The sequence below is a fragment of the Teleopsis dalmanni genome, chromosome 2 (assembly GCF_002237135.1).
Source record: "Teleopsis dalmanni isolate 2A chromosome 2, ASM223713v2, whole genome shotgun sequence".
Lineage (NCBI taxonomy): Eukaryota > Metazoa > Arthropoda > Insecta > Diptera > Diopsidae > Teleopsis > Teleopsis dalmanni.
This window is the reverse complement of record NC_051847.1, coordinates 235,062,467-235,125,157: the sequence shown is the minus strand read 5'-3', so window position 1 is coordinate 235,125,157 and position 62,691 is coordinate 235,062,467. Positions and strand designations below refer to the sequence as shown.

General features: G+C 29.0%; 1 protein-coding gene across 1 annotated transcript; it reads left to right on the top strand.

Moving 5' to 3' along the window:
• Window positions 1-2,263: 2,263 nt before the first annotated feature.
• Window positions 2,264-51,758, top strand: LOC119681913 (putative mediator of RNA polymerase II transcription subunit 26; the record flags this gene model as incomplete). Its single annotated transcript, XM_038095222.1, is given in 7 exon segments — window positions 2,264-2,395; window positions 7,558-7,811; window positions 13,304-13,376; window positions 17,297-18,198; window positions 34,972-35,767; window positions 47,695-47,903; window positions 51,642-51,758. Coding segments are annotated over 6 exon segments (2,280 nt in total). The 3' UTR covers window positions 47,862-47,903; window positions 51,642-51,758.
• Between the last annotated feature and the right edge of the window lie 10,933 nt (window positions 51,759-62,691).

Sequence of the window (62,691 nt, the reverse complement as noted above, 5' to 3'; positions counted from 1 at the left end):
AATGGTCTGGTTCACTATTTTAGGTATGAAAACCAAAAATGCAAGAAAATTTATGAAAAGTCAAACTATTGTTAAACAATCCTGTCTGTGAATTTTACACTTTAAAATAATTTATCTTTATTATAAAATGAAATAAAACTTAGTATGTAAAATTTTAGCTTTAATAGCTGACAAAAAGGATTTATCTTGTATTTGAAATTATATAAATTTTAATAAATTTGTACAGAAATAAAACAATATTTTAATTTTAAATACTAAATCCTAAAATTAAATTTATTACACATATTTCGAATAATTAAATTAAATTGGATCACATATCAATTTGAAAGAAGTACTCACATGAGGACAAAACTTTCTAAACCCAAATGTATAATTTGGAATAAATCACATTTACATAACTTAAACTAGTGAAAATATTATTCAAAACAAAATTTAACTAAAATGAAAATTTCTTCTAGTTTATGTGAGTTCACATATATGTGGAAAATGCCATACCGTGCACATCTAAGCAAATTTATATGCGGCATTCTCGTTTTAATTGCTTTCTCAAGCGAAACTGCAAAGAAAACTTTTCCAACCTCAGATATGCGTTTCAGTTAAGTTTCCATCAACATTAGAAAGTTTTCGCTTTCAAATGTAATTCAAAATATTTTCTCAACGAACATTTTACTCTTATTTGGTTGATGTTGCCATTTCAATTTGTTCGCATTAAATGGTTAACAAGGAAAACTCTAGAAGCGGAAAACTACGAACCGGAAGTCCATTGCTGCCACGATGCACACAGTCACATTTTATTTAATCAATACAAAATACAAGAAAATATTAAAGCATCATAGCACTTCGACTAAAAACTTTTCCATATAAACTAATGAAATTATTTGACTACTTTAAAAATATCTTAAATGTAATCAAGAAAAACAATACAAGTAGAATTTCTTGAAAGAAAACAGAAGTGTCGTTTTCACAAGCAAAATAAAATTATATTTACTTTTAATGTGCTATTGCAATATTTGTTAAAATAAGTACATACTTTTAATAATGGAAGCGATTTGATGTTAGGTTAGGTTAGGTTGAGGTGACAGCCTTGTATCCAAGGCCCACTTGAGCTTGTATCCAAGGCCCACTTGAGCTCCAATAATGGTCCAATGCAGTATCATAAGATTAGAGCTTGTTCATACAGAGATCATAGCTCAGCGTACGTGCAACACTGAAAGGCACGACTCTCCCATTAAGTAAGGATGAACCAACCTGACAATTTTATAAATTTGACTTAATCTCTAATCCCTAATACCAGAATGATAGTTCAGTCAGGTCGGTAAGAAAATGGGCGCCAAAAATGTTCGACATTCCTCTAGTTAAAGATAGACTCTGACATATGAGGTGGCGCACAGTTTCGTCGTCATCTACCGAGTCACAATCATGACAAAACACATTATAGGGTAGACCCAATATTATAGCATGACTGCATATTATGTAGTGACCCGTCAGCACCGATAATTTAGGGCTGAGCAGGTTACGCCTAAGTTGAAGTAGATGACTGATAGGCTTTTGTATATATTCTATAAACTAATAATTCCATAAATAATATCAATTGCGTTAGTAAGCTTACGTAAGGTGTGTTGTCTGCTTATTCCATATAGGTGAATAAAGAAATAATATGTCAGAAGATATGTATTTGATATTTAGATCATTTCGCAATTATATCATTAATAGCATTGGAACAAACCGGTGAAAAATCGGTAAACCAATAAATTCAAAGAAAAATCGCATTCAAGTTGAATCGCATATTAAAAATACTTTCAGATATCGTCGATAGAATCACATTAAAATCGATTCGACTTTAAATCCATCGGATCTGCACGCTTTAAAATAAATTACGTGATTTGATATAAATCGAAACGAAGCTGTTTAAAATCAAGGCTATGTGGAGTATTATATTGAAACCCTACACAAGATCATTCAATAAATCATATTTTAAGAATTTTTGCAGTTACAGTGCATCTTAACCATATAAACGTTAAGGTCATTCATGGTCGATGCTTACTTAAAATCAAGGTAGACTGGTCATTCCGAACAGACACTTGTAAAAGTATTTACAATTACTTTTCATATCTTATAGGGCAGTTTGGGAATTAGTATATAGAATCCATTGAATTTAATTTGCTTTTAATACAATTTTAAATTTAAAACTTATGTATTCTTGGTGCTTATAAAAAAAATTAAACTGAATTATTAACAAATACTTAAATATCTTAATTTACAGTTTATAAATGTATTGAAGTTAAAGAAAACATCCAGAAAACCAACATGTTGAAATTGCTGAAGATTAGCTGTATCTGGATTTGCCTTATCTCCAGTCTTTTTGGACAATTTCATTTCTCTACAGCAGGAACTGGTAAGATTAATTAATTTACTTACTTAAATCTGTGATATATTAAGTTTTTGAATCATTCTGATAATTTTTCTTATTACTTTAAATAATCTACTAAAATTTTAAGGACATATGTCTATCGATAATTTTTAAAATAAAGCTATTATTAAATCATCTCCAAAGTCGAAGACAAGCCTTTCTGATTTATTTTAGTATTTTCTTATGTATAGCATAACACTTCTATTAGAATTTGTAAATTTTATCTATAATTGTTTCTTTTTTTATGAAACTACAATATTATTAGCATATACCGCAGGCATAGAATTGTGATGAGCAATCACCATATTCTGTCAATTCGGATCCTATTTGATGGCATTGGAGTTGACTAGAAAGATCGGACACATGACAGAACTTTTGTGAAAGAAAAAATACTCCTCATTATATGGTATATCACTTTGTTGATTTAGATTTAATTAATTATATATGTTTTCAAAAAATTTTGATGGATACAGGCAAAGACCAGTTTTAATGATATATTAATTAAATCATCACACTCATAACTTTTATGCATCAAACGTGACTGAAGAAGTATAGTCATTATATATGTTTGACAACGCATCAAGTATTACTGAAGCACTATAGTCTATATATATACCTGACAACCCTTGAGTGACAGGCTTTTACCGCATAATAGCTTTGATAATCTTTTAAAGTGATTACCGAAGACCGTTAAGCAAAATTTGATTTTATTTAGTAATTCAGTTTCTGTCAAGAGGTGGTTTTCAGGTGCTTTATTAACATTCCGATGCCTTTTTTGTGCTATGAAACATATTCGGCAATGATTTCTTTCATCCTTTATTTTGTAGTTATTTTCTACGACCTGTGAACCAGACTCTGAGAATATGGGGAGCAATGGAAACACCGAATAAATATATTATTTGACGAAAGTTGAGTTTGTAATTAATTCGAAAACGGCTGAATAAATATTGATCTTCAACCAACAAAATGCTTTCCGTACACTTTCGAATATTCGGAACTATGTATTAGGTTTATATAAGCTAAATATTGTCGAAAATTGTGATATGATATATCGTTTTCTGATTTATCGATTTATGGCAATTCACAACACTCCTTGAATTCGAGGCCATAGAGTTTGAATAGTTTAAAGTTTTAGGAGAAAAATACATTTGTAGTTGTCACTTTATTATTATACAGTGGTTGAATAAGTCCGAGATGTGCAAGGAAAAACAGTACAGAAGTCAGAAAGTTATTGAGGTTATTCCTAATTTTTTGAATTAGTTCCACAATTATCTTAATTTTTAAATTTCAACCGTGTTTTATGCAACTTAATTATATGATTTAATAAAATATTTAAGTATTTTTTTATCTAGGTTTATACAAATGGAATAATTTTTTGGAATAAGTGCGATGTTCGTATTCTTAGAACACAATAGTCAGTTACTTAAGGAATAGGTTTCTTCCGTTTGTATTCTTGGAATACAGTAGTCAGTTATTAAAGGAATAAGTCGCTTCTCAGTAAATATTGTAGAGTACTGTTCTGTGGAATTAAAGGATTTAATATATATTTGAGTATTGCAGAGTGTCCTTTTAATCGACAGTTCCATAGCTGAACTGCTTTAGCCTAACTGTTGATAAGAAGGTGTGTCGTGTCTAAGTTGGATCAATTAGCATGATGTGCAGAATGATCCGTTATCATCTGTTGATTAATAATTAATTAGAATTCAGTGCTTCACTAATACGAGTATGTATATAATTCCGCTGATCTTTATAATTTTGTAAAATGTCTTTGATTGTTAATATGTTCAGAGATTGGCGTCATACCAGTAGTTCATATAAAGCGCGATAGGTCTAATTAAGGCAGCATATATCAAGTATATAACTTTTGATGACTTCATTTAACAGTTATAATTTAATTGAAAGTCAAATGTTTCCTGATTTATTTTCCTTGTTTGACTTCCAGTTAAGTTTACTCCACAGAATTAGATCAAAGTATTTTACAGTACTACTTGGGCTACTTAATAATATACGTATTTTATATATGTTAACATATAACATATGCACTACAAGTTATAGTAGTGCAAATACAGATTATTCTTTGCTAAAACGTAGCTTTAATTACAATATGTTTTCCATTTTACAATATGGTGCCCATATAATTGAAGCATTAGGTTTCTAAGTGAGTAAGAGTAAAAGAGCTACTCCCACTTATTTCCATTTATTAATATTTAAAAATTGATTTTTTTCGAATAATACACTAAGAACATTAAAAGATTAATTTTTTATTCAAGTAAATTTTTAAAAGATGGAAAACTCTTAACTTAATTAATGTAATTAATTTGTTTGAAAAAATAAGCAAATAATTTTCCATGTTCTGTGTTAAACACCTTGAGTTTGATGCTTTATATAAAAATTATGTGTTTTCACAACTTTGTTATTAATTTTAAGAAGATAATGAAAACTCTGCATGCGTTCAGTTTCTTAAGCATTTGTACAAACTTTACCTTTTTTAATTAGTAAAGTGCAGTTAATAACTGAGAATGGCTTAAACTGCAAAGGATATCATTACTAAAACTTAACAAAACAAAAAAGGGAAACTCCTGCCTAGCAAAACAGTAGATTTTCATGCTTCATTGAGTGCAAGTAATAAATCCTTGAAACATTTTCTATCTGAAGAAAAATAATTATCAAAAGAAATAAGTCTGCAGAGCAAAAGACTCAAAGCCGAAGGCGTAGCAAGATTTTAAAGGCAAAGGAAAATATTTACTTCTTCTTATTGCCTGCAGCTATAAACAATTTTCATAACAAGATAATCTGGCTTAATTTATTTTACGGTAAAATTAAATACAAAAATAATTATGAGAAGAAAGGAATCATTTATGGGCACTTATTAGAGTACTAAAAATATACAAAAGTACATCTATATGGGTCGTATATAAAATTGTAATTATATATGCATTTAATGACAATATAAAAAATATATTTTAAGTACTTGACGTATACTTTGTGCTGATTATAACCGGAATTATACGAAGTAACAGAGACACTAAAATATTTTAGCAATTATTTTATGATTTTCTCCTAAAAATGACTTACGACTTGTCCTGGTACCTGCAAATTGCTCCCTAACTGCTCCCTAACTGCTCCCGAACTGATTTCACGTCAATTTTATTTTATGAAATATTTGATTTTATCAGCATTTAGCAATCACTGCACATAAAATATTAAATTGCTCGACAAAATTTATGCAGAGTAAAATATTAAAAAATTTTACGATACTGTAAATTTTTTATATTTTTATTTTATTTTCTTTTCTTTTATTTAAGAATTAATTTTTTTTTCTTACTTAAGCACTTTCTTATTAAAAAATCTAACGCTGCTTACAAATCTGTGCTGCTTGTAGAGATACAAAAGATTTTTTTATTAAAAATAAGAAAACTTAAAAGGATGTACAATGGTGTTAAAAAAGGATTGCAGAAAACGGACATCCTTTTAAAGTACACATTCTCTTTTTTCTTAATCTTTTCTTTTTGCTTCTACAAAAACAATTTAAAATTCTGTAATATATAATTCATCTGAGCAGAAACTGACCTTTATTCGGAAAAGCAATACGGTTTAAGTTTATGGATTCATTCTTAAAACCTTTTTAATAAATCCTGTTATAAGGATATATAGAGAATGAAGATTGACATACATTGATTTATGCGTATTTTAGGCTAAGTATTCACTTAAATAAATCATCTTTTTTATATCGTTATATATCATAACGAATGTGGATATGAACATGTGAAATAAGTAATGTGATTTGTCAGAAATAAATTATATTTTTTAACTATTGTGAAAATTTTTAAAGATTTTTAGATTAAAATGAATGCATAATCAGAAAGCAGAAGAAATCAATAATATATAGTATATATTTATATTCATAAATGTGTATGACGATGTACTCAATTGTTCTCAAATTATGTACTTTTGAGTGCTTTCTCCAATATGATAATATTGTAAAAAATCAAAACAGAAAATTAGTATAATTTGTCATAAGCCTTAGAAATAACAATAGTCTGCATAGGATTATGCTTGGTTATGGTAGCGGCTAATACTTGATACTTTCTGCAGTAACAGCAAATGCAATGGAAGAAAATAATTCGAGAAGCGAGTTACCTAATATACCTATTAGTATATTGTAAATTCATAATTTATTTTAAGCGACGAGAAATTCTAAAATATCAAAGAACGAGAGTTAGAACGAGAGATATCAAAGTGAGAGTGTCACAGATTGTAATAATTTGCTACTAAAACACACAAATGTTGACATTTCTTACTGAACAATATTGCTTTGTCTAAGTGACTAGGCACATATAGCCTTGGCTCTCATGACCAAATTTGAACCGACATAATGTTATGACGAGCACTTGACACTCAACACAACATGACCCTTAGTTTATACATGGATATCTAAAACTGATAATTTAAATAACGGATATTACTTTGTTATCGAAAATTAGAAAATATTCAGATATAGTAAAAAATACACAATTCGTTTTTTAAAGTAATTATGGAAAAAAAGTAGAAAAAAGTAGTTTAAGTTAAGTTATACCGGCGATCCACAGGGGATCCACTTAGGCCTATTGCTCCATTGTGTTACCATATATATTGGAAAACTCTGGGTTTAAAACCAGCTAGCATCTTTAGCGAAGCTCTAAATGTAGATTAGTGTCAGGTTTTGTAATTGATCAAGACCCTTAATCATGAGGGCTCCTAAAGTATTAAGTCGCCGCCGTGCATAAGCTAGGCAAAGACAGAATAGATGAAAGGCACTCTCATCGTCTTCCCCACAGTTGCGACAAGTAGGATTGAAAGGGATATTCAATCTTTAAGCATGGTTCCTAGTTTGCAGTGACCTGTAAGTAAACCTACCATAAGACTGATATCTGCATCAATGAGAATATTGAATTTCCAGAAGTTTGATAGTCCCTTTATTTCTATACTATCAATATTTAATTAAAAAAGAACAAACAATTTATAAGTAACAATATAGAACAATCTAATACAGATATTCCTTTTTCTATTGCTAATTCTGTATATATTTCTTATATAAATCTTTAATATATTTCATAATTATTTTTCATATTAATAAATAAATTTTTTTTATATTATTGTGTTTTCAGTGTCACTAGATTATGTGGATGATCATGATCAATTGTCATATGATTTGGATACACAGCAATCCAAGGCAAAATATGATACGCGATTGTTATCAGAACAAATGCGTAAAGATCAAAAAGTGGTCAAAAGTTCTGAAGAGGATATGGATAAGCATATAGGAAGTAATGAAGAACTTAATCAAAGTGATGATATGGAACCGCATGAGAGAGCGGCATCATGTCATTCTGGTGGTCGAAAATATACACATGGACAAAAGGTATTTTTAATTAGTAATTAGTTTTAGAACTAGTCTCACTATATAAATATAAGCAATATAATAAAAAATAAGAAAATTTAATTTGAAAAGCATGGAAAAATATGAAAATATTGTAATTAATTTAGTTTATCAGAGAAAATGAAGCAACTAACATTGTTGTATTTCTACTGGGAATTTTTAATGGAAACACTTAATATAATCCCACAGTAATATATATATAATTGCTTGTTAAGCTTAGTAGAGTGATGGTACCTTTATGGAATATTTTTGACCGAAGGTTTTTAGGTGTGTGTAATAGATTTTTGCAATTCGTTACTTATTTTCTGCTTTGGTAGTTGTTTATTATTTAATAAGTTTTCCAAAGGATGGAACTGGAGTATCTATTTTAGATTTTATTGCGTTATCGGAGTAGTGGCTGTGGAGTAGAGGTGAATATAAATAAATTGGCAGATAGATCATATTATAACTAATTTAATGAAATATCGGAAAACGTGTTTAGAAATATTTTTTGCTATATAACACTTTTAGCTGGACATAATCCAGACTATGTCATTGAATTGTTCCATATCCAGCCAGCTGATTAATTCCAAATTTCTCGTAATATCTTATTACTTATTTTATCACTGTTTTTAAATATGAATGGCACAATGTCAGTGGTCTTTACCTCGGCTCTATATTTGATTTTAAGACAGCTTAGCTATTCGTAAAAATATTTATATCGCTCTACTCGCAAAATGACTTATGCCATTATACTATTTCAGCTGTCTCATAGTTGCCTTTTATGTTAACTTGGAAGAGATTACAATATTCCGGTAATTTGAAGTTAAAAGACCTACTAAAAGTATCTAAGCATAGAAACTCTTTTCATTTATTTTAGAACTTTGAACGGTGAGTGTAAATATGAATTGAATTATCATTATTTGACAGTACTGAGTTCAATCTTGTCTAGCAGAGATTAGAGTTCTGTATTGCCATAGGAAATATTACGGTTGGTATAATTTTTTATTATTAGCTTTCATTCAAATAAGACAATTTTTAAATGTGGTTGTTAAAAAAGTATTGTAAATCATTAAATGTTGCTATGTAAGATATGCATATCTTACCTATAGATGAGGCTCTATGCTCCTATAGGAGATAAAGGGACAAACAATATGAAAGATATACAGACTAAAGTTGATAAATACTTTTTTTGTTGTACTGGAAATCTATTTTGTGATTTTTACTGAGTGCCAAAATGCAATATACTTTATTCAAATAAAATTTCAATAAATTTGTTTATGATAAGAATAATATTAATTTACAATTGTCAATTTAAAAAGCATTATGCTTCTTCCTTAAAATGTTTGTCAAGTGCTTTATGAGGAAATGAAGAAATATTGCTATGACTTAGCAAACAATAGTAATAAATAATTTTAAATAATTTTTTTAAACTCGTTATGACATATTTTATAAGTGTGATGTATAACTGTGAGTAATACTATCCACAACTTTTTCAATTTTTAGCACAAAACAATATTAAAGAATAAATGCGTTTACACAAGTTTTAAAGTCTGAAATCAATCTTTTCTCTTCATGTATTTTTCCATTCAAGCACTTAGACGACTTCAAGAAGTGCAATCCGTGGAAGCGTTAAAAAGTTTCAGAATGAAATATGACACTGAAGCAAGAAGTCAACGACAACATTTATTTTACTGATGCGTCCACTTTACTAAAATAGGAAGACGAGTGATAAAGCACGTCACAGTTAATATCCATCGAATATATGTAGTTGAATACTTTTCGCCGAAGAAAAATGTACGAATGTTTGAAGTGAAAACAATGTCAATATCCTCATAAAAAAATAAATGTATTTTAAGCTCAGTGTGACCGAAGTAAATAATACAATTTTTATTTTTGGTAATAAGATTTCCCTGGGATTTTCTCTAAAACTCATTCGCATTTCTTAACTTAACATTTTTATCTTTCACATATTTGAATTACACCTTTAGGTACTGTAATCATTTTTATACGTACCTATATGTGCAGAAATGTTATAGTACTTTTTTTCATTTAAAGTATTATTGTGATATATATCACAATGTATCATGAAACAAGATTATTCAATTTTTAGATAACAGAAATGCTATTCCAATCCTTTCAAAAATTACTTTTTCACTTTCTAGTATTACATTTTAGTTCAAACCCTGTTGAGAAGAACCTCAATTCTGGGGATTAAATAAATTACGTTTCCTTCAGTTCATTTGTGTTTTATTAGTAGCTGTCTTACATTTGCCCAGTACTTGCGTATACTGCATTTGTATATAATAAAAAGTAGTATACGTATAAATGTAGTATAAAAACTAGTATACAAAAATCTTACATCTTAAAATGCTTTATCTTTCGTGTTAATTCTAATAATACTTATATAAATAGGGATCTTACTATACCTACTACAGAATTATTCTATGTTAATTATTTCTATCCAAGCAAAAGCATTTTTTAGCAAAAAACTTTTTCCACCTTCTACGAGTATTATCACAGTTACCTTTCATCTCATAAAAGGAACTTCATTTTCTTGACAAGTCTTGCAAATATTGCAGTAAATTTTCAAGTTAAGATTAAATTTCTTAAAAAGAAGAACACTCCAGCTTCAATTAATCCCCTCTGTTAAACAAACCGACATCTGTCTTTTCGTTTCAATATAAAATTTGCTTCAATCACATATACAAATGGGAATTTATAAAAAATTATTCTGAAACCATATAATGAGGCGTCATTGTTATGAACTGATAATTGATATAATTATAAATGAAACTAATTGTCATGTTTTATTTTAATAAACCTTATGATCAGCAATACTTATTAACAAGTTATACCACAGAAATATACTTTCAAAGAAACTTCTGGCGATTGCAGCGATTTTGTTAGAAATGTCTTATCAGGAACAGACCAAATGATATTTGTTGTCCTAGCAAAAACTTTGGAATGAAAAACTTCGAAGATGTGTCGTAATTTTCGATTTCATGGCTAGGGCCTTATAAGTTTATAAGTTTAAAGTGTATTTAACAAAGCAGAAGAGTAGCGAGAAGTTGGAATATGTGTCTATTAACCAAATCATTTCCTCAAGTTGGAGGCCAAGTTGTTTTCTTTTGATAAAGCTATATTTCTTCTGTTAGTTAGCTATATAATTGTAATATAGCGCTGCCATTCAGTAGTAATTTTTGATTAGTAGGAATAAAGAACTTTGGGTTTTGTTTATAGTAAAATTAAATGTAATGATTCTGTTCTTATACATGAATTATTCAAGTTTTTACTCAATTTGGAAACGTGTAAAAGTCATTTTGGAAGTAAAGTGTTATAAGATTTATGGAGGAATAAGTGTAGAGGATTTGTTTTCAATAAATGTTGTAATTAATGCATGGTTTTGTTTGGAAAGGAAAAAAAAAAGATAAAAACTGCTTATCTGGAACACAATAACCTAATACTTCTTAGTAATTAGAATAATTCTTGGTAATTTTTCCTTTTCAAACTTTTGTTTGACTGACCACGTCACTTTTTGTCTTTGATGTCGAATATTTTTGAGTTAATAGACACAAGGTATTAAATTTTATCTATTGCATCGTCAACAAAAATTTCAAGCAGGAAACTGTAACTACTGGTAATAGTTTACTTCATAAAATACTTGGATGAAAGAATTTTTAAAAATGTTGGTTATTCACCAACTTTTAAAGTTGTTCACCACTGACAAAAATTTGTCGAATCAAATAATTAAATGAAATATATGTCATATGTGGGATATATAGAGATCTACCTCAAAAAACACATTTATGCATCTATATATACTACAATAACTTGACCCACAATATCGGAAACATCTGTCGTTTGAAGTTATTGAATTCAACTAAAAATATGTCAAAGTTACAGTATTCAAGCTTAAACAATTGATTTCTGGGTTCTACAGAAAGTGTCCCTACCACTTCAGCAGAAGCTTTTGATGCTGCACCTAATTTTCACCCTTTACGCCTGTTTATGCTAGGCGAAGCTATTAGGACTCAGCAAACTTAAATTGGTAACATTTTTTTCAGAAATCTAGATATATTGAAAGTGACAGTTTGATTGTAAGTTCTAAATTTTAATTTAAGATTGAGATTACCACTAAGTAACGTTCAATTCAATTTCAGGCATTTTTATTCATGGCTCTAAAACTGAAAAGGGTTCAGGTAGTGCTTTCTTTTTCGATGATTTAAGCAGCAAATATTCATTTGTCGTGAGCTTGTGAGCATTTCTTTTCTAAGTGCTTGCAATTTTGATATCAATGAAATTAACATGCGGACTTAGACAGTAATAAGAAAGCTACACTGTAGGCCCTGATTAACTCGATTACGTTATTTAGATTACTCCGCGAATGTAATGTAGGCCAAACTATATCAGCAACCAAAACGATTTAACCCTTCAGAAGCTTCTTGTTTGGAGGTTGGCGACATCATTCAACATTTTTTTTTGGTTTTTCCTCAGAATCAGATTTTAAGTTCTGGAATTTAATGTTGTAAATAACTCGTATATGAGCTCCTTATTTCATCTAAATATTCCTTGAAAGAAGCTAATTAGAAGTTTATATAGAAATTTGTTTTTCAATTAAATGGATCTATACAATCTGAGTGCTGCATTTATTTTTACAAATCATTCATAAAAGGAAGTTTTCAAGGCTTAAGGCTATTGGTTTTTATGCTATCCACCTATTATTAAATTACTTTATATACATTTTATAACTTTTAAATGGTTTTTAATTTCAAATTTTGCTATTTGAATCTTTAACGAATGATTCACATCTTATGTAAATGACATTTTGTAGCATTTATATAAAAATTCTACAAAATAGCCTCCTCTGCGATACCATAGAGAAAGTAAATATTACTCATTCTTCGGAACTTGCAAGTTGATACAATCGACAATAGAATATTTCTCTGCTGAATCGTGGGGAAGCTATGAAAGTACTTAAATTATGTAAAGGTAGCAAATCTCCAATTTTGCTAACTGCAATATGTGAATCTATAAAATGTTTGATAGTTTTTAAGTCAAAACTACTTGTAGAAAAAAAAAATTTCTATATCAGATTAAGAAATAAAACTTGCTTAAATAAAAATAAATAAAAAACGAATAAGAGCAAGTAAATACATTGTAATAATATATTTTCTGTTTACTGAAAATAAATGCAACTATCCTTATAGCATCTGTTATTGACGGTACTACAATAATATCTTATCCTGAAGTCATAATAAATCATTTAATGTTCTTGCCGAGTTTTCAGGCACGTTCTCTAAGTTTTTGCTTATATTTTCTGAGGAGCAGGTGATTAAATGGAACTTTCATTTACCAAGCTTAAGGATAATTGCACACATATGCATAATTCCGCCATTTATAATTTGTTTTCTTCTTTGTTTGTTTCAGTGTATTTATCCTTCAGGAATTACTTTTGTTCGAGTATTTCACCATTTTATTTGTTTTATTCCCAGGTGCCACGATTGGACCCTTGCGAAGTGTGTCTGTGCATGGATGGTGAAATTTTTTGCTGGTGGGAAATTTGCGGTAAGTGTTGAAAGGTTCACACAGCACAACTACCAAATACGATATGTGTAAACTATAAATATGTTTTTTAAGAGTGCAATATAAATGAAATACAAAATGAATTTAATGCCAAAGGACGAAAACAATGGAAATCTACAAAACGTGCTTTTGACGAGCAGAAGAAAAATTATTTAAACGTGGACAGCACACATAATATGTTGGCAACTATTAAAGAAAAGCCAGCAGCTGTTGCTGCATGAAACGTTTCCTTTTTTTTCGATTGTACGAGTACTTATAGTAGCAATGAAAGATATTTTATATCACTTTTTTTTTTGTTCATATTTTTTTAAGTGTACTACAAAAACAACATAAATAAAATTACTTATTTTGTTTGCAGAGGAAATAAATTTATTCTTCCGCATGATTGCTTTTTGCTCAATTCTGTTTAACAGCGCCGAGTGAATTTAATTGAATGATTTCGAATTTTCCCCCCTTTTAAGCAATTTATGTATGTATTTCGTTCCAAATACAAAAATACAAAATTTTTACTTTGGCTGATTAAAACATTTTTACCAGATACAAAAAAAAATTGTAAAATTTAAAGGATTTTAATATTCAATTGCACTTTCATCGTCGATATTACGAGAGTACAGTGAATGGAAGTTCGAGAAGTGCAAGAAATGAGCAAGTGAAGTATTCAATAAAATCAGAAAAGTTATTTATTAAGTGTTTACGAAAAAATGAAAAAATTAGATTTTAAAAATTAAAAGCATATAACTTCATTTACAACAGAAATCTTTTAGCAAATGCAGTACGGACCCTTTTAGAAGAAATGCTTATTTATACTGCTTAAAGAGTCTTTTTCAATTGCTGATTTGGAGATGTTCTGTCTATTGAATTATTCACTCCTTTCAATAGCGTATAAACACAGATATTTATACGCTTTTCTCAAAGTTGAACTTTAATTTTGATAATTAAATTCTGCTGCTTCAAATATTTCTCGAACTGATTCGCTAAACTGACTAAAAATGAATATTTTTATAGTGACTTATAACATTGTTTTATTCCTTTGCATAGCTGAAATTTATTTATTATAAAATAGTTTTTAAATAATAATTAGGAAATGGAATTACTTTACCACACCAAATTTTATTCAGATTTAAGCCATTCTGTTTATACTTTTTGTATGAATCTTTTTGTATGAATTTGTGGGACGGTTTGAAAGGAGATGTCAGTCAACTTTACGACAATATGAAGCAGTGTTACTCATAAATGAGTCATAAAATTAGTTATGAACAAATGAAACAAAATAAAGTCATTAAATTTAATGTGATTTTTCGATAAATTCACAAATATGGCAATATTTATCCGTGAATCGTTATTTATTATTGATTAGCTAGACAGCAAAAGGTGATGTATGTCTGTCTGTCTGTTTGCATATTAACAATCAATTTTTTAATTTGCAAAAATAATTCAATGAAATTTGGTACATGGTATTTTTTAAAAATGAGTATGTTATTAACTAAATATATTGTGCGGTAAAAGTATTCAGAATATAAAACTGAAATATAATATCTATTAGTATCCGTTAATTCGAATATTAAATAACTTTGGTTTTTGAATTATCATATTAATATAAACAGCACTACTCTGTACCATTAAAGTGAAATAATCAAGAAATGGATTAATGATTCTTATTTTAATCATATGAGAATCAAAAAAGTTTAGCAGTCAGAAAGCTAGATTGAGATAACAACTTTGGATATATTGAATAAAGTCTAAAATCTAGAAACTCTCTCATTAAATAAAAGTACGGAATCTTGGTTATGTAGTAAATAGTATTTGCATATGAAATAGTTGCTTGCAAACATTGGGTCATATTTGTAAATCTTCAAGTGTGATTCACTGAAATATATGCGTAAGTCTATGACAATAGATGAGACATGTATTTATCACTATACTGAGAAAATCAAAACAGAGTCAAAACACTTAACTTCTCTGTGGCTACTTGAGATTTTGAAGTCCCAGATAAACTATCGTTAAAATCGTATTTAGCTTTATTTTACTATTATTTAATTCTAAATTAAAAAAAAGAAACATTCTAATAAAAGGTTTCTATAGAATTTTTTGATATAATCTTTGTATCTAATAAAGAAAAAAGAGTTAAAAAAATCTTATATTTGAGGCGTTATGCGAAATAGAAGTATCACCGCAAGCATATTAGGTCAGGCTACGTTGAAGTTGCGGCCTTGTGTTCACAGCCCCCTTAAGTTTAAATAATAATTCTGTAGTACCACAGAATTAGCATTTGTAAATGCGCAGACTAGAGGTCCTCGTACGATCAACGCAGAATGCGCAACTTCCCCTTAAGTTAAAGATGAACCACCCTGACAGTTCTACAAACTTGGTTAAATCCCTAACTTTACAAAACTTTGAAAAGGCGCTTCAAAGATTTTAGATTTTCTTCAAGCTAAAAATTGACACTAACACATGAGGTGTAGCACATGTTCCTCCTCGTCCGTGGAGCTATAACCTCGTTATAATTTTTCCTATCACACAGTGACTCGTCAGAACCGATGATGTAGTGCTGAGTATCTTAGTTGAAGCAGCTGACTGGTGCATTATTTGTCCAGTTTATACCATGTTGGTTTGTCTACTCAGCCAGTTTATTGACCTCAAATGATATTATATGGAAAAATAAATTTAAGTGTAAGCAAAAACTTGACTTCTTTCATTTATCCCAGACAAACTTCCTCGTAAATAATGTTTAAAAATATGTTTACTCTTTTTGGGTTATGAGGATGGTTTTTTGGTGTTGTTAGGAACATATAGTCTCTTGTTATTCTTGCTTAATACTTATTTCTGCTTGTGCACACGAATATATAATATGTTTATCAAACTTAGTTGAAGGATATTTTATGTTCTAGTTCAATTGGCGTAATTAAAAAATTATTATCTTTTTATTAAATTCAAATCAATCTATATGAATAAAAATCAATTTTCGTCCATGTGTTCTTTATAGATTTAAAATTTACTCAGTTCACTTGGCTTAAAATTTAACAATTCGTACATATACTTAATTAATATGGTATTTTAAGATTGATTTGCAACTCCAGACGTGGCAATAGAGTGCTCAGAAATGGTTTTATTCTTACTGAATTGAAAAAAAAGAGAAATGAATATACATAGTTCATCCAAATGTTTTTCTTTTACAATGCTGACTGCAAAAAAAATTTGAATAAATTTCTTTATTTTAGAGATAACATAGTGCATACGATAATGTAGAAATTGAATATAAAATAAAAATGAAAGTAAAAATAAAAACAAAAACTTTGACCATGATGTAGTTCGAAGATAAAAACTTCAGTTTTTAACGCTTAACCCTTCAATAACTGCAGCATCCTGTAGATTTTACTGTGAAATTCTTATACATACAGTTGGACATACATTGTTGCATTGAGCAATGTTATACGTTATTATAGATACATCAAAATGCAACTTAATTATATTGCGAGTATTTTTCGTTTTTCATTGAATGAAAATATCTGTGAGGAATGTAGTCCATTTTGTAATTAGTATAGCTTGAATGTTGGATGTAATTACTTTAGTCAATAATGTTGAGAATTTTCCTTTCCAAAATGTAATTTTGTATTCTCATTGTATATGAGATTTTATTTAATTTTATGTTACATATAATAAGAGAATATGCTTATCTACTTGAAATTACTATCATTAATAAATTTAATATAAACAGAAAACTTAATCGGGTTTCGTTATTATTGTTCGAGAAATTATATACTAATTATAATTAAAATAACTTATATATGTTTTCTGTTCTTTAAAAAATTATTTTGATTAATTTGTTTTGAGAGAACGAATATTCCAACCACTGCTAACTGAAATTAGTCTTTAATTAACTCAAAAATAATTTTGATTTACAGCCAAGCAAGCACAAAAAAGCACAACACCGTCATATGTCAGTACAGTGGAGTATACCACCTATTCGAAAAAGGAATACAAACCCACTAAATCAAATGCAAATACAACAAAAAAACAACATAAGAAATTAATTGCAAATGAAAATGATAAAATCCATCACAAAGCCAAACAGCAACATAAAAAGAGCAACAAAATGCTGCACATTGCAAAGAAACTAAAGAAAAAGTTACATCAACAGCAACAACAGCAAAAGTACAATGAACATGAATGTTTTATTGAGGAACAACAACAGAAACATCAGCAGCCACATGCGTTACAATATCAACAACATCAACAAAAGCAACAACTACAACAGCAGCAGCAACACAAACAGGAACAACATAGTCATGCGACAAGCAAAATTTTGAATTTTCCAGAAAATTTACCTTCGGTATTATATTATGATTACAAAACAGAGGAACACCAGCATCATCAACACCAGCATCACCAACAACATTTGAAACATCAACAGGAGCAACAACAAATTAGATATCAGCAAATGCACCAACAACAACAGCGACAACAACCACAACAGGAATATGAAGAACATATCAACAACTATGATGTAACTACATTATCGCCAGCATATCAGAGTACGAAAAATGACAATGCATTTGCTGAGATGGAAACTGACAGTGACATCCTACCGGAGCCTCCAACAAAGAAGCCTAAAATGACAGCAACCGCCACAACAACAACTACCAAAATGACAACTCAAACAACATCAATTAAAAGTAATTTTAATGTTTATCGTCCAAATGAAAGCATAAATCGAAATAATAATGACGATGTCGACTATCTGAAGGACGAACACAGAAGTTCTCGTAAATCTTTTTCAGAAGATGCCAACATGTCAGAGACAGTGGTGAGTCAAATAAGTAACCTTTCGTTTAAAATATACTTATAAAAATATTATTAAATATTATCAGGGATGATAAATCCAACGTATGTATGTATGAGTTTTGTTATTTTTAAACATTTTTAAATGTATTTCATTTTTTAAAGAAAAACAATAAATAATAGAAATAATGGTCCAAGACTACTAAATATGGGTGTTTGGCAATGCTCGAAACAGCTGTATGTTCAGAAAATTCAATTAATTAAAAATAATGTAAAAAAAATTTTTGTTGTTGTAGTTTACTACTTTTCGAAACCTCTCTACTAAATAAATTATGTTAAATGTTTTTAATTGGAAGTTGGAGAGAATTAAAATGAATTTCTACTTTAAATTTAAAAATTTTGGAATTTCAAGTCTATTCTAACATCAGAGTAATTTTTCAATAACCATAAAGTAGGATAAGACTTATAAAAAAGGATCCGTACCAAAGATATAAAAATACTAGATATGAATTGTGTGATGGAACAATTGTACCTATGGTAGAACTTGTGCATGACAATGAAAATTTATTTAACACTCGTTGGCATACACACGATATCTCATTACAGGTAGTAATCTATTTATTTGATAAGGTCCTCCTATATGGATCACTACATCAAATAAATCATTAATCGCATTTGTTGACGGAATAATAATCATTTGACAAATCCATAAGCTTGATCAGATACGACGTTAATTTAAGTATGCAGCAAATTAGTTCTTCTTTCAAATTTGACACAGTTCAAGTTTAATCCTTTCGAAATTAGTCCAGAAAAATAATACGTAGACAATGTAGTCATGGAAACATATAACAAGCCTACTGATAATATTATATATGATAATATCTAAAACAACTGTAAGGTCATCCAAAAATTAACTAAATCAACTTTTATAATATTTATTTAAATTTTTGAACTAATTCTCTTTTTTTTCTACTTTAATAGCAATAATCGAAAATAATTACCTTTACAGTTTATTATACACCAAATATTGAGTAGTGTTTTGTAATAGTGTTAGAAAAAATTTTTGTTTTGCCTTCGTTATGTTATAAGACAATATTTTTTTTTTAAAATAGTTTTATCTATTAACTCAGATATGATTTTTTTGATTGCTTAAAAAAATTAGCGTTTTAACTGAAATGCATTGTCACAATAAAAACTATATTACCTATTATTATTAGCTCCTTACTTCATTAGAAGTTTAAGGAGTCTACAAAAGTTTTCCACTGGTTTCGTCTCCTAGCTATTGTTCTCAACTCGTTAAACGATTTGCTCGTCTACTCATGCACTGTCCTTCTCATGATCATTGCTGGTCTGTCATTGGAGGGGGTTCCAAGAAAGTGCAGCATGCGCGATATCTTCATAAGACCTACGCTCTATTCACCTCTATTCACCGATAGAATACTCTCTAAGTAAGTAAAGCTCTCGGTGTCTGCGTGTGATGTCCATTGATTGTAAACGGAGTTGAGTTTTCGGTTTTTATACGTATTGCTTCAGTTTTACTGATGTTTATCTTCAAGCCATCCTTCGGCAATTCGTCTTGTAATTCATTAATTTTCGATTGCATTTGCTGATGTGAGTGCAAAAGCAGTACAATGTCGTATCGAACAATTCTAACACCCCATCGAGCACAACTATAAACAGTAGTGATGATAAAATGCAGAATGGTTTGACTCCAGTTACTGAAATGGTTGGTTCACTTGTTTTTCCATTATGCAGAACAGTGCAGTTCGTATCTTTATAGCTTTTCTTTATTATATTGATTATTTTTTGCGAGATACCAAGTCTCTGTAGCGCTGGCCACATCGTCTCTTTTTTGACTGAATCAAATGCCTTTTTATAATCGACAAAGACTGCATACACACACATATAACACACATGCTATTTATATTGTTATATTGTCTCATTTATTGGTTGAATAATGCGTTTAGATAGAAAACTATATAGTTCCATACAATAATCTAAATACCATATATACTTTACATGAAACATAACTACTTACAGAAACGGTTTACAATTTTCTTTCATTTCACATTTTTTATATTAAACTAAAAAAATTTAATATTGTGCATTTCATTATTATTGTATACAAATTGTACATTAAAATATTATCTCTTTATAATTTTTCCTCTTACGCAAACGAAAAAACAACAATGCACAATAAAAACATTCCCAAAATGTTTTGTTCCATAAACACAACAATACACTAAAATACACTGAAACATGTTAGAATATATTACTTTTGTTAAATGATCGCTAGTAAAATTCACTATCTTCGTGAATAGATCATTAAAAAGTTTACTACCTTTGTGAAAAAGACACTAATGTGGATATTTAATAATTTTACATGAGATGTCCGAAACAGTACACTATTTTAGTGTTTCGTACAGGTCGATTTAATTTGTAGTGTACTGCTCGCGGTTGCGTTCATCAACACAAACACTAAAAATTTCTTGTTGTGTTTTGGACATAAGCAGTACACTACGATAGTGTACTGTTTATTTTCGTTTACTGTTCAATAGAGTTTTTGTCAGAGAATGTATGAAAAATTTAATGATATTATTATTATTTCCTTTACAATTTCTCAAAATATTTAGCATCAATATATTTATATTTATATTTTTTTGTTTTTAAACAATTCATATGCAGTTTTACTAAAATATTGTAAATAATCGAAGTTTTTCCATATGATAGGACATACCTTTGAGGGATTTTTCCTTTTAAGGTTAAATTGCACGTAAAATTTTTTGTTTTCTTACAAATTCAATTAAAAATTTTTAAACAATAAAGTATGGAAGAAGCCACAAATTTCATTTGCCTAACGACTTTTGTATGAAGTTTTTTCTCTTAAGACACGAATAAGTCAAATAGTTTAAATGGTTTTGAGTTGAGTGTCAAGCAATTAAAACAAATTGCTAAACTTTTGCTGCACTTAACTTGTCTTCTTCTGCTAATGAAACCGAACTATAAAACTTCTAAGAATAATGTAACAGAATAAGAAATGTTGACCAGAGATACAATAGAAGAGATAATTAAATTGTCAACAATTGTGTGAACAAACTATAAAGATTAAAAGCTAAGATTCTGAAAAGGCAAAGGATACTTATGACATTGTTTTTTGCTTCCTTAATGCAAAAAATGTCCTCAGGCAGCCACAAATGCAAATGATGGTTAAAAAGTAAATGAGAGCTTAAATTCGTTAAGAAAGTGGAAGTAAGATAAATTGTGTAGATGTACATCCAATTGTGGAAGAAGTGTGTACATCCAAAGGCAGTATTAGCAAGGACATTGTGCAACAAATCAGACGATTTACGACACGAATAAATGAAAAAATGGTATGAGCAGGAAGATGACGTGAAATATCCTTTGTTTGTAGATAATTTTATTTGATAAGAGATAAAGCAGAAAGCCGCAATTTATGTAGGTTGTCTTATGTGCTTTGTATGAAATTATTTTTTTTCCTGTATATATGGTATGTTTGTATAGTTTTTATATGTCTGCATTAAAACTTTTATGTCTTACAATGAAGGCAAGGATATAAAATTATGTGTGAAATATAGAAGCAGCAAAATATTTTGTTAGTTTGCTGCTGTTTGTGTTAATATTTTCATTTCAAAATTAAAGAAAAAGGAATATTTGCTCGGAATAAAGCTGCTCCTTCAGGGAATATTATGTCTTGTAAATTCGCAACTTTCTTCACACTTTCTTCACAAAATGCAAATGAAAGTATATGCACTTGGGTTTCTAAGTTTTCCTTCTTTTATGTCCTTTGTTTTGTTTTACTTTAACTCATTTAATGAAAGGGTCTTCAGTTAAATCGTCTTGGGATGTTGTAAGTATGGCAAATTAACGGTTGACTTGTTTCATCACATGGGAATTAGTTGCGAGTGACTGACTGACTGTTACGATTTGGGTTATGCATTTATAAAGAAAGATGTTAAGGATGTGCTTTAGAAGAAGTTGTGAGTTCTAAGAATACATTTTTTTTCACTACTCTTAACAAGTTCACTTTCAAAAAGATTTTTAATTTTTTCATTAAACTAATTAACACGCTGGGGGTTACATTATGACAAACAGCTTAGTTAATATAAAATGTAAACCAGAGTTGTTATTAATAATTTAGACTAAATTCAAAACAATCTTGAATTGTAAAAAATAATTAACAGACAATTAAATTACGTTTTTAAATTGAAATGTGAATATCCTGCAAAGTTTTTTATAAGTATGTTATATTAAATCTGGAAGTCATTACTAAAGCAGTTACGGAACAATTTTTTTGGTTTAAAATAAGATAAGTCGCTCGTTCTGACTTAACTGCAGCTAAAGTTTTGAGGATGTGAAAAAAAAATGTGTATAAAACCTTATAGTCTTAGTAAATTGTGTTTGATTTGATTATGTATCATAATGTTAAAAAATTGGTGGTTATAGTTATGAACTCTAAACCGAATAAATCGCTAGACCACTAAGTGATATCGATCCATATCACATTTCTCTGTTGCACCTAAACTATGCGAAAAACTGCTTATAATGGAATTGCATTCAATTGGTGAACATAAAAAATTAATAGTACTTGTCAAAGGATAAAGGACTGTTTATAAAACAAAACTTGATATCACTAAAATAATTTGATAAGTTATCACATTCAATATTGAAGTAAGCATTTAACATAAAATAGAATAAGTATTTCTAGACTATCACGGACTTTCGATTAAGTGTGACACAAAGGGTTGTTTATAAAGCCCAACTGAAAATTACTAAAACGCTTTCGTTAGTTAATCACATCCAATCTTGAATTAAGATATTTCTCAGTTAAATACGAACATGCTTATTCGGACTTAAATGAAATTAATGCTGTTATACCGTAGTGAAGTATTATAAAACTTCAACTTTATCTAATTTATATATGTGATCTTTTTCAAAAACACGCAATATGGGCGTCTCCCTAAAACCTTAACAGATGATATGTTACTAATGAATGACTGATGAATCAATCTTAATAGTAGCAAATTAATTTATATGAACTTCATTTAGTTGAAAATTATACCAAGAGCTTAACTTATCTATAATATAGAGATATATTATATATACTTTAACCAAACGAAATATCGCCGTAAAGGAGCATATAAAACTCGACATGAAATTGTTTTCATTATATTTTTTCATAGATGGAAATTCTGCTTTATCAAAACAAAATACATGAAAACTGCATCAGAAAGTCTGACGCCTGTCTAGACACATGATATCCCACTTGAGGTTTTACCAGCTGCAAAGAAAAATTTTAAGCTATGTAAGAATTGTCTTCGCATAGTATGGTATGTAAGAACGGTAGATAAAGATTTAATCATCAATAGAATTATAAATAAAGTTTTAAAGAATTCTGTAGATTCCTTCCATAAGAAATCAAGACTTTGTAGTGTGGGGTTGGTATAATTTTTATTTAGAATATTGTTTCTTGTTATGATCCGCAATTATATTACTGTAACCGATATTGCATACACACATTTTATGGCTTTTTTTTTGGACTATTTTCTCTAATAATCGCAGGGAAAGCTTTTTGAATCGAAGATTTAATGCTGAAGAAATGCATTACATATGTTGCTAAATTTGTATTCGTAATATGATAGAATAGCTACAATGGTCATCGTTTCATTTGTCACCATATCCTATTCCATAATGTCTACACTACCATTGATTTCACCGTAAAATATCACAATTCCGGTCTAGCAATTCCTTTCAAATCAAGAAAGATTATATATATATGAATATTTTTATGATATATATTTAAATTTATATATATATATTTTTATTTATTTTCAAGTTATCGTGAAACAACTTTCTACGAAAGCTGATACACAGTCATAAAAATAATTTGAAAAAGTCAGTTATAGAGATATTGCTTTTACTTATGCTACTGTTACTTACCGATTTCTGTCTGGGTTCTCAATATATTCATACGTAGAGTTCCATATTATTAGTAGTATACAGGCGATGAGCTTGCATACTAAGAGTCAGACGTGCGGATGGACAAAAGTATTTCAAAGATAGTGTTATATTTCAATAGAAATGTTATTGATAAACTTTCGTATGATAGGCTTTCTAGTTTTATATGTTGATTACGGTTAGTTGGTAAGATAGACTGATTAAAAAAATTCTAATACTATCAATTGATTATAAAAAAATTTCGAAGCCAGAGATTGGAAAGATGCTTATAAAAGAAATGTAGATACATTTACAGTTTCACAGCATATTTGACTGCATCTCATACTAAATATTTTTTAATACATATATTTAATATATAAATATATGTATGCTGTATTATGTTTCCCCATAGTAAAATTTAGAAACTGTTTTTACTAAAGTAATTTCTTCTGTTGAAAAAAGTAATTCAAAATTATCTAAACTACTAAAATAAAGAATTAAGTTGTAATTCTTGTAAACTTGATTTTAATATACCAATTTTCCTACAAAACACCACATTTTAATTTCGAATTAATTACGGAATGAATTTCCTAATTTGCAGTTTGGTTTCTTGGTACATTTCAATGAACGTACTTTTGCTATTATCATTAAGTGGATTGTGTAGCCCAACTTTTACTGTCTCTGACCTTAATTAAGTGACAAAGATTGACGTTTCTACGTTACGCATTACGTAGAGCTTAGGGCTTTAGTTCAATTATTTTTGGGTAATTTAATTTTAATATTAGAACACAAAAATAAGACAAAAGAGTTACTGAGCCGTTGATACATGTAGAGCATTAAGAAGGACTCAAGTAAGCCAAATGGAAAAATTTGCATATTTGTTGGATTTTGTGTCTTTTTTCACTAAAAAGATTCAAGAAAAAGGAAAAAAATCGATGTGAATTTTTTCTTTGTCGTAACGAATAGAGCATAAAAACTTTTTGAAAGCATTTTGTTGTTTTTCTTACTAATTTGTTACTAAATGTTCCAGTGACCAGGCAACCCATTTCGGGTCTATTTATTCAAATTGAAATTTTTACAGCACTTTGATGATACTCTTTTAGTTATATTTTGTGTTAAACGATGTTGTAAGAGTTGGAAATTTATTTTATTTTACTTTTATACATATATATTTTATATGTTAGACATCCTATCATTTTAAAAGGATTTAACATAACGACATTTAAAAGGAATCCATTAAATTTGAACTGGTGGAAAATATTCTCTAGTTTCTTTGTAAAGTTACAAGTAAAATAATAAGTAAATTTAAAAGCAGTTATTCAAGATTTATTTATGAGTTTTTCAAATAAAAAGTTTTAATTAAATGAAAATTTTATTTTTTTTTTATTTGAACAGTATAGAAATTGAAATAAATTAAAAAAAGATATCACTTGTTTCCGTTAAGCTTATTATACTCTTCACACAAAAAAGTTTAAAGATAGTATAATAGCTTTGTCAAGGTTTTTGAAAAGTAATAAAGAAAATGTAGTAGATCCTATAAAGTATATATATTCTTGATCAAGTCCGAAAAATTTCATTGTTTTCGTAGATCCTATAAAGTATATATATTCTTGATCAAGTCCGAAAAATTTCATTGTTTTAGTTCAGTCCATATATTGTAATACTGACAGACAGGCAAACGGCGATCAAGGCACTGAACTTGCATCAGGTGACCTCAAGACTGGTGTTAGACTGCCTTAATAAGCTAAATCTGCTTAGCGAAATAAATCAGGTGTCGATTCTTTGGGTACCGAGACATACTGGCGTACACGGAAACGAATATTCGGACAAACTAGCCAGGAAAGGAGCAGCCACAACGATGATGGGGCCGGAACCTTTTTGTGAACCAGGAAATAGTACGTTCCTTTCTCTCATAGAAATAAAGGAGAACTAGAATAAAAAGGATTAGTGGGAGAATAATAAATCAGGATTAAAACAATCCAAATCACTTATTGGTACCTGTAACAATAAGAGATACCAGAATTGTATGAACCCATCAAACAAAAAAAATTAGAATCATCAGAATAAAACACCACAAAACTGGGTATACTTACGGATGCAAACTGTAAATTCTGTGAAGAGAATGAGGAGTCGGCCACACATGTATTGATAGAATGACCTACGGTAATGCACATACGGAATAGGCTCCTAAAGTAGGTTCTATACTACTTTTTATTGACGCAACAGGGTTTAAAGACCCTACTCTAAGCTCAGAAGGGGGCACAATAGACTCGATGGTCGTAGTGCCACATCCCCTAACAATAATAATAATAATAATAGTTTAGTCCATCACCCCGTCTATCCGTTTTTCGGTTTCCATTCAAACTCAATATCACTGCTTCTATCGTCTACATAAAAAACTATAAAGAGGTTGTTTTAGGTTTGGCAAGATTGCAGTAAAGCGTTAAAAGTAGCATGGTAAATCCCATAGGGTGTATATATTTTATTTTTGCTCATCCCAATGAGTTGAGTTCTTATAACCTTGGTTGCATATTTTTGAGCTATTCGAATCAAATTTTGAGAGTGGACCTTAATCATGCGTCGGCTTGACCGAAATTGGATTGCTATATTTTTTTAACATTTATATTAAAGAATGTAAATTTTTTCCACTCAAAAGTTAGTATAGAATGTATATGAGATAATACACAAAGTCTTATTTTTATCAGTTCAGATTTAAACATAACTGCCAATTGAGGCACATCTTCTTGTTAGGGAAAGGTGCCAATTGAGGCACATCTTCTTGTTAGGGAAAGGTTTTTATTTTACAGTATATGTACTTCATGTTTGTAACTTGAGCATAGTATATACAATACAACATGTGCAAAACAGATGGATTTACTTGGTTAAGATTTGGGTATAACTTTGAAGTAAGCCAGATATTAGGCAAAAAGTTTTTTGGAAAAGTATTTTTTATATTTTGAATGGATTAGGTTCTCATTTAAGCACTTGACTTGCTATACAAAAAATTAATTTTCTTTAAAATAATATCGATTTATTCAGAATTGGATGTAATCCCATAAATACATACTTCAGATACATCTTATGTTATGTTATGTGCAGTGCTGTCGACACCAAACGCTCCTATAACTTTAATAGGTATCGAAATATTAGTGTGTACACATTGCTTATAGCAGCTTCGATCAAAATTATTTTATATTATTTAATCTTATAATTTATTATATATATGTTATTGCGTATATAATATCATTCAAACGAAAGGGTATTTATATTATTTATTTTAATGTAGAGACAATTTTAATTAATTGAACAAAATAATTGGTACATAAACTTTTTTTTGACCATTTATGTGAAATGGATTTAAATTGTATACTAAAGGAGAAAATAAGTTATCTGGGCACAAATTGCCAGAACAAAGAAGAACTGAATGCCATCATTCAATTTTTATATCTTTGTGTATGAACAAATGGAGATATAAACTGTAGGTTTGTGAGACTTCCTGAATGGTCAAGAAGGACAGTATCGATGGTTTTAACAAAAATATGTATAAATTTGTTTCTCTCCTCTCCTTGGAAACTTTAAGGGTATCGCATAGTTCTAGTCTCTGAGTGTTATTTTTGAAATATGTATTAACAAGCGCTTTCTTCACTCCACCAAACCTAATTTATACCAATGCGTCATAGTTAGTTTGTTGAAACAAAAAGATTTCAACAACATCAGAATTCAAACAAAATATAATATTCATTTAATATAATTAATGATGAAATCACAAAAAGTGTGCATTGTGGTTATTTAATGCATTACGAAAGAAAATATCAATATGTCATTGAGACTTAGTACATCAAATGGGATAGTATTCAAAAAATTATTTTCTAATATTCATTAAAAGACTGCTATTGATGTTTTGTCACAATTGAATAAAATATTAATTAATTAGAAGTCTGAGTCTGTTGTATGCTCACCACTAAGTAGAAACTTTTGTTACGTTAAAAATCATAATAGATAAGGTCTCATTCCATATGTCTCGCTTTTAACTTAAAGAGTTCCATTGGAAATTTTAGAGGATAAGTAAATATCTTTCCTTTAAGTATTGCGAAAAGATTTTTAAGAGCTCATTGTACTCTGCATTTGATATAAGAATTTAAATTTTATTTTTTCATATCTATCCTGAAGGCAACTTAGAACTGTTTTACCTTCTTATTTCACTTATATTTTACTTTTCCTTTTATTCTTTTGTATTTCAAAGTGAAAACCTACTGCATTGTTACTGTCAATATATTAAAAATTCAGCAACTTAAAGCAAAGCTCTACAAAATCCTAACATGGCATTTTGACAACTTAACTGAAAGTTTTATGAAAATTTTATGAATGCCTTCTGTTTCGAGTTTTGTTTGAAGTACATATAAAGTAGCTCGAGAATTCTGGTGTAAGAAGAAAATTATTTTGAAATGTGCTCAGCTGAAAATGTAGTAAATAATTAATAATGTGAATATAACTAAAATTTATATTCAGTAAATTGTAGACGTGCTATAATTTATGGAAGTACAATACAAAAAGAGATGACGGGAACACGAACAAACTTGTTCTTATGGAAACGATTAATATTGAAGCTACATTATTACGAATTTTGTAAATAAAAAGAATGAAAAAAGTATCGCGATAAGATTTTTATGATTATATTACCACTGAAATGACACCAATTCCGCTAAGCACAATACAGCAATAAGGGAAACTATTAACTTTATACTTTTGACAGGCCTCCTGTGATAAAATAATACATTAATTTTTTACTGTGAGCATATGTACAGAATACATAAATTTTTTTGGACATCTCTAAACTGAGTAGATGCGTTACTCACATTTATTTGTCGTAAGATCGAATTTGACTTAAGAACGAATTTGACGTAAGAAAGTAAAGATTATTCAATTGGTTGAAAAGTTTTGAAAGCAAAAATAAAATAGTATTAATTTTATAATAAAATTAGTATTTTTATTCAAAATTGTCTCCTGCAAATTCAATATATTTATTTCCAACGTTACTTTAATAACTTTCTTTAATAACAATCTCTGTCTTAATACGACGAAAAACGGTTTTCAGAAGTGAACTGTTTCAAATTTCTGAAGAGGTAAAAGACGGAGTGAGTCAGATCTGGAAAAAACATTGGGTGTTTAAGCAATTGGTACTTTAATTCGTTAAATTTGGCATCGTCAAAATACTTGTTTGAACCTGATCATTGTTTTGATGAAACATTACTTTTTTCTCTTGTAAGCCGGGTTTTTTTGTAATTAGTTTTTATTTAAGTGGTCGCAATAACAATCAAAATTAATTGTTTTGCGTTTTTCAAGAAAATCAATCAATAAAACTCTTTCTACATTCCAGAAAACTGATACAATAACCTTTTTCTGAGATTTTTCTGAGTACATCCGTTTTGGAGCTGAACAACCAGTCTCAGTCCACTTAAACGTTCTTGTTTTGATTTAGGATCACGATTTATGATGGTAGATCCAAGACTCACTTATACTTATAAAACAATGAACAAAATCAGTTTCATTCTGTTCAAAATGCTGCAGATTACACTGAGACATTTGTTTTTGATTTAGTTTTTGTTGAATTGTCAACGAATATGGCACTAACTAATTAGTTAAATACATAAGTAATTATTCTTTTAAAGTATGGACTACTCGTTTGTCCGGAATGCTTATGATATCAGCAATTTTGTGCTTAGTTAACTTGGATCACTACGAATAATGCCGTAGAGTTTCGCAATGATTTCTCGTGTTGTTGCATTTTTTGGATGCCTACTACGTGGTTCATCTTCAACGCTTGTACACCTACGTGTAAACTCTAAAACCTATCGATGCATAGTAATAAATGAAGAAGTAGATTGTTTAACCACATTGATTAATCTTCTAAAATAAAGAACAAAATATTTTGAATTGTGACAAAATCACCGACACGTCAGCTTCAAATGGCTTGTGAAAAAGACTGCATTGACAGATTGAAATAAACATCTGAGAGTATTCTAATGAAACACAAAATGTCAAAATTTTAATTCATCTACTGGTTAATAGGTGTAGTTTTCAAAACTTTTCAGCCAATCTGAAATTTGAGTTGAATATTATACACAGTACTTTTATTGTGTTTATTACAGTATTTTTTAGAGTAGATAGTGGGGTTTTAAGCTATTTTTGATCAAATGGAATATGTTCTATTAATACCATACTACTACTATATGAGTAGTTGATTACTACTAACGCCTTTTGCTTTATAACCTTGATACATAAATATAATATAAACATACATACTTTACTTTTACTACTAGTATAAGCGGGCTAATTGGTCATTTAAATAGGAACTATAATTTATTATTTAGATTAAAACAAATTATATTTTATTGAAGTACTATTTTAATATTTCGACTCTCTTCGATAGTCATCTTCTATCATCTTCTATTCTACTATATTTTTACTAAGCCCAGAAGCTTTATTGTATTAAGATTATAAAAGTATATCAATGTAACTACTAACCTTCAATTATTTTCAATTTCTTCAATAAAGGTAAATTTTTATATAATGCTAAAAATATAAATATTTGAAAAGTATTTTTTTTCGTGCTGAAAACACATAACAATCTTTAAAACTTGCCTTAAAAGAGATAAAGTTAAACATCTCGAATTTAACCTTCTTTAGACTCATCTGTTCTGTCCATGTAGTCTTATGAAGTCAAGTGTATTTCATAACAATGTAGAAAGGCAAACAATATAAAAAGTGTAAACCTTTCATCCTATATACTTGGATTCATAACAACGTATTGGCAAAGTGAAAACTAAATGTTCAAGGATATAAAGGCCAATGCATATGTGTTTAAGAGCAAAGAAGCTTATGACCTTTTTTGCAGTGTTTTGTTAAGGGTACGAAACAAAAGCAATTGCACTAAAGTAGATAGGTCTAACAACGCCCACATCCTTTTGACTTGTGTGCACTACTGTGGATAAGACCAGGCAGACATGTATGTACACAGTAACGGATAATGTTGTGTCAATTTTCCTCCTTTAATCGCCATAAATCCTACAATGCACTTAAGAGTAAAAATGTGTGGAATACATAGAAAAGTGTAAATTTGCATAAAAAAGTCTTTAAACAAATTCATTTTCTAATGCATTTCGATTATATTTTATGCCTTTTATGTCTTTTTTGCACTTTCACACTTCGAGTATCTCAAGGTTTTTTGAATTCTATTTTTACAGAGGAATCTGCTTAAGCGCATCTGTTAATATATATCAATAACTGATAGACTTTGTAATTTGCATTTGAAAGAAATTTTATTGTTTTAATGCACCAACAATGCATAATACTTGATTGTATTTGACATTTGAATTTTTTGATATCAATTGATCTTTATTCACTTTAAGGCAATATTTTGGCAGAATATATTTTTCATAATTTTACAAACTATATTGGCGACACTTTTTTGCTATGTGCTTTAAGATTGGTTAAATCACGTCATGAAAGTCAGTCTCGTAATACACATAGATCTGGTAGTCTGTTCTGTTGTATATTAAGACTCTTAAGCTTTAAAACACCTTCGAAGCTACAACAAGGAATTTTATTTTTTACTTGAAGAGATCTTACAACTGACTAACACCTACTAGAGAGTAACTCCCAGGTTGGTAAAATCTACGATACATTTTAGATTAGATTTGAAGCAGTTTCTTTATCTACCTCACAGCTGCAGATAGGAGGGCAATATTCAATCACTTACTACATTTTCCTAACAGACTGTGATCTATCCAGTAAGTTTACCTTAAGACTAAAATCTTTTCGCATCACCTCAATGAGGTCATTCGATTTAATTTCCATTTAAGACAGCTCCTCATAGTAAAAGATGTTTGCATATCATTGATTATAATCTTCTTAAGTAATCCTACAGGGAATAATTCCAGAATTAGTTACGTGCTGGTTAATATGTTATTAGTATGTTTCAAATATTATTCAAAAGAACTCAATGTGAATCTGAAATTCAAAAAATTTTTCACTCATGAATGTGTTAGTTATAAGACTATAACTTGTGTTCATAAGAGTATAATATATTTACAAATGGATTTGACAAGTTGAACAAGTAGTTAAAAAAGCTTCTAAGAGTAAGAAAGTTTTTGCCATTATTGTTTTCAAATTAATGTAAAATTACGAAACCTTTATGACTTATTGGTCAAAATTCACAATTTCCGCAGCAAATCGTTTTCTACAAAGATTGGGTATACGTTACGAAATTCTGAGATTGTCTCACAAAGAGTAACATAAAAACTATTTAGTATTTCTTTAAGTAAATTTTTTAAAATATTGTTAATATTCTCAGAAATATAACATATAAAACTGAATTCCATTGTGAAGTAAGCCTTTCAATTGTAAATCACTAAATTGGTCGAAACTCATCACAATGAGTTTCGACCAATCAACTCAGCCAGTTTATCAACGAAGAAGCTTTCATCTGTTTAGTATAAGTGACCTCAAATCTCGACTACAATAAGTATATCCCTTTAAGCCAGTAGTTAAAAGTAAAAACAATTATTTGACTGAGTTGATTGGTTAATTATTAAGTTAATTGGTCATGACAAACATAAGTCGCTCTTCGCCACGTCAGCTAGCCTCCACTAGCCAGCCCGATCAGTGGCTTGTAGTCGCCAGTTGGTCTCATAGTTCTTTTACTGAAGATGCGGGCGTCTCCTATCGCGTTTTCCAAGGTGATTTCCATCACCTTTCTAACTGGAGCATTTTTTCCATTCGCACGATATGACCAAACCAGCGCAGCCACTAAATTTGTATGTATTTAACTATTTAAATATAACAATATAGCTCATACCGCTTATCGTTCCATCTAATTCGGTACTAATGGCCCACGTTTAGTGGACCACTGATTTCGAAGAATATTTTTCTCGAATGTTTCCAAGGCCTTTTCATCACTGTTGGTAGTTGTCCAAATTTCTGTATCATATAGCAGGACAGATATTTTCAGAAACCTGTTAAGCGTGGTTTTTGTTTGTCAAGACAGGACTATTTCATAATAGCCTACTTTGTCCAAAGCAACATTTGTTGGTAAACGTGATTCTTCGTTGATTTTGTAGGCTGACATCATTTGATTACTTCACATTTTTGTTATTGTAGAACGAGTTGGTTAGTTATAGGTATGTTAGGACATGTTGTTGATTCCAACGTTACTTAACGTTATTTAAAACGTTACTTAAAACATTTTCCATATATTTATTATTCAGTTAAAATAACATATCATATCAATCGATCATTCCACAAGAATAAAGAAGTTTAACCTTCTATTTTTCGTTAAGTATAGACTTTTTCTTTGAAAGGAGCTGTTTCTTTTTTTTTAAACATAATTATTTTTTTTAAAACGAATTGGTACTTTAAATATTTCAAAACAGATTATTTTCTAAAAAGAGAAAAGTAGTTGGATTTTTCTTTCTTAAACGTTAGCTATTTTCTTCCTTTCTTTTTTTTTCTTAAAAAAGAAAAGTTGGTATTGGTACTGCTTTTGTTTCTTATACAGAAAGTAATATCTTCTATGTTTTGTATCAAAGATAGATTAACTTGCTCTAAAATCCCCTGGTGCATTCAATGTCTTTCTATATTTACTTACTAAAATTAAAATCTTAACTATATTTGTTGTACATATATTGAGATAGATACATCATCTAATCCACCTGCTTAAAGAATTTTGATGTTAAATATTAAAATTTGTTGACAAGTTTTAGAAAGTTATATCTCTTCTATTCGCATTTTGAAACCATGAAATTAAAAAACTGCTGAAAACTAATTCATTAATTCACAACCAAATCGGTAACAAAGTAATTAGCTGCGATGGAGTAATTAGTTGCCGTTGCACTAATTTTGTAAAATCAGACTAAAAATATTTGAAATAACTTTTTGCTTGTTCATTTAAATTTTAAAGTCCGAAACTTTCTAAATACCAAACTCGAGAGCAAATTGTTGTTGTAGTTTTATGAAATTTACCAAAAACCAACAAACTGAATATTTTAGTTTACGGCGCGTAATAGAGGACGAACGGAGTGAAAGCGTTTCCTCCTTAAACAGATTTCCAGTACACACCAGAACGTAACAGATTTCGACTGCCCAACATGGTTTCACACTTTGTTGTTGAGTGAATTTTCGCCATTCACCGACGGTTTTGTGTTTTCAGAGAGGAGGCAGACTGTTTGGTTCATGGTTCAGATGTAATTAAGTGATGCAGATTTGTTGTTGGCAGATGGATGTATGGCGTATTTGCCCCTTGCATATTTAAATAATTCCAAAAAAAAGAAATATAAAAAAAAAATTAAAAATAAATAAAAATAAAAACATAAAGCACATAGCTCTGCAGTTTGTATGAGAGAAGAACCGAACCAAAAACTGGTGACCCATATTTTGAGAAATTCGCAAAGTATTTCTTTTGCTCGGAATTTGCTTTGAGTTTAATTTTTTGCTCTGCTGATTAAAATTAAACAAAAAAAAATAAAAGAACTGGTCGTAAATTTTAAATAAAATTGAATGTTGAATTCAATTAATTTAATGTTCTTTAAATAAATGAATGGTTTCGGCCTTCAGAAGTCGGTTATCAAGATTTGTGCGTTAGTTTTTAGAATATTATTTAAATTAAATTCTATTAAAAAACAATTAAAAAATATCAGAAATTTTTTTTTAATTATTTCAGTAATTTTTTTTATAACTTTTCTGAAAATTTTAAATTAATTTTCATTATACAATACAATTCAATCTCATACTTTTTTTTATATATTAAATTTCGTATGTATTATTCATGAATCTTTTTTTTTTACAGAAAAGAGTCGATGCAGACCTCTTCAATAACGAAAATAATTATGAAAAGAAGTCAAATGATAATACAGAAGCTCACAATAATAACAATGATAATTACAATAACAACAAAAGTCACGAGGAGCAGGATGATGCCTTTCATCGTTGGCTTACTTCCACTGAAAAAAATAAAAAACCTGGAAAACAAATCAGTGATGCGGATGTCAATAGCAACTATGACAATGATGAAACAACAGTTTTTGATTTAACAGACACGTCGGATAATAATAATCTGAATGAAAAAGACATATCAGCAAATAGGAAAACATATGAGACCGCAGAAATGCCTCAAACAAAAAATGCGGAAAATGGATTTTTTCGCAGCTCCTTCAATGATTACAGTAGTGAATTCAATGGGAGTGTCGTAAATATTGACATTTTGCTAACAGCAGCAGATGACCCACAACATTCGCAAACAATGCAAAAACAAAAGGATGAACAGCAACAACAATTGGTATTGCCAAATGATGAGGAAGTGCAGAAGGAGTCGATAATTGTGGAAGCGGATTTAATATCGAATCCGACCAGTGCAAAAACATTGCCAACTATTCCAAATACAATACAAGCAACTGTAGTAAGCAACAACAACAGCAAGCACTTACCCACAATGCCAACAGTCTTCTCTGCAATGGCAACAGTTATAGCGACAACAGAGAATATTGCGGATTTCGCAAACAAACTTAATTCGGTGACAGTGACAACGACAAGTAATCTTACAACAACAACAACACTAAGCCCCGATAGAAAATGTAATGTAATGGGTAAGTCGAGGATTGATTATTTTTACAGAGATTTTCAATATTGCGAAATAGGTTTTGAATATTTTATTGTTTATAAAAATAAATGCATAAATGACAATCACAATGAACATTTTAAACTCAATCATAACTAAAAGAATATTCTGAAGTTGACTTTTTATGCTAGCATTTATCTACATATATATAACTATTTGCATTTTATATTATAACAATTTCTCAATAGTTTCAATAAAAATAATTCTAAATATTAAATTTTTAAATTCATTTGTCTACTATTAAAACGTGTTAATAGTACTAAGTAAATTTTCAAACTTTATATGTAAATAACACAAGTAAATAAACCGAGTTGTATAAACTCTTCAAACAACATCTATGAAGAATCTTGCTCACCTGGTGACCTCAGAGAATATTCAATATCGATCTATGGGCTCATATTACAGCACCAAATCGGCTACATCGATAGACTAGAGCAACTGAAGAAATTCAGAAATAAGGTTGGATAGGTGCACCCTAATAAGACCAAATAAATGTATTACCCGTCAAGTATTGAACTAGAATCCGCAATATTCTAGATAATTCACTACAGCAGCTATAACTTGGTGAAGCAGAGTTCGTACATTGATGTTTGGTAATACTTCATGGAATTACACCTTTATCTACTCATATGTATAATAAAGTTTAATTTAAATCCATAACAGAGGCTCTTTGCTACACTTGGGAGGAAAAAATTCCATATAAGTAGAGCTTCACTAATAAGTAAATTAATTTACAATCTCTACCCCCAAAATATAGATGTAGATAGCTCACATTATAATTTTAGATATTAAATATCTGATAAGCATTCAACTCTTAAAGATAAGTCATATTTTTCAGTTTTGCTTAAAAGCAAATAGCATTCGCACAATTTTGCAGTGCTTCAGGTTATAACTTATGAGATCCAAGGAGAGCATATATGTAGGTCACTCACCCTACACTCGCTATATTAAACAGAGATTCGTTGCTTATTATTTACGTTTTCTATCAATAAAACATATATTATTTATTACTCTTAAAAAAAGTGATATGTTATCCTATTATAATGAAACAAAATGTCATTAATTCAGTGTAGTAAGATTATATATAAAAGTTATTCAAATAGAGAATATAACTATAATAAGTTAGACTATCTTTAATATAATATACGTCACAATACCAATGAGTAATTGTTCCATAAAGCTGCCTCAGAGTCGAATTAGAACATAAAATAAGTCCAGACCACATCATCTCTTAACATTTATTGGTATCATCTCTCAAAACATTAACTTTTACTATTAAATTCAAAAGAGTTAACTATTGATTGCAATAGGATTTTGAAGATAATAAATCTATATATCAATAGTAAAGAAATGAAAAGTTAGAAACATATGAAAAGTTGGATTATTTTTAATTTTGTATCTGCTGCAGTTTCCAATAGCTTTAGTCCGTAAGTCCAGTTGGAATTTAAGACAGTATAATATATATCTTATTTTCAAGTGACAATTTGATATTTTGATTGTGGTGTCAAAATGAGTTCCGTAGTTTGAAGCTTGAAGCTTGATCAATATATTTTTGAATGCAATTGAATCAATTTTTGCCTCTTTGAAGTTGGAACTTCCGAAACCAGGGGTATTGGTTGTCTCAACAACCAGTTCGGGTATAAAAACCCGCTCTCCATGCATTGTTTTCTTAATGTTTCTGAATAAGAAGAAGTCATATAATGTTGAGTGCTGAAAAATTTTTTTGTTTGAGCTGATGTGTGGAAGGTCACATTGTTGTGGTGGAGGATAATTCTCTTTCGACAGTTGGTTGTCCTCAATTCTCTGAAAACTTTCAGAAAACAAATGAGTATAAGTATCATATGACACTCAATCAGGTATATGTATATAGGCAATGGTCACAATTGTTGATTTAGAAATTCAAATATTGTGGTGCAAAAATGGTTAATTTTTATTTTAATATTATTCTGTTCGAATGCAATGAAGTCGCTGCACCAAACGATTCAAGAATTATAAAATTGTTGATTAATAGTTTAGACGGGTCGAATAGACTTTTCATGGGCAATATCTCTGGAATCATTAACGCAAATATATATAGTCTTTACTTTTGGCATATTCAAATGATAGTTTTTGGGTTTTATCCCATCTTTTGGTATTTTTGACAGTTGAAATTATGGTTAAAGGGGTACTTATAAACAATTTGAGGTACGCCGATGATACAGTGCTTATTGCCGACTGAATAGAGGGCTTACAGAACCTTTTAGACGCTGTTGCATTAAAGTGCAGAGCTTAAAAATTAAATATAGCTTAAAATTAAATTGCAGTAAAACCAATATATAGTGGTGAGTAAACGACCCAATTCTGGAGGAAGATTAACAGTATTTGGTTCTGCCATAAAAAGAACCGATATGTACAACTACTTGGGAGGGCAGCTTAATGAGCAATGGGATAATAGTAAAGAATTTTGTGTCCGATTTGAAAAAGCAAGGTCTTCTTTTATTAAGATGAAAAACTTGCTGTGCACACGAGAGCTGTTATTACCGCTCAGAATAAGAATGCTGCGATGCTATAAATTCTCTATACTCCTCTACGGGACAGAGGCGTAGACGCTGTCTGTTGCATCGATGAATAAACTCGAGGCTTTTGAAATGTGGTGCTATCGACGTATGCTGAATATAAGCTGGACAGAAAAAATTATAATTATACAGTGGTACTTCGGCGTGTCAACAAAGAGACAGAAATATTAGAGACAGTAAAACTCCGTAAGTTAAAGTTTTTTAGTTATATGCTGATGCATCCGGAAAATTACAGACTATTGAAATTAATCATTGAAGGCAGAATAGAAAGCAGACGTGGCCCTGGAAGACCAAAAATATCATGGCAGAAGAATTTACGTCAATGGTATAATAAAAGTACAAGATCATTTTTTCGAGAAGCTGTAGATAAAGTCAAAATAGCAATCATGTTAGTCAACGTTCGAAGCGGACAAGACACCTAGAAGAAGAGGAAGAGTTTTTCCGCTTTATCTGTAATCTATCGGTAATCTAATCGGTAATTCAATCGGTCTGCGATACTTTGGTTGGATGTTGAAGAATCGATCTAAAAAAGCTACTGCAAACAGTAGTAGCTTTTTTAGTAGTAGGAAGTAGCAAGTTTCGAGTACAAGTTTCGAGTACAATTAAAGTTTTCCTTATTTGGTTTAACATGTATATATCTCTTCTTGAGAATACTTAGTTTAATTTACATATAAATATAATTAATTCTTATGACGTGTGTGTGAAAAGTTTTGCATCTAACATAGAAAAGAATGTTTTTAAATTTCTTAATTGGGTCTCCTTTAAGTTGGTTTCTAACATTTCAAAAGTTTAATATTCATGTTTAAAATTATAATAAATGTAACTAAATACATTCTATCTTTAATAGAAAAGTGTATTAAATATTTCTTTTTGTTTTTTTTACATTTCTGCATAAAATTCTCTAACACCATTTGAAATTAATTTATGGTTTTTTACTTTTCAAAGGTAGTTTAATTTTAATACTTTAAAGCTTTTATTAAGTGTTTTTATTAAATTATTTGCTTGCCCTAGGAATTATGTTACAGGAAATAGTACTTAAATAATTTAGAAGACGTAAAATGTTTTTGAAATGTTAATTTTCTGCAAATTAAATTAAAATCTATTGCCAGCATTTAAAGGCACAAGATACATAAAGACACATAAATCAAAATTTTACTGAGACAATTTGGCTGAGTTTCTTAATTTCATTTCAGGAAATAAATTTCTTAAACTTAAACTTTAATGGTCGTTTTAAGGATACTTTATCTAAGTGAAAACACAGTGGAATACTTTAATATAAGAGTCGAGAGTGAATCGTCCTCCCACAGGAATATTTAAAACTGAAATCAATGTAGATGGTGTTCGTGTTTTTATGAAGAGGAAATTCGTTTTAGGAGGAGGATAAAAATTTGCATTTTTTATGTTGGCAATTAAAAAAAAAGTTGTTAATATCAAATGAATATATTTAAATAGGGGAAAATGTTTTCCTTACAAATAGTAACAAATTAAATGCTTTAAAAAATAAATAAAGTAGAGTAAACTCCTGCGGTTATTTATTCCAAGAAATATTGTATAATTTAATACAGAGAATAATTTTTGAGTTACTAATTGGTATTTGTAAGCACAACTTTAAGGAGAGTAAAATAAAGTTTTTACCAAATATGCTAAATTTCTTTAATTTCTATTAAAGTAAAATCCAGTATCGATTTGAACAAATATTTAATAAATTTGTAAAATAAAAGCTTAAAAATAATTTATGCATATTTATTCATATAATTTGTGTATGAACATGATTAAATATATATGCTTATATATATTGTATTCAGCTTTATATTTCTTCCAAGTTTCAAGTACCTTATAAGTACTTCTTATAAGAGTCCTCAATGGACTGCAGTGCTTTTTTTCATAAACATAGTAAGGAGTCATTAAATGGTGCTTAGATTTTCTCTACTTTAAAGTCAATTTCTTTTTATAGACTTTTATTTATTTTTATTTTCAACCTAGGGCGCGTATATGTGTTAAGATTTGGTAAATATATTTAAGTTCCTACTAAGCACTTTCCTAATATTTTTAGCAAAAGTTATTCATTTTTGGTCTGAGGAATTGTAGCGTTACTTTGCGAAAAAATTGGCTTTAGGCTGTGAAAGTTAACATGGGCCTACATATGTACTATGTACGCCATAATAAAGTCATAATGTGTTAACCGTCATTTTCTCTTATCAACACAACAACACACACTTAAATGTGCTCAAGAGATTTAGTAGGAAGGTTTTGTTTTTTTTTTTGTTTTGCAGTGTACATTTTTGCCTTCTTTCAAACTTTCTACATATATATTCACATTATGAGGTCGTAGGTATTTTCCTTCTTTTCTCATATATTTTTTTTGATATTCATTACCATAATAAGCTTTTCATATTTACTTTTTGTATTGCACATCATTGACATCATTTGCGTATATTTTCATTTACTTTTAAGAAGGTCAAAATGTTCTTTGAAGTCCTTTATTTACTGTAAGGATAATAATGTGGTAATGTGACATATAAAGTGAGCTTTGATACAAAAGAGCACACATTTGACCCTATTAATGTGATCTATTGATTCTTTTGATAATCTAGTTTTCTTCGGTTGGAAATTCGTTTAACAGTTCATTAAGCAATTTTGTTTTTGTATGCTTGTTCTTTTTTTTGTGTTCATTGATAAAGTTTATGAGATTAGATATGTGTTCAGAGTTGCTGAAATATTAAAATGAGGTGAAGTTTTAGATAAATGTCTATTTTTATATTTTCACCTTGGAAGGATAATATGTGATATTAAAAAAATGTTTCAAAAATACTTAAATTAAATCAAATTATGCAGAAAGTGCGCTTACTAATGTAAATTTGTTAAATTGTTGTTGATATTTACTACAAATTAATACAATATTGGACTAAGAATCTAATATATTTTGAGGCCTTATTTTTCAAATATTTTAAATACAGAAAGTTAAAAGTATAATCTTCTTTACTGTATACTACTGATACAGCATCTGATTACAAAAGTAATACATTTTAAGTTTATTTTATGCATCTCAAAATTTATTTATAAATTAATTTAGTTTCCAAAGCTTTAAATTAACCTATTAGTGCTGACGATTTTATCTTTAGAATATTATAAATACAAGAAGTTAAAAGCTACTATATTTTAAATATAGTAATGTAATATTTAACAATACTATTTAATACACGGTTATACATGGCGATTGAAGTGTTACCAACTCCTCACAGATATATCTGTCAAACTGATATTGCCAACTACGTAAAACTCATGCGAATGGTAGCTATATATATTGTTTGGTAGCTACCACAAGCATTTGCTTAGCATTTAAGTTTCATAGAACATAAGTTATTCGAAATGATATTTAAATGAAGTAGTGTGACCAGCTATTATTCGTAAGGTCAAGCAAAGTGAGCTCAAGTCAATAAAATGTTTGTGTATCGTACCATAAATCGTACGATACACAGCGTTGCCAAACTTTATCGTCCGGTTCGGAAAATGAGGACCCGGCTTAAACAAAATTTACGTTGTAGTGTGCTCAAACAGCCAAAGAACTGAAAATATCCAACCGAGCATCCGACGTATATTCCAAAATGATGGTAAAGTTCAAATAAAAGCCTTACAAGTTCCAAAGGGCACAATATCTTACACGAATGCAACAAAAAGTTAGACTCGAAAAGGCAAAGGAGTTATTACGAATTTCCAAAATTCCTCCTTTAGCAGTTCATAAATGCTCAAAACTGATCGTGTGCACTTAACTAAACGCATTGCTGAAAATTTGAAACTAAGAATGGCCACCCAAAGTAATTTTCCATTTCAAGTAATGGTATGGGCAGCTGTGACCGTCGATGGACGCGCTGTAATTATTTTCATTAAACTCAATGTGACCTATTATTAGGAAAATGTTTTGGGAGTTGCTTTAGAGTCGTAGGCATGCAAATATTTCGGTCGTAGACCATGGAGGTTCTAACAATATTTTGCACCGGTCTCGGTCTCATAAAGCTGGTATGAATCAATAGTCGTTAAAAATTTACATAAAGTCTGCACTTCATTTTGTCCACATAGTGGCTCCGTTGGACTATTTCATTTGGGCCATTTTGGAGAGCAAGATGAGGACTAAAAATTTTTCAATAAAAATGCTATTGTTCAGGAATGGGTTAAGATACTGAAAGATCACATTCCTGAAGCATGCAACTCATTTGTTTAACCGGTTGAAGGTTATAGTCAAGGTGAAGGCAAGAGGTGGACACAGTTTGGTAAAGATTTTTGTAATTTGAGTTCATAAAAAATAACTTCACATGGTGCACTTGTGCTGTATGGTGAATACATAAAAACTTCTCAACCTAGTTTCGTCAATTTCTTCCGAATCGTCAAAAATGTGTGTAGTTTGAAAGTGTGACACAAGTGACGAATTAGACCACTAAATTATGGCCTAATATATTACTTTTAAACATGCGTATGTTTGATAGAATCGGACTAGTTTTGCCATATATATAGTTGCCTACCTCATCTACCATCAAAAAACCTGGGATACTTTTTCTATTTCACGCAAATTATTTTCATATTTTCATATATATTCTATTCCAAATAAATTCAAATATTCGTGTCCGTTGATTATTTCCAATATGAAATAATACAAATGATATGCTCAAGTTTGTGATTGCTGAACACGTAGGGTGTCTCATACGTTTAAAGCATATCTCAACCACAATTTAAGATTCGTCGCAATGACGGGCAATAAAACTTTCTAGTCCACTTCTTCCTTCGGTTGTAATTTTGCAAATACCGCCTATTAGTATTATTATCGAATACTGTAACTTTTTCGTCATTTGTAATATTTATGTTTTTATTTCTATTATATATGTTACTATATCTTTAATGTTCCATTAGAAATTTATTTTTTATAACTTAACATTTATTTATATTTTATAATACAATAGTCCCATTACATGGTATGCTTTTGAGGAATAAAATAATCTTTTAAATAAAAGCGATTTTTTCCTTCAACAATGCACATCATTATTTTTTCATTCCATTGCGTTCCCAGGGGAACATTGTACCGAAAAAAATTTTTTTCCAACTATCACGATTTCTTGTGAGAGTTTTAATTTCTCCAAAGGTTTTTCATCCGGCTTGGATGTCTTTCTCTAGTGTTCGCTTCCACTTTTACTTGGGCTTACCAGGTCTTCAGCTTCCTTGAGGATTCCACGTTAACGCTTGTCTAAAGATTTTGATTGGTGACTTCCTCAATGTGTGCCCGATGCATTGTCATTTACGCTTTTTGGTTTCATTTGCGGCGGCATATTGACCAGAGTTCGGAATTTCTTACAATGTGGGGCCACCAAATTTTCAAAATCTTCCTGATTTTCTTTATAAGGGTTTGAAGTTTATAAACCAGGTTGTGGGTAGTGAATCAGGTTTCGCAGCCATAGAGCAGAACATTATTGACACTACTTTTGAATAACAGCAGCTTATTTGGATCCACATCATATGCTTTTTATGTGTTATTATTCTTATCATTTTTAATTCTTTCTTTCAGTTAATTAATAAAGCAACATTTATTTAAAGAAAATAAATTAAAGTTTACTTATTGGTCAAATGTTTAGACCAACTCCTTCTTATTAAAATTAGGTAGAGCTTAGTAGTAGTCTATTTGGATTATAACAACTATACTAGCAAAACCACAAATCAATTTACATAATAACGAATTAATACATTAAATTTAATATTTAACAATAATAAAATTAAAGAGCTTTATGTGTAAAAATATAAGCATAATAAACGAGAATTAAAATTTAGATAAACTTTAAATATATATTTCATTCGCTTTAACACAATTTGAATGGTATTCTTTGGTAACACTTTTGTTAATTAATTAGCTGCACATTAATTTTCTTGCAACTTTTGTATTGAAAACCATAAGTTTGGATTAACTTTTTCATATTAAATTAAGGTAGAACTTAGTAACAACCTACTTGGATTAAAAATAAAGAGGTATACTTGCACTTAAAAGAAACTAAAAACATTAAATTATATTTTCAATAAAATATAATTAAATAGTCTTATATGAAATACTACTTCGCAGTAATTCCAATGAAGCAACCCCCAAACATCGCTTATCTATTCACTATTCATTATAATGGCATCAGTAATTGAAGATTTCTGTATACAATGAATCTGGCAATAATAATATGTATATTTTGATAAATATGGGTTAAATGACCTCAGTAAAATTTGTACACCTGACTTAGTTCAATAAACTTTATTAGTGAAACCTTAAGTAAATAGAAATGTTTAGAATTATATTTAACTGTGCTTTAGAGAAGGATTTCAGAAGTTTACACGTGAAGCACACTGAGGCATTTAAAATAACACTGAATGTTTGAAATAATTTGAATTATTGCAATATTTTCAATTATTGATGATTCCAATCCGCACAAATCGCTAAGAGTTACGGAACTCAATATTTCATTCACATTAGAATTCATTTCAGCGCAAAACAGAAAATGTGAGATGAAAAATCCATTTCTGTTGATTTAATCTTGAATAACGTCACGGAATCAAATTGAATTAGTATTCATTTGTATGCAATCTCAAAGCGAATCTGGCGCGTACTGTTGCCAAAACAGACAATGGAACACGGTTGGCACAGTCAAGCGGGAATTTGCATTTGAGTACTGGCGTGGAAACTTTGCTAAACAGCGGCAAATGTGGCAGAGACGCGTTCCCGATACAAAGAACAAAATATGGTGTCAGACGGAAGATACGAGAGTGGATGATGGTGGCGGTAACAACTAAGCAATTTTTCATAAAATGATGTCGCTATTGACTGGCACCATATTGTGGATAAACGAAACGGAAATGGTGCCAATGTGCTTTCAAATTATGGAGTGAGATTCTAGTGGGGTGTGTGGCAAATCACTGGCAACAGTTTAAGTATGTCATGCGGTTTGGGGCAGAAGCGAAATGTATTAAAGTGCAGACGGTGTCACGATTTATGAATAATTGCCAGTTTGTCATTGGAAACATGAGTATCTGATTGATTTCTCCTTATGGTTGCTTTGATTCGTTTCTAAGAGATTTTAAAAGGATTTGAAATTGTAAGCATACATATATGTGGATATACAATTTTTTAAGATTATTTTTTTATAAATTTGAATGTTTTGTCATTGTTTATTATTAAAAAGCAATTTATTTATGTGATTTTCTAAAGAAAAAGCTATTTCTGAAAGTATGATGATACATTGAAATACCATATTTGAAGTATTTTGTGAAGTTCCATTAACATTTTTAATACGTATTAATGTAAGTACTTTTAATCCAATGAACTGAAAATTTATATGGTAATATATATATGATGTAATGGAATTAAAGACTTTATTCACGATACACCCATTGTTGGTTGATTGGTTGGTTTGTTGGTTGCAGTGGCAGGTCATAAGATAACTTCAAATGTACCTCAATTAGCGATTTATCGCCGTTTTGTTACCACATTCCTCTCAAGAACCCTAGTATAGAAGAGTAGAGACTAAATCCATCCCACTGAATTTAGGTTATTTAATAGATCTTTCATCTTCACCATTGAGCAGTCTGATAAACTATCACAAAAGTATTGTCCTAAGAACCTATATCTTCTGGATGCTAGAGCTGGGCATTCACAGAGAAAATGTATTATTGTTTCTTTCTCCTGCGGGTTTCTACAACTTCTGCAGTGAGAGTTATGGGGAATACGCAATTTCTCTGCGTGAGTTCCTATACACCAATGATCAGTAAGAACTGCAACATCCATTGTTCTCTGGAACAATTTTAAACTAAAATTTCTTCAGTGAAAAATAATTTGAATCAAATATAATATATTGGTTATTATATGAAATCTCATATTATTTTTCTGGTAGCTTTATATTCAATCGCTACACAACTTCTGTGTAGTCGGAGATTGATTTATGACAATTTTTGGCGACAGACTATTAGTGAGTAGGCCCATACTACCTCAGCAGTTAGCTCAAGGGGTACATGGGCAAACTATTCCAAATGCAGAACCTCTGACTTGATATACGAAAGCAAATTAGAAGTATCTAGGTTAAAATTTATCTTTACAGGGCATTGGACTATAGCATGGCATTGAGCCAGACTCGTCCTTCCTTATGATATTCTCTGCAATGCATGTTTACCAAGAAAGAAAGGATACCAAAGTATCTGCTGTGTCTATGTACAGGCTTGGCCAGAACTAGGCTTAAGGTTTTGGGGGCCTCATTCTTTAACACACTAAGCGATATCTGCAGCATTAGCGTTGGCCAGATGCTCGCCTTTATAAATGCTCTTGTGTGGTTCTAGTTCGACCTTGTTTTATCCTGTATTACGAGGAATTGGGGATTTAGAACGGCTTGCTTAGCTAATTGAGGAGTACTCGTTCCTGCCTCCAATTCGAAGAACTAACTAACTATGATTAATGGACCACTATTCATAACTAAAATCCCAGAATATATAAGTCCGCTTTCGATAGATATACACATATGTATTTCAAGTTATTAGAATGTTTGGCTAGCTTATTTATTGCTTAATTAAAGTTAAATATACGAAACTAAATTTGCAGTAATGAAAACAGAAACTAAAGTGCAACAAATATTTACAAGTACGAATTGGTTTTCCATAAGCAAAAGCATTTACTTAACAAAAGGATTAAATATGCGCAGCTGCAAATTGAATGCAAATATCAAAACTTCTGAAGTGCCAAGTACTTTTATGGACGTTTTCGATCCCATAACTGCAATGAGCGCTGTTTCCTGTTGTGGCTTGTCAGCTGCAAAATTTAATTTGCAACAATTTTTACTGTTGTTGCTGAAGCTGAAGTTGAAATATTAATAATTTTAATAAACAAAAACTGCTGTTCCAAACTTGTGTTCATTTTCCATTGACTATAGCAAACTGTGTAGCTAAATTATTCGAAAAATTGCTATTCAAACTTTTACGAGGACCATTTTTAATGCAATTTCGTATTCATGGTTTCGTAAAATTTTGATAGAAAATACAAAAAAAAAAATTATAAATTCATATATATTTTTAAACAACTATAATATGTAGATTAAAAATAAATATTTTAAACTTTTTTAATACTGTTATTATAAAATTATATATATATATATATATAGCATATAGTATTTTCGAGAATTATTCAGGTTGGACAAAAATTAGTTCAATTTGTAGCATATGACATGTTGAGGTTAAAAAGGATTTCACTAAAATTACTTCAGTCATTTTTATCAAAAACTTTGTCCATTGCACCACAAAAAACTTGTAAATAAAAAATGTATATTTTATATTCACTTAGGCACGTTGTATAAAATCGGCGATGTGTTGCCACAGGATACAGGAAATTGCCTGCAATGTATTTGCACAGATGGCTCCACCGATGATGATACACCGCGTGTCACTTGTAGTCCGCATAACTGTCCACCGCTTGTGCTGCCAGACTTATTTGATGCTACAGGATATTAAAATATCACGCAATTTGCCAACAAGCGCAGGATGACAAAGCAGGTAATTGTTACCAAAAGTGACAATGAATTCATTTAAAACAAAAATTTAAAAAAAAAAATGACATAAAGTCAGTTAAGTGTCTGCTAGCGGTTTTTTGTTTAATAATTTTTAATTTTATTAAATTAAAATACATAAAATGAATTTAAAAAAATATATATTGTCATTATTTTTATGTTCATTTGATATTGCAAATTTTATTAAAAATTTTTCGTCTCGGAAATTCGAAATATTCACGAGGTCTTCTGTAGGTACAATCAAAATATTTTTTCTGAAAATTTTAAATATATTAAAAAAAATCACTGTGACAGTGTTAAATGCTTAAAACAGAACTGCTATTTTTTTCCATTAAAAAAATAATTAAAATATTGCCAAAAATGTAGGTTCCTGTTATGCATTTTTCCCAAAAACCTGTGTTGCTCAAATGCAGTTAAATATTTTAAATTAACTATAAAAATTGTGTAAATAAAGCATTACGTATAGTAGTCAGCAAAACTTTGCACTGGAACAAATTCTAACAAAAAAAAATTAATTTTTTTTTAAATAATCAATAAATGCAATTAAAAATTATTTGGTTAAGTGGTTAGAATTTTTTAATAAAAATCATAAAAAAATGCAAAAAAAAAAAGTTTAAAAAAGAAAGTAAAAATTTTTGAACTTCAAAGTTTTTTGTATCTATGTATAATCAAAGGTATAGCCAATATTGTGCTAATGGGTGGTATATAATGGAAAATATTTTTTGGTAATATTTTGACATTTCACCAAATTTTTGCATAATATATTTATTATATATAAGCAGAAGAGAATCAATGTCTTTAACTCCCTTTGAATTGGCTACTGGCTGATATAGATTACATTATTATTGCTATTAAACAAAATAATAATATAAAATAATAGTTCGATAATAATTATTGATTATTAATGATAGGAATATGCTTATTATTTTGTTTGCTTTCACTTTTTGCCCATGAAATAAAATATCATTGATATACCTATATATAGTAGTTTATAATATTTAATTATACATAGATTATTTATGCAATATTTAGAATTGTGTCACTAATACTGGTGGATTGATAAATACCCAGCCTAAGTATTAAAAACGCATTTATTTTGAATAATTATATTTTGTACTTCAGTATAGTCCCCTCTTATTTTAACACACCGACTTCAACGATTTTACAACATTTCGATACCTTTTAAATAATACGATTTATGAAGGCCTCTAAAATATACCTCAGTTTTCTTTTTCACTTCACCATTTGATACAAATCTCTTTCACTGGATTCAATTTTTCAAGTTTGGAAACACGTAATAGTCATTGGGCGCCAAATTTATAGAATATGATGGGTGAGGAAGCAATTTGACCCGTAATTTATTTCGTGGTATTCATTGAGCTGTGAAAGGGTGCGTTATTCTGAAAAAACCAAATTTTTATTTTCGAAAAATGTGCACGTTTTTTCTTGATTTTTTCATTTAATCGATCATTCATTCGATCCAATAATATGCAATAGCAATCTGATGTTATTGTTTTTCCTTTTATAGACTATTTCATAGACTATTTTCTAAATAGTCTATGAATAATTATTCCACTTGAATCCCAAAATACAGAAGCCAAAACTTTTTCAGCCGATTATTGAGTTCGTGATCGTTTCGGAGCACTACTCCTGAGCTCTACCCATCCTCTCTACCCCGAGCTTGTTGTTTTCCCTTAGGTGTAAAGTAATAAATCCATATTTCATTAATTGCCATAACTCGACGCTCAAAGTTAGCTAAATTGTGCATAAACTTTTCCAAACATTAAAATTGTTTAGAATAACGAAGTTCTTGTCATTATTAGTCATTTGTGAGTAAACGCGGCACCCATCTTGGTGAAAGCTTTTTCATACACATATATTCATGTTATATATTCGAAACGCTTTCATATGATATGTTTGCCATCTCTGTTATCTCACGCAATTTAATTTATGGATCCTCCAACTCAGTATCGTGGATTTTTTCATAGTTTTTTTCAGTTATGACTTTTTTGGGACGACTCGGACTCTCTTCATCAAAAACAATCGTAGAGCCACGTTTAAGTTCAGCTTTTCAATATTTTATTGTTGTTAATGATGATACAAGGTTGCTGTAAACAGAATCCATTTCCAATTTGATAGCATCATTGCTCATTCCTTTTAAAAGGAGGAATTTTATTACTGAACCATATTTAATTTTTTTAATTTTATAAAAAATCACCAAGATACACCATTGCAATTATTTGTAAAAAGCTAACCAAACTTTTGATGAAGTCGAAATTTTATAGCTGTCGCTTAACACTTTCCAAATAAACAACATATAATTAATTTTATTCTGGTGTTGCCACCTGTTGTGAAGTTAGGTAATTATAAATCCACATAGAGTGTGCCATTTTTTATTCCACGCAAAATTCATATAAAAATATGCACATGAGGTTCGAAAAGTCTATATGTACACATGAAATTAGGTTATTGTTTACTAATATTTAGATTTAATGCAGTCGAAATATATTAATACTAATTTTGTGTGCTCAATTTTTAACTTTAAGGAATTTGAAATTGTTTTTTAGATCAAGTTTTAAATACTTTAGTACAAATACGATATCAGCAAATCTTTCTTTCCTTTTTAAGCCAATAGAGTTTATTTTTCAAACTTTTTATAGATCAGATCAATCTGAAGTTTCTTCTATGTTGTCTTCTTTCTACGACTGTACATAGCCAAGAGTCTTGTGTAATTATTCCAGCGGCTAATCCTCTTTTTTTGAAAGTTCTACCCAAACTTCAGCTGTACTGTCTTTAAATCTTTTTGCTATTAAAGAAATTTTTCTGGAACACTATTTTTTTAAGTACAAGCATACATTATGGGACAAGTTTAAGTCAAACTTTATTTAGATTTCATCATTAATTGATTCAAAGTTAATGCTATTCAAAATATTTAAAAATACCGGGGTTTTAATTAGTTTCTCTTTTTAGTTTTCATTGCCACAGCTCTCAGTATTTTATGGAACGTATTATAGAGATAAAAAACCAAAAGGCCTGATCCATTGATTACAAAAGAGATGATATATTGTGATACATATAAAAATGGTTGACAACTAATATTAAGAATCAGTTTAGATTTTTTAAGAATCAGTTTAGATTGAAAAGGCACCGAAAAGTACACTATTATGGAGTAAAACATGCACTAGCAAAGTAGACTGTCACGAATTAAGCTCAGATTACATTGGCATATATAAATCAAAAGGTTTGTAATGCTTTATTTTCCTTAATGGCATTTAAAATATTGTACACCTCATTACTTAAATCTTCAACCTTTCAAAAAATTTTAGTCATTACACAAGCTTGCATTTATAAATTAATAAATATACAGGGTTTTGTGGAATAATGAACGTTATATGAAAATTTTTATTAATCGCATATAAGGAACTTCTCAGGAAATAGGGCATGGGAGGGAGAAAGAAACTAAAGATTAATTTTTGATTCAGTAATTAAAATAAATTCAGAATGTTAACAATAATTTAAAGAAAACTAATTATCAACGATGCTCTTTGTTGGTTGATTCATATTTTATAAAATAATAACCGATTCTTATTTTATTATCATTTTAAATATGAATTTTATTTTGATATGAATTAATTAAAACCATGAGTTGCGAACACAACTACACTTTTTTAAAGTAAACACATATTTTAATTAAATTTCATATAAAAATTTATTTATTGTGCAGGTTATGTTATTTTTGAATGAAATCATCACAGCAGGAGTATATCCACATATATAATGGGAAGCTATAATAAAATATCTAAATAATTATTTAAAAGAAATGAAATCATAATATATAAAAAAAAACACCGACTTGAAATTAAGTAAACTTTATGAAGTTGTATATGTATGTATTTTTTATTAGAATATTAACCATATGATTTACTAGTTATTAAACTGTATAATCATAGCATCATTGTTATAAGATAAATGTATACTTTAGATTTACAAGCAAATGAAACTTGTCAACTCTAATGAAAAAAAAACTGATGAATGACAAATAAATTATTTTTAGTTGCAAAAAATATGCATCACGGAAATATGCATTAAATATAAAAAATATAGATATTTAATATTAGCAGATAATAATGATATAATCACTAAGAAGTTAAACTGAAAAATAATTTTAAATTTTAGTAGCGTCGAGAAAAAAATATATTAATTTAAAAAGAAAAATAATAAATATGCAAGTTCCAAAGAGAAAGTTGTTAAAATAAAAACTAAATATAAATTAACTCATAATCAAAACAGGATATGTTTTTAACTATTAATGTAAATTTTACTACTATATATTGTATTTAATATGTGTTCTATGTGAGTGTATTTATATATTTTTCATCAACATTTCGTACGGCCTGAACAAACTTCTTTTGGTTTTAGTTTCTATAAGAAATAGTTAATAAACCGAATTTAATCAATTAATCTCATTTGTAGACCAATTTATAAATTTTTTTTTATAATTTCTTTATATAGTTATAAACTGCACTGAAGTTAGATACCACAAAGATTTTACAATAGTATACATATCTAAAGATAGTAGCAATTTATCCGCTATATTATCTACAATAATTATTATTAGTGAGAGGTTAGACTAGAAATGAAAAGAAAGCAACAAAAAGTTTAGTTAATTTATTTAAATGTGGTTAGTTAATTCAATAAATTGACTAAATTTCTGTTGTTGCTTTTTTATTTCTATTCGAACCTTTCTAACTTTTAAATAATAATAATAATGGTAATAATAATTATTATAATAATTATTATTAATGTTTTAGAGTTGTATTCAGTCACAGCATAATTCTTGTAAAATATTATTTATTAGGATATTTTGCATTAAATACTGGAAACTAATATTGTTGAATTTCAATTTACATTGCTTAAACAGTACTTAAACAGTATTTTGAACAGTGACAGCCCATTCTCCCTAATATATTATGGACTATTTTAGACTAAATCAGTGGTACGCAACCGGTGGTCCGCATGATGGTTAAAAATGGTCTTTGAATACCTATTTAATAACTTGTATACCAGAGATGCATAAAGCATATTAAAATAAATATACAGTTTATTATTTTAAAACTTTGTGCTCCCCGTTGAAAACAATAATATCATAGCGATCCTTGATCAAAAATAGATTGGGAAACATTAAAAATAAATACTAATTTTATTTATTTATTTGAGAGTTAACATAAAAATTAATTTTAAAGTTAACTTACAATAAGGAACTGAACTGCTAGGTCCTTTGTCCTATTTTGAATTAATTATTTTAATATGAAAAATTGAAAAATCTCAAAAATATCGAAATAAATGTTTGGATTAACTAGTTACAGTAGAAAGAACTTCTAGGGCTGTTTGATTTGTGTACGATTTATTTGGAAATAAATTCTATCCTTTCTAAAATCCAAAAGGATTTTCAAGTTGTTATTTTTATTTGTTTTTTTTTATTTATATTTTTATCGTTATAAATAAATAAATGTTTTATATGGAAATATGGATAAATATATACATATTTCTTTAATGAGTATAATAATATTGCAGTTGATAAAGAGTTTATATAATATTCAAAGCAATGATATTTCTAATTTTTATATTTATTTTAAATAATTTAATTTTTGTTTCCAAAAGCCTTTTAATAAACTCCTGAAAATCAATCCAGTTTATAGGTGAACAATTTTTTAAAATTCTTTTCTACAGCGAAATACTTCTAAAACAATATTTATATTATTTAGTATATTATTAAATATTACGTTATTATTTATAACACAATAATATTATTTATAATATAATTTTCAAGCCATACTATTATTAATATATTATAGTTTTTAATATATATATAAATAATATATAAATACTATGGTATATAATATATAAAAATGAAAAATATGAATATTGATAAAGTTAAGATTATGAGTTTATGAAAGAGAAAATATAATAATTTCTGAATGAAAAGCTAAATCAAGTTTTATAACCATATATTGAATTTAATAATAGAATAAAATTAAGAGTAAACCAAAATAAAGAAAAATAAAATATTAATACAAATACTTAATAAACATTTAGTATTAAATAAAATCGACAAAAATATCATAAAATGTTTTTATATAAAAAATTGTATAATTCCTTTGCTGGCATTGTAGCCATATTAACTAAGTTATGAGCATGTGAGCCAATATGTTTTAATTAATAAACTAAGTAAAATGCAACTAACGAAAAAAAAAAATAATATTTGCAAAATATTTAATAAAATCATTAAGTTAATATACGAATTAGTTATGTAAATCACGGGCTTAACAGTAAAAAATCACAAAACAACAAAAACGCATTAAATATTCTTCTGATTGTATTAGCATGAATAGTCATTTAAACTACATTAACTATAATATAATGTCTGCATATTGATATATAAACGAATCTGTATAAAATTTTAATTTATTACTTATAGATATATATATATATACATATACATATATATACAATTTGATTGCCATATAACAATATTTACTCTGTACTTACATACACATTTACTGTGCATTTTATGTGTAATGAAATTACTTGACTTAAGCCAAACAATGAATAATAAACGCAACGTATATAAAAGTATGCAATAAAATATCTTTTCTTATATGACTTAGATAAACGGTTGGAAATGAGTTTATTTATGTTTAATTTAGTTTACTTTATTAAAAGCAGACATATTTTATGAACAAGAAAGCTTGATATGTTTGTCGTGGCCACCTGTGCGTATGAGTAACATTATTGGTGCCACAAATAGAAGTTGCTTTCTCTTATAGAGAGAAATTATATCTTCTCTATTAACTATGTTTCCATAGTTGGTTAATTAAAAGTGTTGTGAAAAAGTTATTAATACAAAAACTGACAACCTTCTATTGCCTTATCCTTTACGAAGTGCAAAGGAAATTTTAATAATATTTTTCGCTTGCAAGAGTTTAGTTTAAATTTTTTCGACAAATAAATTTCACACATTTTACTTAAGTTGATTGCTCCAAAGTTCACTATAACCGCAAACTGAACATAATTCATTAATTTCACTGCAGTTGATTGAATCAACTTAATAATTTATACACGTAATGCAAGTGAAGAGCGCTCCGCAAACTCAATGGAACAATGTAAACTGTTCGTTAATTTTAAAAATTTATTCCACAAAGTTGCACAATGAAGCTGTTGTGACGGCAATGTCTGCGCAAATAGTGAGGAGAACAATGGTAATATTAACTGATTAAATAGTTAGTTGCTGCATGTAACAGGAGTTTATGTAAATTGCATTTACATGCACATGTGTGAGGTAAGGAAAATTCGTATAACATAATTTTATTTTAAAACGTTGACAAAATGTTGGTAAAATGATCAGAAACATTAATTGAAGTTGGTAAGTATATAGCAGCGTAACAATTTGATATTCACAACAAACTTATGATATAACATAGGATTTAGAATCAACCACACGTCAGCAGTATATGGCATATACCACAAATTTTGCAACAAAGTTGTTTTTGTCAAACTTTTCCTATTATCTCTAACATACAGCAAAATACTGCGCAAAATTTAGTATAAAAAGACATTGACTGATATGACTGAATTTTGTCTACATACAATTTTACTATACTACCATATACCATATTACCAAAAACTATTTTAAATAACATAGTTTACGAGCGTTGCAGTGCAGTGTTTGCGTTTGATAGTTTGCTGTTGTATTTTAATTATGCAGCAGCTTTCAATTTAATATTATTAAACGACAAAATATTAAAAAATATTTCTCTAAAAGAAAATTATTATAAAACATCGTTTGATAACTAATAAAATAACTTTTTGGTAAAATTCGGCCAATATAATCATTCCGAAGCTACTTTCGATAGATTTCGATACCTTAGAATGATTCATTCTTATCACAATGATTCTTATGCCTCAGTTTCGGCAATAACTTTTTTATTGGAGCCAAATTTCTGTCTCTGAAGCATGTTTTTGCGTTCAGGTAGTACGGCCAAATCTGGGGAGTACTGGCAGTGCGGGAACAAGTGAGTATGTTTTATAGTATGTTTTTTACAATTTGGCAACAACAGTTAACGACACGTAACACCGCACATTCTTTTGGTGAAAAAATATTTTTATCTTCATATACGGACGTTATTTCACGATTTTCTCTTTCAAACGAATCAATTGGACCATGTCACCATCGATGTTGATAATTCGGTAATTTGGCCGACAAACCAAATTTCAACCGCTTCGCAAAAAAAAGTACATCATAACCCTGCGAGCTTTCTGTTGCGTTTTAAAGTGGTCAAGCACCAGTGGCTTCTTTGGTTGGCCCCCTTATCGTAATCTCTTTTGCATGGTTTTGTTGTCTGTGTGTCTGTATGTTTGTTTGTACAACTCAAGACACCATCCCGATACTGTTTTTAGTATTACTGAAAGTTAGTGAACATTGTTTCCCGACACCCAACCGGAGGTGTAAATCTGGTACTACAGCGGTCGGGATCGGAAACTTTGGCAGTGCTGTCCAACTGAGGTTGGCGCGATAAAAGTAGTATCGTGGTGGCTATGGTTAAAACCTAAGTATTCGCAGGTAGAATGACTGTATTCCTTTACTTCTATTCGATGTAGAGCTGCATTTTTCAACCGGCTGCAGTACCTAAAGATCCATAGAGATGTTAGATACACCAAGGAAAGCGTATGAAACTATATCCAAATGTATAGAGATAATTGGTTCCAGCGAAATTCTTTTAAGTTCTAATGTGGGGGTTATAAGCGCAATAAACCGAAAAGTGTGTTAGAAGCACCATGGTGTTGAGCCTTTATTGTAGAAGTTTACGTTAAATAAATTTGGACTTCTATCAGTTGCGATTTTAGAAGCTTTGGACAATATTTGCCAACTGCTGTCCATTTAAGAAACTGTTGATTAGACTCTGGAGTAAAGTAATGGATCAAAGTTTTTTCTATTATTACATATCTTTTTAAAACGCACTTTTAATATCCATCAAACTTTTTTAATCAGGTATCTAATTATCAACATGTTGTTGTTTTTAGGTAACTGTCAGCAAACTTGTCACTGAAGCATTTTTTTATCATATTATATAAAAGGGATTCATATATATACCGCAATATATTATCCTCCCAATTATATTAGCTTTCTAATATAATATCTACTAGTCCAATAATATAATTTCTAATATATCTAGAGCATTACATGACATAGTTATTCAAGTTCAGTATTCAAGATATAAGGAACACATTCATGAACTTCTAATTAGTTAATGATTATTTTATATTAAATTTGATTCCGTAGAATACCTAACACATTTACCAATCAAATTAATTTTACTATTTATGCATTGCTTGGAAAGGGGTGATATTGAAATGCACAAAACTGCTATATAACAACATTATTTAATTTAAACTAAAAGGATCATATGAGATAAGGATGAAAAGCATTGTTTGTCATATAAAAATACATAAGAGCGATCCATATGTTTACCCCAATATGTTATCCTTCTTATTGTTAATAGCTTTCTTATATAAATTCCATCCCAATATAATATCCTTTTTATTGTTAATAGCTTTCTTATATAAATTTCACTATTCCAATAATATAATATCTTAGATATCTAAAGTATTAACAACTAAAGCAGCAACATAACAATTATTACTATATTATGAAAAAATAAATGTTTTATATAATAATAACATTCAAGTTATCGCTTATAAGATGGTTTAATTTAAATTAAATATTTGTGAAAATTTATATTGATACTTGCCTTCATCAATCCACGATAAAGGTAGGTTTATGTTATGGATAAAAACTTATTCGTTTTTATTGAATACTAGTATATTATGTATGTAATAAGTGTCTTAAATTATTGAAAATATGTCAATATTTCAATATTTCAATCTCAATATATTTTATTGAGATGATACCGTCTTAGAGTCTTACGCTTAACAGTATGTATCTGTATTATCTGTATTAATTTGGCGATATACCAAAGATGTTGGCAGTACACAGAGCTCGTTTGACACATTTGGAGTGACCAAATTCATTTGGAAACTTACTAAAATTTGTTCGTGCCTGTTTTTGTATTGAAGATTTAACCTTTCTTGAAGATTCCTCACATAAATACTCTGTTGTCTGACCAACTCTGAGAAACCTCAACTTTCGACCCTTTATGCAGCACCTTTTTTGTTAACGGTGGTAATTTAAAATTGATGGAAGTGGATTAAGTGGATTCAAGTTTGGAATAATGGTGATTCAGAAATTTCGCCGTTAATTAAAAAAATTGTTAACAAAAATACATCGTTTGAGAGAAGATAAATAATACATTTAGTCCTTCAAAAGTGGTATATTCAATTAATCAATTAATCTGCTTAAATTAACTGGAGAAACGCTGCTTCCGACAGACTATTTGATTGCTTTGGAGTTTTCTTATAAAATTATAAATATTGTCACTATTTTGGAGTGATAATTATTACAGTCATATTATAAACAAAGCTTTTTGGAAGAGATATATAATTTTTTTCACTCTTTTTGAGTACTATGAATCTAATATAAATTATTATTTCATCGTGAATTCAGGAATTTTGAGAACGTTTAAAGATTTCCTTGCTGTGACGAATTAGTCAATAATTTGAGTGCTGGATGCAAAATCCGAAATTCATTTATTGAAAGTTCACTTAAAATGAATTATGAAGGTGATATGCATCTTAATTTACAAAAGAATATATTTAAATATATATAAATAAGAATTTATACATAAATTTAAAGCTAACAATGAAATAATATTGTTTTGAACAGAAAGGTTATTAAAGGATTATAAAATTTAAATACAGAACAATTCAAAAATGCAAAACGAAATGTTAAAAGCATATACGGACCTTTAAAAATGGTGTTAAAATTAATTTATTTATGCATGAACAGATAATTTGTAAATAGGAAACCATTTGCAGTTAAATTTCATATCAGGCATTATTATTAGTTCGTATTTAGTTATTATATATATTAAAAATGGTGTAAAATATAAATTTTCTGCCTATGACATACTTCTCAATTGTCTAACTTTTCACCATTCAACTGTTGAAATTATTTAAAATTTATAAATATTTTTAATAATGAAATTCAGAATTTAATTAAATATCTGACAATCAGTTGAAAAGTGAAAAAAGAGGTATTTTATTGAAAATTCCTTTTTAATGGAATAATTGAATTAAACGTGATTTTTATGTTGTGTTTAAAGTTTGAAAAAGTACAATTCACAGCAAATAATTAAATAATTGATTTTAATTTGAATGGACAAAAGCGAAAAAAATTAATAAACAAAAACATGTGCATATCTGTAAATGAAATATATTCTTTTTTTTTTTAATCCAGAAAATATAAACAATAAGAGCATTAAAAAAATATGTCGCAAATGTTAATTACGACTATATCAATATATATCACATATTAATAAATGATTTTTATAATATTTTTATGCTTTTTGCATGCTCGAGGTCTCCACATGCAGTCCTTATTTATTATGCTCTGATTTAATGTCTAAATTTAAATTTAAATTTAAAGAATAACAATAATCCATTTTGAATAACGAGCGTTTTAGACAACAACATTGCCTTCGATATTTTCGCTTGATATGGCAATCCAGAGACTGTTTATGAAAGGATGATTAACAACTTTTTTTAAAAAATAAATGCTTTAAATTATTAACTTCAACCGAATCATTATTTAAAGCCATTTAAAATAATTTATTTAATTTGACATTTAGTTATTAACATGAGATATTAAGTGCCAATTGCATAGCGCACACTTATGGGTGCTTTTAATTAAGTGCAGTGTGAGTGAGGCTTAGGGCAGATTATAACTATGAATAATAATGCATTATCGGAAAAACTATAAATTATCTATACCTAAATCGATTTTTAAAATTAAAAATATTTATATATATAAAAAGCGTGATTATCATTCAATGAAACTATGGAAATATTTTTACTTCAGTGTAGTATAATGAAATACTAAAAAATAATGTTATATAAGCTGGTTTAGAGTTTAATTGGTGTTTTATATATTGTCAACTCTTCCATTGTTGGGTTATTGGATACAGCCGTTTCTTCGTCCTCTAATAAAGAGGCGGAAATAATATTATTATTTAGGCAGCAAAAGTTATAATTACTTAGATAAACTTTTAAATGGTCTAACTCGCAAGAACTTTAATTTGATTTTGTCTACAAATATTATTTTATGTTTCTTACGCCAATAACACTTAAGTGATCGTTATTGCACACTTAAATGTTCTTTAAAAATTTACTTAAATAGTAAACTGAATGTAGCAAGTTTTGTGCTATACCAGAACTTATGTTTGTGTTATAAAACTGATTTTTAAATAAATTTTGTTATACGAGGGCGGTTTGATAAGTTAGTGACTTTTTGAATTTCCCGCGCAGTTACTCCGAATGCAACAGTGCTGTTATCAGCTGTAATCTACCAGTCGGCAACTTTCTAATTTTGAGCGTCGTTCAGTTGGTCGTTCAGTTGGTGTTTGATAGCCGTTCAAAGCAGACAACCTCGTGAATTTTTACGAAAATGGAAACAAGTGAATTTCGTTTTCTAATTAAGCATTATTGGCTAAAATCCACGAATTGGGATACGAACTGCTACCCTATCTAGCATATTCTCCTGATTTAGACTCCTGCGACTATTTTCTGTTTCCAAACCTGAAGAAATGGCTGAGCGGTAAGAGATTTGAGTCGAATGAAGAAGTCATTACTGAAACAAACGCGTATTTTGAGAGCTTTGAGAAAACCTATTATTTGGAGGGAATAAAAAAATTAGAAAAACGCTAGACTAAATGTATCGAGCTAAAAGGTGATTAGAGGTTTAACACATGAAATTAAAAATGGAGCCAGTTTCGGTGACGGGTGCAGAAAATATTTTTTATTGAATTAAATTGCATTTAGAATTAAGCAAACAATCAAAGTCATACTCACGGTTCTGCTACTTAAAATATATTCATGAAGGTGTTTATTTCATAATATTAAACTAATATACAAAAAAAAGTAAAGAAGTCATATGGTAGCTAAAGAAGTTTTTAACATATTAATTATATGACACATAATGCAGACGCAATCAAAATATTTATTTTTTTATGGAATTTTATTAAACACATTAATTTTTCAAAAATATTGTCAAATTGTTATGCCCATAACAGTCCTGATTATAATTCCAAATTCAATTGAATAATAAATGTTAATTTGTTCCTTTAATAATACTCTAAAATTTGGTATAACCGTGACATTTCGTCCATATAATTTTACTACCATTATAATTATTTAAGCTATTTAATATTAAACATTAACAAGTAATATTTATTGGTTTAAATATATTTTTCAATAGTCGATGATGAAAACACTAATTGAAGTTTTTTGATAAACATATTAAACTGTGGGGAATTAACCAATGATGTTATGTTAATTGCACTTAACTAGTATTATGTCCTTTCCACAATTTTGTGAATGTATTGTCACTAATTTTATGAAATTCCCATGTTATAATCATGGGTGTTTATATCCAAAGGACTTGTTTTTGGGAAATTGCTTTGACCATCAAAAAACTCATTCACAAGTATTTTATATTTGAATAAATGGTTGCTGGTAGCTGGTTTTGCTGTCGAACTTTATAAAATTTGTTAAACAAAACAAAGCAGACAGGATATCGAGTTTAAAATAATTTTTTTTAAACTTTTTTATACTTTAATTCTTAAAAACGTATTTGATTTTTTATGTGTGCGTGATTTAGGGCTGCTTTATAACAAATTTGCCAGAAGCCTTTTGGCACCGTTCGAAACACGGAAAAGGCGTAAGAGTTTTTGAGCATTTCGCACCAAATTATGAGAAAGGTTGAGGTCGGAATCATCGTAACCCTAAGGTACTATAATATTTCAGCAAATGCTGCTGCCATTTTCCGAAATGTATAAATTTTTGGCTCGCATATGCGAAAACTAAGTTTAAATTGAGCACAATTAATGTGTTGAGAAGATTGCTGCAGGTGCTTTCGTTTTTAATGATTTTTTGTATTACTTTTAATTAAATTTTGTGTGAAATATGAAGGCAATTAAGTATAAACAATACTTTTCTAAACTTTTCACTAGAAGCAATGTGGAACAGTGCAATAAATAACAATTATAACGAGAATCTAAGAAAGGGTTGAATTATGGTTTTCTAAATGCTGCTAATAATAAATATAATAATTGAATTTTAGTATTTAGAGCACGAAAGTAATTGGATTATGAAATGAAGTATGTATACTTTTTTTAATGTCAAAAAAATTGAGTATACAAATATGTGTTTCCAAATAAAGCTCTAGTTTATAAGCTCGTTCTAATTTAAAAGCACGGCAAGTGCTTTAATAAGTGTCACTAATTAAATAAAAAAGTGACAAAAAAACCTGGACCTTGAGCATTACCTGGCACTTGCAGTCCAAGCAAATTATATACGGACTATAAACTAATTAAAAAATTCGATTATTTTCTAAGACCACTTGGCAATAATCGAAATTGCGTTGTATGGTCAGCCAAATATCAATAAATTAAAATAAATTTTTGTCCTTGTCTTTTCTTTGCTTTTCGATTCCGTCCAACTTTTAAATAGTTTCTTTATATACCAGTTGTGTAAGTAAAGAAAAATTAAAATTTTTTAAAGAAGTATGTAATAAATTTTGCATGTGTTTTCAATTCCCATTA